General features: G+C 45.7%; 3 protein-coding genes across 3 annotated transcripts in view; all 3 read left to right on the plus strand.

The window, feature by feature from the left end:
• The first annotated feature begins 22,580 nt into the window (after positions 1-22,580).
• LOC136626992 (leukotriene B4 receptor 1-like) lies at positions 22,581-31,552 on the plus strand. The gene is made up of 2 exons (XM_066601945.1): positions 22,581-22,631; positions 30,368-31,552. Exons 1-2 carry the CDS (start codon positions 22,620-22,622, stop codon positions 31,436-31,438), a joined length of 1,083 nt encoding a protein of 360 aa, XP_066458042.1. The 5' UTR covers positions 22,581-22,619; the 3' UTR covers positions 31,439-31,552.
• A 30,685-nt stretch (positions 31,553-62,237) lies between these two features.
• Positions 62,238-67,461, plus strand: LOC136626993 (leukotriene B4 receptor 1-like). The gene is made up of 2 exons (XM_066601946.1): positions 62,238-62,296; positions 65,996-67,461. Exons 1-2 carry the CDS (start codon positions 62,285-62,287, stop codon positions 67,076-67,078), a joined length of 1,095 nt encoding a protein of 364 aa, XP_066458043.1. The 5' UTR covers positions 62,238-62,284; the 3' UTR covers positions 67,079-67,461.
• A 569-nt stretch (positions 67,462-68,030) lies between these two features.
• The window catches only part of LOC136626994 (leukotriene B4 receptor 1-like), an 11,546-nt gene continuing 7,487 nt past the window's right edge, over positions 68,031-72,089 (plus strand). Inside the window, exon 1 of the mRNA XM_066601949.1 lies at positions 68,031-68,049. The gene's annotated coding sequence lies outside the window, so the exon portion shown is untranslated. The remainder of the gene's footprint in view (positions 68,050-72,089) is intronic.

A 72,089-nucleotide genomic window follows, 5' to 3' on the forward strand; every position in this document is an offset into this window, starting at 1 on the left:
GGTCCAGAATGGCTCTCCCTCTTGTTGGTTCCTGCACAAGTTGGTTCAGGTAATTGTCTTTAATTACTCTCAAGAACTTATCACCCCTGTGAGATTTGCAGGTTTCGTTCTCCCATGTTATATCTGGGTAATTAAAGTCCCCCATGATAATTACTTTGTTTCGTTTTGACACCTCTTCTATCTGCCTTAGTAGTAAGTCTTCAGTTTCTTCTGTTGCTTTTGGTGGTCGATAGAAGACCCCTATCAGGATTTTGTTATTTTTTCCTCCCTGTATTTCTACCCACAGAGATTCCACCTGTTCGTCTCCTACCCCTATATCCTCCCGTAGCCACGGCTTCAAGTTCGATTTGACGTACAGACATACCCCTCCCCCTTTCTGGTTCCTTCGGTCTCTTCTGAAGAGATTGTACCCCTGCAAATTCACCGCCCAATCGCACTTATCATCAAGCCATGTTTCAGTAATTCCGACTATATCATAACTTTCATCAGTCATTCTTGCTTCAAGCTCGCCCACTTTACCGATCAGACTTCGTGCATTCGTGATCATACAATTTATATCATTTTTTTGTTTTTTAAATTTGTTTTGTTGCTATTCGTACTTATGGCTGATCTATCAGTTCTAACTGTACTAACCCCACCCCCTGCTCGTCCCCCATTCCCTTTGCTTGGACCCAGATCGCTAATTACACTGGCTACCCCACTATTTCTCATTTTGCCCTCCCCCCAGTCCCTAGTTTAAACACTCCTCCAGCCTTCTAGCCATCTTTTCCCCCAGCACAGCTGCACCCTCCCCATTTAGATGCAGCCCGTCCCTACGGTAGAGCCTGTAGCCGACCGCAAAGTCAGCCCAGTTCTCCAGGAACCCAAATCCCTCCTTTTTACACCAACTCCGGAGCCACTTGTTTACCTCCCTAAGATCCTGCTGCCTTTCTAGTGTGGCTTTAGGTACAGGTAGTATTTCCGAGAAAACTACCCTGGAGGTCCTCGCCCTGAGCTTGGACCCTAAGTCCCTGAAATAATTTTTGAGGGCCCTCCATTGACCTCTAACTTGTTCATTGGTGCCAACGTGCACCATGACTGCTGGATCCTCACCAGCCCCTCCCAGTAATCTGTCAATCCGATCCGCGATGTGTCAAACTCGAGCGCCAGGAAGACAACACACCGTTCGACGATCCCGGTCTTTATGGCAGATTGCCCTCTCTGTCTCCCTAATAATTGAGTCCCCCACCACTAGAACCTGTCTAGCCTGCCCTGCGCACCCCGTCCCCGTCTCACTGGAGCAGTCATCCCCCTGGCGTTCAGAGGGCGTGTCGTGCTGCAGCGGTGCTGGCTCTGTAATGGCATACAGTTCAGGACTAGCCTCCCTGGTTCTCTTCCCTCTATCCCTCCTTCTTTCTGTCACCCAGCTGACTGCCTGCTCCCCCTGCTCTTCCGTACTACCATCCGCCCCCACCTCTACCCCAGCGAGTGCCTGCTCAGTGAGCACCAAACTCCTTTCCATGATGTCAATGGCTCTCAGTGTTGCCAGTTGCCCATTTAGATCCAGAATTTGGGCTTCTAAATGTGCGACGTGCATGCATCTTGCGCAACAGTATGCACCCTCGATCGGCTGATCAAGGACCGCATACATTGCACAAGTAGCACACTGGATGACATTGCCAGGCATGGAGCTCATCCTAATGGGGATCTACAATTTACTTGTTGAAGTAGTGAAGATAGACTTGCTCACACTCCGCTCACACGCTGCCGCAACCGCTGACCCGCTGCCGCAACCGCTGTCCCGCTACCGAAACCGCTGTCGCAGCCGCTGTCCCGCTGTCGCAACCGCTGTCCCGCTGTCGCAACCGCTGTGCCACTGTCGCAACCGCTTTCCCGCTGTCGCAACCGCTGAACCGCTGCCGCAACCCCTCACCCGCTGCCGCAACCCCTCACCCGCTGCCGCAACCCCTCACCCACTGCTGCAACCTCTTACCCGCTGACACTTATGCGCAACCAGTCAAAAAATTTTTTTTTTTTTATTCCCCCCTCACAAACACTTAGACCCCCAAACACACACACACACAGAAGACACAACTAACCAGATACACAGAAGACACACAGCTCACAAACACACACAGAGGTAGATACTTATCAGCTCCTCCACTCCGCCGCTCCTCCTGGTGACGTCACCCGCTGTCCCGGTGGCCGCTCACTCTGCCCTCCTGTCTCAGCTGCTCCGCTGAACTCCTGGTGGCCTCTTGGCGCCGGCTGCTGCGCTCCGGTCACACTGGTCACTCCTGCCCCCGCACCTGCTTCGGCTGCCGCTGCCCCCGCACCTGCTTCGGCTGCTGAGCTGCTCCGCTGCTCCGCTGTCCCCTTCAGCTCCCCGCTCGTGCCTCCGTCTCGTGCCGCTGCTCCTGGCGTCTGACGTCACTTCCGACAAGTGTACACATGCAGTTACAACTCCGTGTGGACCGACAGCATGGGTGGCTCCCTGGAACCCACCGACGGTACATAAATATATCCCATTGCAGTGCCCAGCACAGCTGAGGTAATGTCATGTTTAATGCAGGTGGGCTTCGGCCCACACTGCATACCCCAGTCAGACTGGGGTTCTTTAGAAGTGGACACATGCAGTTACAACTCCGTGTGGACCGACAGCATGGGTGGGTGCCAGGAAGCCACCGGCAGTACATAAATATATCCCATTGCAGTGCCCAGCACAGCTGATGTAACGTCAGCTTTAATGCAGGTGGGCAAAAAATTAATTGGATTACACTGTAGGCGAGGGCCCCAAAAAATTGGTGTACCAACAGTACTAATGTACCTCAGAGAAATTGCCCATGCCCAACCAAGAGGGCAGGTGAAACCCATTAATCGCTTTGGTTAATGTGGCTTAATTTGTAACTAGGCCTGGAGGCAGCCCAGTTAAAATAAAAATTGGTTCAGGAGCAAGTTTCAACGCTTTAATGAGCATTGAAACGTATAAAAATTGTTTACAAAAATTAAATGACTGAGCCTTGTGGGCCTAAGAAAAATTGCCCGTTCGGCGTGATTACGTCAGGTTTCAGGAGGAGGAGCAGGAGGAGGAGGAGGATGAATATTATACACAGATTGATGAAGCTAAAAGGTCCACGTTTTTGATGGTGATAGAGAACAATGCTTCCATCCGCGGGTGCAGCCTACATATTGTTTAGGTATCGCTGCTGTCCGCTGGTGGAGAAGAGAAGTCTGGGGAAATCCAGGCTTTGTTCATCTTGATGAGTGTAAGCCTGTCGGCACTGTCGGTTGACAGGCGGGTACGCTTATATATGTGATGATTCCCCCAGCCGCACTAAACACCCTCTCTGACAAGACGTTAGCTGAAGGACAAGCAAGTACCTCCAGGGCATACAGCGCGAGTTCAGGCCACGTGTCCAGCTTCGACACCCAGTAGTTGTAGGGGGCAGAGGCGTCACGGAGGACGGTCGTGCGATCGGCTACGTACTCCCTCACCATCCTTTTACAGTGCTCCCGCCGACTCAGGGAAGCTGTCAAAGGCCTTAGAAAGTGTTCCCCTGCCTGTGCTGTACATGCTGCCTGATCTCCGCGCCTCCCCTGCTACCTGGCCCTCGGAACTGCGCCTTCTGCCACTAGCGCTGTCGGATGGGAATTTTACCATCAGCTTGTCCGCCAGGGTCCTCTGGTATAGCATCACTCTCGAACCCCTTTCCTCTTCAGGTATGAGACTGGAAAGGTTCTCCTTATACCGTGCGTCGAGCAGTGTGTACACCCAGTAATCCGTAGTGGCCAGAATGCGTGTAACGTGAGGGTCACGAGAAAGGCATCCTAACATGAAGTCAGCCATGTGTGCCAGGGTACCTGTACGCAACACATGGCTGTCCTCACTAGGAAGATCACTTTCAGGATCCTCCTCCTCCTCCTCCTCAGGCCATACACGCTGAAAGGATGCCAGGCAAGCAGCATGGGTACCCTCAGCAGTGGGCCAAGCTGTTTCTTCCCCCTCATCCTCCTCATGCTCCTCCTCCTCCTCCTCAACGCGCTGAGATACAGACAGGAGGGTGCTCTGACTATCCAGCGACATACTGTCTTCCCCCGCCTCTGTTTCCGAGCGCAAAGCGTCTGCCTTTATGCTTTGCAGGGAACTTCTCAAGAGGCATAGCAGAGGAATGGTGATGCTAATGATTGCAGCATCGCCGCTCACCATCTGGGTAGACTCCTCAAAGTTTCCAAGGACCTGGCAAATGGCTGCCAACCAGGCCCACTCTTCTGTAAAGAATTGAGGAGGCTGACTCCCACTGCGCCGCCCATGTTGGAGTTGGGATTCCACTATAGCTCTACGTTGCTCATAGAGCCTGGCCAACATGTGGAGCGTAGAGTTCCACCGTGTGGGCACGTCGCACAGCAGTCGGTGCACTGGCAGATGAAACCGATGTTGCAGGGTGCGCAGGGTGGCAGCGTCCGTGTGGGACTTGCGGAAATGTGCGCAGAGTCGGCGCACCTTTCCGAGCAGGTCTGACAAGCGTGGGTAGCTTTTCAGAAAGCGCTGAACCACCAAATTAAAGACATGGGCCAGGCATGGCACGTGCGTGAGGCTGCTGAGCGGCAGAGCCGCCACCAGGTTACGGCCGTTGTCACACACGACCATGCCCGGTTGGAGGCTCAGCGGCGCAAGCCAGCGGTCGGTCTGCTCTGTCAGACCCTGCAGCAGTTTGTGGGCCGTGTGCCTCTTATCCCCTAAGCTGAGTAGTTTCAGCACGGCCTGCTGACGCTTGCCCACCGCTGTGCTGCCACGCCGCGCGACACCGACTGCTGCCGACGTGCTGCTACTGACACATCTTGATTGCGAGACAGAGGTTGCGTAGGAGGAGGAGGGTGGTTTAGTGGAGAAAGCATACACCGCCGCAGATACCAGCACCAAGCTGGGGCCCGCAATTCTGGGGGTGGGTAGGACATGAGCGGTCCCAGGCTCTGACTCTGTCCCAGCCTCCACTAAATTCACCCAATGTGCCGTCAGGGAGATATAGTGGCCCTGCCCGCCTGTGCTTGCCACGTGTCCGTTGTTAAGTGGATGTTGGCAGTAACCGCGTTGGTGAGGGCACGTACAATGTTGCGGGAGACGTGGTCGTGCAGGGCTGGGATGGCACATCGGGAAAAGTAGTGGCGACTGGGAACTGAGTAGCGCGGGGCCGCCGCCGCCATCATACCTTTGAAAGCCTCCGTTTCCACAACCCTATACGGCAGCATCTCCAGGCTGATAAATTTGGCTATGTGCACGTTTAACGCTTGAGCGTGCGGGTGCGTGGCGGCGTACTTGCGCTTGCGCTCCAACACTTGCGCTAGCGACGGCTGGACGGTGCACTGAGAGACATTGGTGAATGTGGCCGAGGACAGCGGAGGTGAGGGTGTGGGTGCAGGCGAGGAGACGGTAGTGCCTGTGTCCTGAGAGGGGGGTTGGATCTCAGTGGCAGGTTGGGGCACAGGGGGAGAGGCAGTGGTGCAAACCGGAGGCGGTGAACGGCCTTCGTCCCACCTTGTGGGGTGCTTGGCCATCATATGTCTGCGCATGCTGGTGGTGGTGAGGCTGGTGGTCTGCACTCTCAGTGAAAAACTGCCAGACCTTTGAGCACCTCAGCCTCTGCAGGGTGGCGTGGCGCGAGGGGGCGCTTTGGGAAACAGTTGGTGGATTATTCGGTCTGGCCCTGCCTCTATCCCTGGCCACCACACTGCCTCTTCCAACCTGCCCTGCTGCTGCACTTGCCTCCCCCTCTGAAGACCTGTCCTCAGTAGGCGTAGCAAACCATGTGGGGTCAGTCACCTCATCGTCCTGCTGCTCTTCCTCCGAATCCTCTGTGCGCTCCTCCCTCAGACTTACTCCAATTACTACTACCTGAGTGATAGACAACTGTGTCTCATCGTCATCGTCCTCCTCACCCACTGAAAGCTCTTGAGACAGTTGCCGGAAGTCCCCAGCCTCATCCCCCGGACCCCGGGAACTTTCCAAAGGTTGGGCATCGGTCACGACAAACTCCTCCAGTGGGAGAGGATTCGGAACCATTGCTGCCCTTTCTGGGCAGGGGCCCGAGAACAGTTCCTGGGAGTCTGCCTGCTCCTCAGAATGTGTCATTGTAATGGAGTGAGGAGGCTGGGAGGAAGGAGGAGCAGCAGCCAGAGGATTCAGAGTTGCAGCAGTGGACGGCACAGAACTCTGGGTGGTCGATAGATTGCTGCATGCACTTTCTGCCATCCACGACAGGGCCTGCTCACACTGCTCATTTTCTAATAAAGGTCTACCGCGTGGACCCATTAATTGTGAGATGAATGTGGGGACGCCAGAAACATGCCTCTCTCCTGGATCAGGAGCTCGGCCTGTGCCCACACCCTGACTTGGGCCTCCGCGTCCTCGCCCGCGTCCACAACCTTTAGGCCTACCCCTACCCCTCAGCATGCTGTATTACCAGTAGTGCAGAAACAGAACGCTGTAATTAAATGTGCCGCTCATTGGCCTGTGGTTGGAGGCTGACTTCACTTACGGAACGCATAGCAAAGCCAGGAAAGAATTTTGTGCACGCCTGCTGTAACACTTAGCTGGCTGCGTATGAATTAGGACAACTACCCCCAGCAGAGACGCAGTACACTGAGGACGGTCACAGGCAGCCCAAATAGATTTTTTTTCCCAAATTTTTTTTGGAAAAGCCCACTGCATATATAGACTGTATATGTCTTTCACTGTCCCTGCCTCACCACCACTACTGGCCGTGGACTATGTAAAATTACAGCACACTGTTTCACTCTGGACAGGATGACAGCGGTGATGTAAGAGGCAACGCAGAGCCAGGAAAGAATTTTGTGCAAGCCTGCTGTAACACTTAGCTGGCTGCGTATGAATTAGGACAAATACCCCCAGCAGAGACGCAGTACACTGAGGACGGTCACAGGCAGCCCAAATAGATTTTTTTTCCCAAATTTTTTTGGAAAAGCCCACTGCCTATATAGACTGTATATGTCTTTCACTGTCCCTGCCTCACCACTACTGGCCCTGGACTATGTAAAATTACTGCAGGACGCAATGCTCTGCACGGCCGATATACAAAAAAAAAAAATGTGCAACACTGCAAAAAGCAGCCTCAACAGTACTGCACACGGTCAGATGTGGCCCTAAGAAGGACTGTTGGGGTTCTTGAAGCCTAAAATACTCCTAACACTCTCCCTATAGCAACTCCAGCAAGACAGCACTTTCCCTGATCTCTGTCAGAACGCATCTGTGGCGAGCCGGGGGAGGGGCCGATTTATATACTCGGGTGACACCTGATCTCGCCAGCCACTCACTGCAGGGGGGTGGTATAGGGCTTGAACGTCACAGGGGGAAGTTGTAATGCCTTCCCTGTCTTTCTATTGGCCAGAAAAGCGCGCTAACGTCTCAGAGATGAAAGTGAAAGTAACTCGAACATCGCGTGGTGCTCGCCTCTAGTAACAAGCATCTCGAACACGCTAATACTCGAACGAGTATCAAGCTCGGACGAGTACGTTCACTCATCTCTAATTATGATGTGCAGACATTTTTCCAGACCAAATAAATGTACAATGTTATCCTCCATAATTTGCTCCACTACCCGATTGAAAGCCCCACATCGCTCTACCAGCATGACCTTTATAGACATTCTCAACAATATTATGTTAAAGTGTACTACAAAATTCCAATACAAATTACTGCGCTACTGTAGTGTGCAGTAGTCAGCAACGGAGGAGCAGAGAAATATCACAGAGCTGGATTATATTACATAAAAATTGTATAAACTTACACTGTCACTATATAAACCGTCAATAATATATTAATCCCTTAACGACCGGCCCATAGTCTTTTTGCGTCCTCACTTGCTGGGCCTTATTCCCTAAGGACGTAGAAATACGTTTCCTGCAGGGATTAAGGCCCTGCAAGCTGAGGACGTGGCAGCTCCATGCTTCCAGCTCCGGGAGGTAGCCGGCAACCTGGAGCTGCCATTCCGGGCCGCGGGTCCCCTCCCCCGGTCACATGATCGCCGGCATTTACCGAATGCCGGTGATCATATAAAAGTTAGTGAAAAGTTTTTAAAAAGTGAAAGATTCAGCTGCCCCGGTGGATCGGATCCATCGGGGCAGCTGAAAATACTCACCCACCTTCTCCACGATGACCGGCGGTGTCCCAGCCTCCAGGTCCTGTCGGCGCCTTCTGTGCATGCGCGCCTGACGTCATGCGTCGGGCGCGCGCTCAGAAGGCGCGCGCGGCCCGGGAAATTTAAAAATTCTTATGCTCCCGGCTCCCATGTGTAGCCGAGAGCAGAGGGATGTCACCGGGAGCTGCTGTATGCGGTTCCCGGTCACATGATCGCTGCTATCCAATGGATAGCAGTGATCATGTAAAGAAAAAAAAGTTTTTAAAAAGTTTAAAAAAAAGAAAAAAAAGTTTACGTTTCATCTCCCCTCACGAATCATATCCAGGGGGGGAGATGAAATAACGTACCTATGGCACCGCATTTATCCGTGGACTTCACCACGGCTTCTGCGCACGCGCCCGCCGCCGAGATGGCGGACGCATGTGCAAAAGGCGCAGATTGCCAGGGTAATTTAAAATCTCCCTGCTCCTGGCTACCAAATGTAGCTGAGAGTCTGGAGATTTCACCAGGGCCAGCAAAACGCGGTTCCTGGTCACGTGATCACCGTTTTCCAATTGAAAACAGCGATCACGTAAAAGTAAAAAAAGTGAAAATTTCACCTCCAATCACAGATCAGATTCGTGAGGGGAGGTGAAATTACTTATCTAAGGCCTCCGGTGATGTCCCCCGACGGGATCTTTATCCACGGACCTTTCCCCAACTTTGGCGCATGTGCCCATTAGCAAAATGGCGGACGCAAGCGCAAAAGCTGTTGAAGGCCTTGGAAATTCAAAGTCTCCTTGCTCCTGGCTACTAAATGTAGCCAAGAGCCTGGAGCAGTGACCGAGGGCCGCAGTTAGCGGTCCCCAGTCACATGATCGCCGTTATCCAATAGATACGGAACATGGAGTCTGAATCATGTTTTCACTAGTTTGTTGGCTTGAAAAAGACCTTGTTTGTAGGTCGAAACGTCGCCTCTTTTAAAACTGTGGAACAATAAAATATGCTCCTTTAATCAAGAAGCTATTTTTTGCATCATTACATGCTGCCACAGCTTTGCTATTGTATTGGAATCGTGGAAGGGGCTTAGGTCCATAGCCCCGTTGCTGGCTTTGCATGAATATTTTTGCTACAGAGAAGGAAACCTTTTGAATTTCTCTCTGTCCCCTCCCACCCCCAAGTTTTCTTTTCTGGTGGGGTCGAGTGAGTGCCGTGGTTCTTTTTTGCTAATTACTGCAGTGACCGAGGGCCGCAGTTAGTGGTCCCCGGTCACATGATCGCCGTTATCCAATAGATAATGGCGATTACGTAAAATTTAAGACAATTGAAATTTTAAGCGCCTTTCCTTTTGAGCCCCGTTGTGCATACAGACATAATATTAAGGCCACAATGGGTATGTCTCTGAAAACGGGACAAAGGGGGTATCCATTTTGGGGTGAACTTTTTCATTCTTATGTACGCTATACAAAAAAAAATGTTTTTAAAATGACACAACTGCCAAAAAAATTAAAATCGTAATTTTTTCCATCTGCTTTGCTCAGATTCATTCAAAAACTGTGGGGTGAAAAAATATACAGTACACCCCTAGGTGTATGCGTTAAGTGGTCTAGTTTTCAAAATGGGGTCATTTGTGAGGGTCCTCTGTCGTTTTGGCCGCTCAAGGGCTCTACAAGTGGGCAATGGGGCCTAAAACGCCTTCACGCAGAATGTCTGTTCTAAAAGCCACTGGCTGCTCCTTTCATTTTGGGCCCCGTTGTGAATACGGACATCATTTTAGGGCCACAATGGGTATGTTTCTGAACACAGGAGAAACGTGAGTATCTATTTTGGGGTGAAAGTCTTCATTTATATGTGTGCTATACAAAAAAAAACGGGTTTAAAAGTGACATGATTGCCAAAAAAATGAAAATCGTAATTTTTTCCTTCTGCTTTGCTTAGATTCATTCAAAAACTCTGGGGTCAAAATACACAGTACACCCCTAGAGGAATTCGTTAAGGGGTCTAGTTTTCAAAATGGGGTCATTTGTGGGGTTCTCTGTCGTTTTGGTCCATCAAGGGTTCTACAATTGGGCAATGGGGCTGAAATCGCCTTCAAGCAAAATGACTGTTCTGAAAGTCACCGTCTGGGCCACAATGGGTATGTTTCTGAACACAGGACAAACGGGGGTATCCATTTTGGGTGCAAATACGCATTTTCATGTGCATTATAGAAAAAAAATCCCATCTTTTAAATGGCATATTTGCAAAAACATGAAATTTTATTTTTTCTCCTCTAAATTGCATTAATTCCTGAAAAAAATCTGTGAGGTAAAAATACTCCTGACCCCCCTCAGTGAATACATTAAGGGGTGTAGTTTTTAAAATAGGGTCATTTGTGGGGGTATCTATCATTCTGACACCTATGAGCCTTTGTAATCTTGGCTTGGTGCCGGAAAATAAAGTATTCCTCAAAATGCTGTAAATCAATGTTAAATTTGCACGTCTCTTAAATGGTTAAAAAAAAACTGAACTTTTTCTAATGTGCACTCAGAATAAAGATGGAAATATATATCTTATCAAGAATTTGTACAGTATGTTTGCACATATTTGAGATATCGCAGTTGAAAATGTGAAAAAATGAATTTTTTTTCAAAATGTTCCCAATTTTGGCGCTTTTAATAAATATACACAAATTCTATTGGACTAATTTCACCACCTAAATGAAGTACAACATGTGGCGAAAAAACAATGTCAGAATCACTTGGATAAGCAAAACCTTTACGGAGTTATGCTATGTCAAAGTGACACATGTCAGATTTCCAAAATTTGGTCTGGTCATTAAGGCGCAAACAGGCTTGGTCACTAAGGGGTTAAATATGCACTAATAGGATTGGATGATTAGCTTTATGCTTGAAACATTATGATGAATAAATGAATATATTCAAAGGGAGGAGAACTAGGTCCACCAATGCCTAAGAGAAAGATTTAAAAAATGTGTAAATATTTACAAATAATGTCATCTAATAAATAAATTACCTTATTAGCATTACAGACATAATGTTTTCAATAATCAAGAAGAGGATCAATCACCATGGTATAACAGTACATATATTACTCCTACCAGCCCACCTAAGATCTAACATTAAATTCAATATACAACCTCCTAGGGGGTCCATGTTCCCAATTTAAGACTCTATTGTAGTTCTTTCTAAGTAATTTAACTCTATCACCTCCATGTCACAAGCATGGAACATGATCAATAATAGTAAATCTGAAATCATCAATATTATGAGAGCATTTAAAAAATGTTTGGGATAATTCCAATTTTTTTATTCTAATTATAGACTTGTGATTATTCATCCTCATATTGCAATTTAGTGCTGTTTGCCTTCATATAATTTTTTTTACATGGACGTTGACTGACAAACCACAAACTCTGTTAAACCTGTGAAATGATACCAAATTTTATGATGAGCACCAGTCATCGGATGTACTAACCATTGCCCCTTCAATATACGAGGGACTGCTAATAAGTCTTTGGCTTTACCCAGAAAGAAACGAGATAAGAAAGATGAAACTTTACATTTATTCCACATACTCTCCACTGATGTCAACGCACTTCTTACATCGGTATTCCCAGTTCTGTAAGCCTTGCAAAAAGAAGGATTTCTATTGTGCCTCAAACCAGTCATCCGTAGCAGCCATGGCATCAGAAATGGTGTGAAATTTGGTACCCTTGAGGTGTTTCTTCAGGTTTGGAAACAGATGATAGTCGGAGGGAGCTAGATCTGGTGAATAAGGTGGGTGGTCAACCAGCTGGAAGCCTAGCTCCACCAGTTTTGCCGTGGTCACTTGTGCAGTGTGAGCGGAGATTCCTTTGGACAGCTTGTCGCACCTTTTGGCCTTCAGAGCTGCCTTCAATTGGTCCAAAAGTTCAATGTAATACCTTGCATTGATGGTGGAACCATTTTGAAGGTAGTCCACTAGCAGCACGCCCTCCTTATCCCTGAACACAGACGCCATCACCTTAGTGGCTGATTTTTGTACCCTGAACTTCTTTGGGCAAGGAGAACCACTGTGCCTCCACTCTTTTGACTGCTCCTTGGTTTCAGGGTCATACAAATAATTCCAGGTCTCATCCATAGTGACCAGTCGATCCAGGAAGTTCTTATCAGTCCAGAAACGCTGACAAATCGACCGGGAAGTTTTCACTCGCATGCTTTTCTGATCTGTTGTCAAACATTTGGGGACCCACTTTGCAGATAGCTTCTTCATGTTCAAATGTTCATGGATAATGACACAAACATGTTCACGAGAAATCCCCATGATGTCTGCTATTCCTTTAGCTGAAATTGGCCGATTCTCCAGTATGAGGTTGTGCACAGCATCGACGATCTCCGGAACAACAACCTGAAGTGGACCATTTTAAATTTGGCAACCCTGTTCTTAACTGTAGAATATGAAGTGCATTGATCCCCCAATGTCTGCGACATATCACCATGAATATCCTTCGCGGACTTTCCTTGCAGAAACAAGAATTGTATCACTACTCTGCTGTGATTTGCTGTGAACATCGCCTTAGACTCCGCCATTTTGTTTTCCCGCGTGCCTAGATCACTGTTGCCATAAGCTACAAACACAAAATTTTGAAAACATATACTAGACACATAAGGCTTTCATGTGATGTAACCTTCGTTATCATAGTACCATAGTAACATAGTAACATAGTATGTAAGGCCGAATGAAGACATTGTCCATCTAGTCCAGCCTGTCTATCCTACTGTGTTGATCCAGAGGAAGGCAAAAAACCCCAAGGCCAGAAGTCAATTAGCCCTTTTGGAAAAAAATTCCTTCCCGACTCCCTAATGGCAATCAGACTGTTCCCTGGATCAACCCCTAATAGTTCCTACCTGCCTATATACCAGGATTGACACTTAACCTAAAATTTATATCCTGTAATATCCTTCTCCAGAAAGACATCAAGTCCCCTTTTAAACTCCTCTATGGATTTTGCCATCACCACTTCCTCCGGTAGAGAGTTCCACAGTCTAACTGCTCTTACAGTAAAGAACCCCTTTCTGTGTTGGTGATGAAACCTACTTTCCTCTAATCGTAGCGGATGTCCTCTTGTTACCGTCGTGGTCCTGGGTGTAAACAGATCGCGGGAGAGATCCATGTGTTGTCCCCTCATGTACTTATACATGGTTATTTGGTCGCCTCTTAACCTTCTTTTTTCTAGAGTAAATAGTCCCAATTTGGACAGCCTCTCTGGGTATTCCAGTCCCGTCATTCCATGTATTAGTTTAGTCGCTCTTCTTTGAACCCCCTCAAGCACTGTGACATCTTTCCTGAGCACCGGTGTCCAGAATTGTACGCAGTATTCCATGTGAGGTCTGACAAGTGCCTTATATAATGGAAGGATAATGTTCTCGTCCTTCGCCCCTATACCTCTTTTGATGCACCCCAAGACTTTATTTGCCTTTGCAGTGGCTGACTGGCATTGGTTACTCCAGTTTAGTCTATTATCCACTAATACCCCCAGATCCTTTTCCATATCACTTTTCCCTAGTGGTACCCCATTAAGAGAATATTTGTGACATCCGTTCCTCTTGCCCATGTGCATAGTCTTACATTTTTCAACATTGAACTTCATTTGCCATTTTTCTGCCCAAGCCCCCAGCTTATCCAGGTCCGTTTGTAGCCGCACATTGTCCTCCGTTGCATTAATTATATTGTATAATTTTGTGTCATCTGCAAATATTGATATTTTGCTGTGCAGCCCCTCTATCAGGTCATTAATAAATATGTTGAACAGAGTGGGGCCTAATACTGAACCCTGTGGCACCCCGCTAGCGACTGTGGTCCAATCAGAGTACGAACCATTTATTACCACCCTCTGCTTTCTATCGTTGAGCCAATTTTTTACCCACTTACACACGTTTTCGCCCAGTCCGAGCTGCCTCATTTTGTATATTAGCCTATTATGTGGCACGGTGTCAAAGGCTTTAGAGAAGTCCAGATATACAAGATCAATAGATTCTCCCTGGTCCAGCTTAGAGCTTACTTCATCGTAGAAACTGATCAGATTTGTCTGACATGAGCGACCCTTCATGAATCCATGCTGGTGAGGAGTTATTCCCTTAATCTTGTTGAGGTACTCATCGATGGCGTCTCTCAGAATCCCCTCGAAAATTTTTCCCGTTACTGAAGTGAGACTTACTGGCCTGTAGTTACCAGGCTCACTTTTGCTCCCTTTTTTGTAAATTGGAACCACGTTGGCAATGCGCCAGTCCAATGGTACTACTCCGGTCTTGATAGTGTCTAGAAATATTAGGTATAGCGGCCTAGCTATCTCGTAACTTAGTTCCTTTAGTATCCTTGGGTGTAATCCATCTGGGCCCGGTGATTTATCAATTTTAGTTTTCTTTAGACGCTTCCGCACCTCCTCCTGCCTTCCGCACCTCCTCCTGCAAAACAAAAAAAAAAACACAAAGCCAAAGACTTATCAGCAGCCCCTCGTATTCCTACAATTACCACAGTCCAAACAAGGATAATATACAAATTTCTGTGATCCTAAAAACATCTGTTGCATATTAGATGCTGCACCTATGTCTACTTTAGCCAAATTATCTTTAATGTTCCTGGATTGGAATCACCTATTCCCAAACATTTTTTTCAATGCTTAGGTCATCCTTCATATTTGATATGTACTGCTCTGTCTCATCCAGGTGGGCACCACGTTGTGACAGTTCCCCCTTAAGTGAGGATTGTATTGTAGTTGTCAGTGTGGCCTTAATGTCCAGAGCCAAATATTTTCACACTTCTATGGCCAAGAGTTCATAGTCAATAACAGGATGAATTGAGCCTGATTGGCCCATTAGTGGTAATCCCCTTTGATCTTCAAGGTCCAATTGCTTCCGATACCAATTGCAGTAGGATTTGAGGAGTCTGAGAGTACTTCATCATGTGGAATTTTTGGGGCACTACTGCCAATTGTAAAAACTATTTCTTCACACTTCTGATTAAGTAGCACTTTATATAAAATATGTGCTGCACAGAATTACACATGGGACAGGGTATAGAGTTTCAGATGGAATAAAGAGTTAATGCCCAGACAGGCAAGCACTATTTTCTGCAAATCCTTACATAGCAGCGGCAAAACCTGAAATCATACTCTCTTTCATAGCATATTAAAACACAGATAATGCTTCTGTTTGTGAAATAAAGTCTGGAAGTACCCGGGGATAATAATCCCTTGCAGTATTAGTTAGCTTGTATATCTTGACTGAAAGGAATCAACTTACTTAGACTGGCAAAATTCAGGCTGAGCCTGCTGTTTGGTCAAAAAAGAAAAAAAAAGCATGAATCGCGTCAAGATAATTATAATTATAATCAATGTCTCTGAGAATATGGTAGGAGAGTGGATTCCGCTGTGCTTTAATGACTTTCCACTAGATGGTGGCAAAGTTCAAATTGCTAGTTTAGTCTAAATGCTGTAAATTTATATTAGACTGAGTTATAAGAAGTGCAGACCAAAAACTATAGTGCAAAAACATTATAATTAGAGATGAGCGAGCACCATAATGCTCGGGTGCTCGTTACTCGGGACGACAATTTCGCGATGCTCGAGGGTTCGTTTCGAATAACGAACCCCATTGAAGTCAATGGGCGACCCGAGCATTTTTGTATATCGCCGATGCTCGCTAAGGTTTTCATTTGTGAAAATCTGGGCAATTCAAGAAAGTGATGGGAACGACACAGCAACGGATAGGGCAGGCGAGGGGCTACATGTTGGGCTGCATCTCAAGTTCCCAGGTCCCACTATTAAGCCACAATAGCGGCAAGAGTGGGAAACAATTTTTACTTCTAAAAAAAGCCCTCATTAGCAATGCATACCTTAGCTAAGCACCACACTACCTCCAACAAAGCACAATCACTGCCTGCATGACACTCCGCTGCCACTTCTTCTGGGTTACATGCTGCCCAACCCCCCCCCCCCCCCCGCAAGACCCAGTGTCCACAGCGCACACCAAAGTGTCCCTGCGCAGCCTTCAGCTGCCCTCATGCCACGCCACACTCATGTCTATTTATAAGTGCGTCTGCTGTGAGGAGGAACCGCAGGCACACACTGCAGAGGGTTGGCACGGCTAGGCAGCGACCCTCTTTAAAAGGGGCGGGGCGATAGCCCACAATGCTGTACAGAATCAATGAGAAATATAATCCTGTGCCACCGCCATCAGGAGCTGCACACGTGGGCATAGCAATGGGGAACCTATGTGCCACACACTATTCATTCTGTCAAGGTGTCTGCATGCCCCAGTCAGACCGTGTTTTTTTATAAATAGTCACAGGCAGGTACAACTGGGAATCCCCAACTCCGCAATGGGAATTGCGTGTGCACCCACAGCATGGGTGGCTCCCTGGAACCCACCGGCTGTACATAAATGTATCCCATTGCAGTGCCCTGGACAGCAGAGCTAACATCAGATTAAATGCAGGTGGGCTTCGGCCCACACTGCATGCCCAAACCTGACCGGGGTTTTTAATTCATAGACACAGGCAGGTACAACTCCCTACTGTGAAGTCCCTGTGGACCGACAGCATGGGTGGGTGCCAGGAAGCCACCAGCGGCACATAAATATATCCCATAGCATTGCCCATCACAGCTGAGGTAATGTCATGTTTAATGCAGGTGGGCTTCGGCCCACAGTGCATGCCCCAGTCAGACTGGGGTTCTTTAGAAGTGGACACATGTAGTTACAACTCCGTGTGGACCAACAGCATGGGTGGCTCCCTGGAACCCACCAGCGGTACATAAATATATCCCATTGCAGTGCCCAACACAGCTGATGTAACGTCAGCTTTAATACAGGTGGGCAAAAAATTAATTGGATTACACTGTAGGCGAGGGCCCCAAAAAATTGGTGTACCAACAGTACTACTGTACCTCAGAAAAATTGCCCAAGCCCAACCAAGAGGGCAGGTGAAACCCATTAATCGCTTTGGTTAATGTGGCTTAATTGGTAACTAGGCCTGGAGACAGCCCAGTTAAAATAAAAATTGGTTCAGGTGCAAGTTTCAACGCTTTAATGAGCATTGAAACGTATAAAAATTGTTTAGAAAAATGATATGACTGAGCCTTGTGGGCCTAAGAAAAATTGCCTGTTCGGCGTGATTACGTGAGGTTTCAGGAGGAGGAGCAGGAGGAGGAGGAAGAATATTATACACAGATTGATGAAGCAAAAATGTCCCCGTTTTTGATGGTGATAGAGAACGATGCTACCATCCGCGGGTGCAGCCTACGTATTGCTTAGGTATCGCTGCTGTCCGCTGGTGAAGAAGAGAAGTCTGGGGAAATCCAGGCTTTGTTCATCTTGATGAGTGTAAGCCTGTCGGCACTGTCGGTTGACAGGCGGGTACGCTTATCCCTGATGATTCGCCCAGCCACACTAAACACCCTCTCTGACAAGACGCTAGCCGCAGGACAAACAAGCACCTCCAGGGCATACAGCGCGAGTTCAGGCCACATGTCCAGCTTCGAGACCCAGTAGTTGTAGGGGGCAGAGGCGTCACCGAGGACGGTCGTGCGATCGGCTACGTACTCCCTCACCATCCTTTTACAGTGCTCCCGCCGACTCAGCCTTGACTGGGGAGCGGTGACACAGTCTTGCTGGGGAGCCATAAAGCTGGCAAAGGCCTTGGAGAATGTTCCCCTGCCTGCGCTGTACATGCGGCCTGATCTCTGCGCCTCCCCTGCTACCTGGCCCTCGGAACTGCGCCTTCTGCCACTAGCGCTGTCGGATGGGAAGTTTACCATCAGTTTGTCCACCAGGGCCCTGTTGTATAGCATCATTCTCGAACCCCTTTCCTCTTCGGGAATGAGAGTGGAAAGGTTCTCCTTATACCGTGGGTCGAGCAGTGTGTACACCCAGTAATCCGTAGTGGCCAGAATGCGTGTAACGCGAGGGTCACGAGAAAGGCATCCTAACATGAAGTCAGCCATGTGTGCCAGGGTACCTGTACGCAACACATGGCTGCCCTCACTAGGAAGATCACTTTCAGGATCCTCCTCCTCCTCCGGCCATACACGCTGTAAGGATGACAGGCAAGCAGCATGGGTACCCTCAGCAGTGGGCCAAGCTGTCTCTTCCCCCTCCTCCTCATGCTCCTCCCCCTCCTCCTCCTCCTCAACGCGCTGAGATATAGATATGAGGGTGCTCTGACTATCCAGCGACATACTGTCTTCCCCCGCCTCCGTTTCCGAGTGCAAAGCGTCTGCCTTTATGCTTTGCAGGGAACTTCTCAAGAGGCATAGCAGAGAAATGGTGACGCTAATGATTGCAGCATCCCCGCTCACCATCTGGGTAGACTCCTCAAAGTTTCCAAGGACCTGGCAGATGGCTGCCAACCAGGCCCACTCTTCTGTAAAGAATTGAGGAGGCTGACTCCCACTACGCCGCCCATGTTGGAGTTGGTATTCCACTATAGCTCTACGCTGCTCATAGAGTCTGGCCAACATGTGGAGCATAGAGTTCCACCGTGTGGGCACGTCGCACAGCAGTCGGTGCACTGGCAGATTAAACCGATGTTGAAGGGTCCGCAGGGTGGCAGCGTCCGTCTTGGAGTTGCAGAAATGTGAGCTGACCCGGCGCACCTTTCCGAGCAGGTATGACAAGTGTGGGTAGCTTTTCAGAAAGCGCTGAACCACCAAATTAAAGACGTGGGCCAGGCATGGCACATGCGTGAGGCTGCCGAGCTGCAGAGCCGCCACCAGGTTACGGCCATTGTCACACACGACCATGCCCGGTTGGAGGCTCAGCGGCGAAAGCCAGCGGTCGGTCTGCTCTGTCAGACCCTGCAGCAGTTCGTGGGCCGTGTGCCTCTTATCTCCTAAGCTGAGTAGTTTCAGCACGGCCTGCTGATGCTTGCCCACCGCTGTGCTGCCACGCCGCGCGACAGCGACTGCTGGCGACGTGCTGCTGCTGACACATCTTGATTGCGAGACAGAGGTTGCGTTGGAGGAGGAGGAGGAGGAGGGTGGTTTAGTGGAGGAAGCATACACCGCCGCAGATACCAGCACCGAGCTGGGGCCCGCAATTCTGGGGGTGGGTAGGACGTGAGCGGTCCCAGGCTCTGACTCAGTCCCAGCCTCCACTAAATTCACCCAATGTGCTGTCAGGGAGATATAGTGGCCCTGCCCGCCTGTGCTTGTCCACGTGTCCGTTGTTAAGTGGACCTTGGCAGTAACCGCGTTGGTGAGGGCGCGTACAATGTTGCGGGAGACGTGGTCGTGCAGGGCTGGGACGGCACATCGGGAAAAGTAGTGGCAACTGGGAGCCGAGTAGCGCGGGGCTGCCGCCGCCATCATGCTTTTGAAAGCCTCCGTTTCCACAAGCCTATACGGCAGCATCTCCAGGCTGATAAATTTGGCAATGTGCACGTTTAACGCTTGAGCGTGCGGGTGCGTGGCGGCGTACTTGCGCTTGCGCTCAAACAGTGGCGCTAGCGACGTCTGGACGCTGCGCTGAGAGACATTGCTGGATGGGGCCGAGGACAGCGGAGGTGAGGGTGTGGGTGCAGGCCAGGAGACGGTAGTGCCTGTGTCCTCAGAGGGGGGTTGGATCTCAGTGGCAGGTTGGGGCACAGGGGGAGAGGCAGCGGGGCTAACCGGAGGCGGTGAACGGCCTTCGTCCCACCTTGTGGGGTGCTTGGCCATCATATGCCTGCGCATGCTGGTGGTGGTGCCTCCCTGGCTGATCTTGGCGCGACAAAGGTTGCACACCACTGTTCGTCGGTCATCAGGCGTCTCTGTGAAAAACTGCCACACCGTAGAGCACCTTGACCTCTGCAGAGTGGCATGGCGCGAGGGGGCGCTTTGGGAAACAGTTGGTGGATAATTCGGTCTAGCCCTGCCTCTACCCCTGGCCACCGCACTGGCTCGGCCTGTGCCCACACCCTGACTTGAGCCTCCGCGTCCTCGCCCGTGTCCACGTCCTCTAGGCCTACCCCTACCCCTCAGCATGCTGTATTACCAGTAGTGCAGAAACAGAATGCTGTAATTAAATGTGCCACTTATTGGCCTGTGGAGGCTGACTTTGCTTACGGAATGCACAGCAGAGCCAGGAAATAATTTTGCGCAAGCCTGCTGTAACACTTAGCTGGCTGCGTATGAATTAGGACAACTACCCCCAGCACAGACCCAGTACACTGAGGACGGTCACAGGCAGCCCAAATAGATTTTTTTTCCCAAATGTTTTTGGAAAGGCCCACTGCCTATATACACTGTATATGTCTTCTCTCCCTGTGTCACCACTACTGGCCCTGGAGTATGTAAAATAACTGCAAACTGTTGCACTGTGGACTGGAATACAGCGGTGATGTAACAGCCAACACAGAGCCAGGAAATAATTTTGCGCAAGCCTGCTGTAACACTTAGCTGGCTGCGTATGAATTAGGACAACTACCCCCAGCACAGACCCAGTACACTGAGGACAGTCACAGGCAGCCCAAATAGATTTTTTTTCCCAATTGTTTTTGGAAAGGCCCACTGCCTATATACACTGTATATGTCTTCTCTCTCTGCGTCACCACTACTGGCCCTGGAGTATGTAAAATAACTGCAAACTGTTGCACTGTGGACTGGAATACAGCGGTGATGTAACAGCCAACACAGAGCCAGGAAATAATTTTGCGCAAGCCTGCTGTAACACTTAGCTGGCTGCGTATGAATTAGGACAACTACCCCCAGCACAGACCCAGTATACTGAGGACAGTCACAGGCAGCCCAAATAGATTTTTTTTCCCAAATGTTTTTGGAAAGGCCCACTGCCTATATTCAATAAATATGTCTTCTGTCCCTGCCTCACCACCACTACTGGCCCTGGACTATGTATAATTACTGCAGGGCGCAATGCTCTGCACGGCCGATATACCAAAAAAAAAAAAAAGTGCAACACTGCAAAAAGCAGCCTCCACACTACTGCACACGGTTAGATGTGGCCCTAAGAAGGACCGTTGGGGTTCTTGAAGCCTAAAATACTCCTAACACTCTCCCTATAGCAACTCCAGCAAGACAGCACTTTCCCTGATCTCTGTCAGAACGCATCTGTGGCGAGCCGCGGGAGGGGCCGATTTTTATACTCGGGTGACACCTGATCTCACCAGCCACTCACTGCAGGGGGGTGGTATAGGGCTTGAACGTCACAGCGGGAAGTTGTAATGCCTTCCCTGTCTTTCTATTGGCCAGAAAAGCGCGCTAACGTCTCAGAGATGAAAGTGAAAGTAACTCGAACATCACGTGGTACTCGTTTCGAATAACGAGCATCTCGAACACGCTAATACTCGAACGAGTATCAAGCTCGGACGAGTACGTTCGCTCATCTCTAATTATAATTGTTAAATGGCAGGTCTGTGCAGTGACAGACCCTAAAAAAATCTATACAAAAATTCACACAAAATAGTGCAAACTTTAATGAGGATTTGATTGCAGACCCAGACCAAAATCCTAAGTGAAAAACATGCTGTGGATTTTGCTGTGGATCCTCATCGAAATCTGACATGTGTAAACTGCATACAAAGCTGTTCATTCCCTGTCTAGTAAGCAGGAAAAAAACATTATATCTGTGTTTATGTTTTAAACTGATAATATTTTTTGTTATGCTTTGATTCATTTGCTTCATTTCTTTTAGTATGTTCCCAATGTAAGTAACAGCGCCATAATCGAGTCCAACAATAGCAGCGTGACAGCATACAGGGTGCAGCTTCAAACAGGTTCCTTTATTCCTCTCCACAAGGCAAAACATGATGTTTCGACTCAAGTGAGTCTTTATCAAGCATAAAAATTAAAAGCAGACATGCATTTATATAGAATAGCATTAACATAGACAGACAAATCCCAATGTGTTCTGGGGCTAAGTGATACATGCCATCCATAATTCAGCCCATCTGTGATGTTGCTTTTCATGGCAACACACTGTTAGTACATCCATAATGCACCCGGAATTAGTTTTGGTCTAGGCGGCCTCCACATGATGTAACTATGGGTACTGACGTAAGACAAAAGTCCTAAGTTTGCAGCATTGTACCTGCATGCGCAAAACCCTCAAGACTATCCGAGAACCGTCGGCAAAATATTGAATAGTAGCCACAAAGCAGTAGTAGATGCGCATGCACAAATTACCCATCAGCAGCAAGAACCCATCAGTAGTACATTTTAGTGAATACCTTATAAAGGGTTAGAGTTAGCCACCATTCTGTAAGCATTAGAGGAAATTTTTGAAAGGTCAGAGATGGATGAAAAGATTTTCAGAACAATGTCCTACTACCTAATCCACTAGCATGTCATTTTGCAATCATTATTTACAAACAAGTGTTGTGACAACAGGAAACCTGCAATGTTATACCGGTCCATTTTGGAGCAGTCTTCCTCTTTTCTAAACCTTCTATCAAAGCACAACATAACAGATTTGCAAATGGACTAATATCCTGGAACATACAAGGATATCTGAATCTGACCAACTCCGCAGCATTATGGCTGAGACAGTAAGTAATAGACAAGGTCATATGTATATAAGAATATAAAGTAGCTCACCTGACCAAGCAGGATAACACCACAGTGTGCAGTTTTGAAACTTCTATAGATGTCTGCACTTTCCATTGATGTGTGGGAATAGAAAATATATTTTATGGTATGTAATATATGATATTTTTAATATTCAAGATGCATCTTGTAGTATGGAAAAGATTTTCTTGCATATAAGATACTATATTTCTTACCAATAACAATACTTTCTAAGATATTTTATAGTTTGTAACATTTGTTATTCTATAGCAAGTATAGGCATTCAATTGCAATTGCTATTATTCAGTAAGGCGCTGTTCACATCTGCAGCGGAGGCACCATTTAGGACCTCCAGCACAGATCGTACATGAAATCCCGTCCAGTAAAACTTAAAACCAACATGTTAGAAGCCAGATGGACCCCATTATATTATAGTCAACGGGGTCCATCTGACGCTGCTTGGCTCGGTATTTTTTGTTGTTCGGCTGCAGAGACAGAGTTTAACAGCAGAAATCCCACAGAGGCCTTCACATAAGTGTGAATGAAGCCTAAAAATACAATAGCTTTTTCTTACCTGTGAATGGTCCATTTACACACAAAGCTGGTCGCTCAAAATGTTTTAGAAACTGACAGCTTTGAGTGATCATTTTGCATTGGGTACTAGAGATGTTAATGTCCATCATTTGCATGTTAATCAGCTGCCAGGAGATATATTTACAGAACTGCAGGAGGTCTGTTCTTAAAATACATGTCCATTGTTCTCCATCAGAGCTGCCCACAGAGAACTCAGCATGCCCTCTTATCAGGGAGGATGGCTTTTATGCTAAGCTGAACTCAGTGATGGACTAAGAATGCATTGTAAGTGCAGGATGGGCACACATTTATACACAAAGATGATCTCTAAAAAGCCATCATTTGGATGAGTTTTGAGTAGAGATGAGTGAACGTACTCGTCCGAGCTTGATACTCGTTCGAGTATTAGCGTGTTCGAGATGCTCGTTACTCGTAACGAGTACCACGCGATGTTCGGGTTACTTTCACTTTCATCTCTGAGACGTTAGCGCGCTTTTCTGGCCAATAGAAAGACAGAGAAGGCATTACAACTTCCCCCTGCGACGTTCAAGCCCTATACCACCCCCCTGCAGTGAGTGGCTGGCGAGATCAGGTGTCACCCGAGTATAAAAATCGGCCCCTCCCGCGGCTCACCACAGATGCATTCTATAGGGAGAGTGTTAGGAGTATTTTAGGCTTCAAGAACCCCAACGGTCCTCCTTAGGGCCACATCTGACCGTGTGCAGTACTGTGGAGGCTGCTTTTTGCAGTGTTGCACATTTTTTTTTTTTGGTATATCGGCCGTGCAGAGCATTGCGCCCTGCAGTAATACTCCAGGGCCAGAAGCGCTAAGGCAGGGACAGAAGACATATTGATTGAATATAGGCAGTGGGCCTTTGCAAATACATTTGGGGAAAAAAATCTATTTGGGCTGCCTGTGAGTGTCCTCAGTGTTCTGGGTCTCTGCTGGGTGTAGTAGTTCTCCAAATTCATACGCAGCCAGCTAAGTGTTACAGCAGGCTTGCGCAAAATTATTTCCTGGCTCTGTCTGGGCTGTGAAATCACCGCTGTATTGCAGTCCACAGTGCAACACTCTGCAGTTCTTTGACATACTCCAGGGCCAGAAGCACTTAGGCAGGGACAGAAGACATATTGATTGAATATGGGCAGTGGGCCTTTGCAAATACATTTGGGGAAAAAAATCTATTTGGGCTGCCTGTGAGTGTCCTCAGTGTTCTGGGTCTCTGCTGGGTGTAGTAGTTCTCCAAATTCATACGTAGCCAGCTAAGTGTTAGAGCAGGCTTGCGCAAAATTATTTCCTGGCTCTGTCTGGGCTGTGAAATCACCGCTGTATTGCAGTCCACAGTGCAACACTCTGCAGTTCTTTGACATACTCCAGGGCCAGAAGCGCTTAGGCAGGGACAGAAGACATATTGATTGAATATAGGCAGTGGGCCTTTGCAAATACAATTGGGGAAAAATCTATTTGGGCTGCCTGTGAGTGTCCTCAGTGTTTTGGGTCTCTGCTGGGTGTAGTAGTTCTCCAAATTCATACGCAGCCAGCTAAGTGTTACAGCAGGCTTGCGCAAAATTATTTCCTGGCGTTCCGTAAGCGAAGTCAGCCTCCAACCACAGGCCAATAAGCGGCACATTTAATTACAGCGTTCTGTTTCTGCATTACTGGTAATACAGCATGCTGAGGGGTAGGGGTAGGCCTAGAGGACGTGGACGTGGCCGAGGACGCGGAGGCTCAAGTCAGGGTGTGGGTACAGGCCGAGCTCCTGATCCAGGTGTATCGTAGCCGACTGCTGCGGGATTAGGAGAGAGGCACGTTTCTGGCGTCCCCACATTCATCGCACAATTAATAGGTCCACGCGGTAGACCTTTATTAGAAAATGAGCAGTGTGAGCAGGTCCTGTCGTGGATTGCAGAAAGTGCTTCCAGCAATCTATCGTCCACCCACAGTTCTGCGCCGTCCACTGCTGCAACTCAGAATCCTTTGGCTGCTGCTCCTCCTTCCTCCCAGCCTCCTCACTCCATTACAATGACACATTCTGAGGAGCGGGTAGACTCCCAGGAACTGTTCTCGGGCCCCTGCTCAGATTGGGCAGCAGTGGTTCCTCTCCCACCAGAGGAGTTTATCGTGACTGATGCCCAACCATTGGAAAGTTCCCGGGGTCCGGGGAATGAGGCTGGGGACTTCCGGCAACTGTCTCAAGACCTTTCAGTGGGTGAGGAGGACGATGACGTTGAGACACAGTTGTCTATCAGTGAGGTAGTAGTAAGGGCAGTAAGTCCGAGGGAGGAGCGCACAGAGGATTTGGAGGAAGAGCAGCAGGACAATGAGGTGACTGACCCCACCTGGTTTGCTACGCCTACTGAGGACAGGTCTTCAGAGGGGGAGGCAAGGGCATCAGCAGGGCAGGTTGCAAGAGGCAGTGCGGTGTCCAGGGGTAGAGGCAGGGCCAGACCGAATAATCCACCAACTGTTTCCCAAAGCGCCCCCTCGCGCCATGCCACCCTGCAGAGGCCGAGGTGCTCAAAGGTCTGGCAGTTTTTCACTGAGAGTGAAGACGACTGACGAGCAGTGGTGTGCAACCTTTGTCGCGCCAAGATCAGCCGGGAAGCCACCACCACCAGCATGCGCAGACATATGATGGCCAAGCACCCCACAAGGTGGGACGAAGGCCGTTCACCGCCTCCGGTTTGCACCACTGCCTCTCCCCCTGTGCCCCAACCTGCCACTGAGATCCAACCCCCCTCTGAGGACACAGGCACTACCGTCTCCTGGCCTGCACCCACACCCTCACCTCCGCTGTCCGCGGGCCCATCCACCAATGTCTGTCAGCGCACCGTCCAGCCGTCGCTAGCGCAAGTGTTGGAGCGCAAGTACGCCGCCACGCACCTGCACGCTCAAGCGTTAAACGTGCACATTGCCAAATTTATCAGCCTGGAGATGCTGCCGTATAGGCTTGTGGAAACGGAGTCTTTCAAAAATATGATGGCGGCGGCGGCCCCGCGCTACTCAGTTCCCAGTCGCCACTACTTTTCCCGATGTGCCGTCCCAGCCCTGCACGACCACGTCTCCCGCAACATTGTACGCGCCCTCACCAACGCGGTTACTGCCAAGGTCCACTTAACAACGGACACGTGGACAAGCACAGGCGGGCAGGGCCACTATATCTCCCTGACGGCACATTGGGTGAATTTAGTGGAGGCTGGGACAGAGTCAGAGCCTGGGACCGCTCACGTCCTACCCACCCCCAGAATTGCGGGCCCCAGCTCGGTGGTGGTATCTGCGGCGGTGTATGCTTCCTCCACTAAACCACCCTCCTCCTCCTCCTCCAACGCAACCTCTGTCTCGCAATCAAGATGTGTCAGCAGCAGCAGCACGTCGCCAGCAGTCGGTGTCGCGCGGCGTGGCATCACAGCGGTGGGCAAGCGTCAGCAGGCCGTGCTGAAACTACTCAGCTTAGGAGATAAGAGGCACATGGCCCACGAACTGCTGCAGGGTCTGACAGAACAGACCGACCGCTGGCTTGCGCCGCTGAGCCTCCAACCGGGCATGGTCGTGTGTGACAACGGCCGTAACCTGGTGGCGGCTCTGCAGCTCGGCAGCCTCACGCACGTGCCATGCCTGGCCCACGTCTTTAATTTGGTGGTTCAGCGCTTTCTGAAAAGCTACCCACGCTTGACAGACCTGCTCGGAAAGGTGCGCCGGCTCTGCGCACATTTCCGCAAGTCCCACACGGACGCTGCCACCCTGCAACATCAGTTTAATCTGCCAGTGCACTGACTGCTGTGCGACGTGCCCACACGGTGGAACTCTGCGCTCCACATGTTGGCCAGGCTCTATGAGCAGCGTAGAGCTATAGTGGAATACCAACTCCAACATGGGCGGCGCAGTGGGAGTCAGCCTCCTCAATTCTTTTCAGAAGAGTGGGCCTGGTTGGCAGACATCTGCCAGGTCCTTGGAAAGTTTGAGGAGTCTACCCAGGTGGTGAGCGGCGATGCTGCAATCATTAGCGTCACCATTCCTCTGCTATGCCTCTTGAGAAGTTCCCTGCAAAGCATAAAGGCAGACGCTTTGCGCTCGGAAACAGAACCGGGGGAAGACAGTATGTCGCTGGATAGTCAGAGCACCCTCCTGTCTATATCTCAGCGCGGTGAGGAGGAGGAGGAGGAGGAGCATGAGGAGGAGGGGGAAGAGACAGCTTGGCCCACTGCTGAGGGTACACATGCTGCTTGCCTGTCATCCTTTCAGCGTGTATGGCCTGAGGAGGAGGAGGAGGAGGATCCTGAAAGTGATCTTCCTAGTGAGGACAGCCATGTGTTGCATACAGGTACCCTGGCACACATGGCTGACTTCATTTTAGGATGCCTTTCTCGTGACCCTCGCGTTACACGCATTCTGGCCACTACGGATTACTGGGTGTACACACTGCTTGACCCACGGTATAAGGAGAACCTTTCCACTCTCATACCCGAAGAGGAAAGGGGTTCGAGAGTGATGCTATACCACAGGACCCTGGCGGACAAACTGATGGTAAAATTCCCTTCCGACAGCGCTAGTGGCAGAAGGCGCAGTTCCGAGGGCCAGGTAGCAAGGGAGGCGCGGAGATCAGGCAGCATGTACAGCACAGGCAGGGGAACACTCTCTAAGGCCCTGGACAGCTTTATGGCTCCCCAGCAAGACTGTGTCACCGCTCCCCAGTCAAGGCTGAGTCGGCGGGAGCACTGTAAAAGGATGGGGAGGGAGTACGTAGCCGATCGCACGACCGTCCTCTGTGACGCCTCTGCCCCCTACAACTACTGGGTGTCGAAGCTGGACACGTGGCCTGAACTCGCGCTGTATGCCCTGGAGGTGCTTGCTTGTCCTGCAGCTAGCGTCTTGTCAGAGAGGGTGTTTAGTGCGGCTGGGGGAATTATCATGGATAAGCGTACCCGCCTGTCAACCGACAGTGCCGACAGGCTTACACTCATCAAGATGAACAAAGCCTGGATTTCCCCAGACTTCTCTTCTCCACCAGCGGACAGCAGCGATACCTAAGCAATACGTAGGCTGCACCCGCGGATGGAAGCATCGTTCTCTATCCCCATCAAAAAGGGGACCTTTTTGCGTCATCAATCTGTGTATAATATTCCTCCTCCTCCTGCTCCTCCTCCTGAAACCTCACATAATCACGCCGAACGGGCAATTTTTCTTAGGCCCACAAGGCTCAGTCATATAATTTTTCTAAACAATTTTTATACGTTTCAATGCTCATTAAAGCGTTGAAACTTTCACCTCAACCAATTTTTATTTTAACTGGGCTGCCTCCAGGCCTAGTTACCAATTAAGCCACATTAACCAAAGCGATTAATGGATTTCACCTGCCCTCTTGGTTGGGCATGGGCAATTTTTCTCAGGTACATTAGTACTGTTGGTACACCAATTTTTGGGGGCCCTCGCCTACAGTGTAATCAAAGGAATTTTTAGCCCACCTGCATTATAGCTGACGTTAAATCAGCTGTGTTGGGCACTGCAATGGGATATATTTATGTACCGCCGGTGGCTTCCTGGCACCCACCCATGCTGTGGGTCCACAGGGAGTTGTAACTGCATGTGTCCACTTCTAAAGAACCCCAGTCTGACTGGGGCATGCAGTTTGGGCCGAAGCCCACCTGCATTTAATCGGACGTTACCTCAGCTGTGATGGGCACTGCAATGGGATACATTAATGTACAGCCGGTGGGTTCCAGGGAGCCACCCATGCTGTGGGTGCACACGGAATTCCCATTGCGGAGTTGGGGATTCCCAGTTGTACCTGCCTGTGACTATTTATAAAAAAACGCGGTCTGACTGGGGCATGCAGACACCTTGACAGAATGAATAGTGTGTGGCACATAGGTTCCCCATTGCTATGCCCACGTGTGCAGCTCCTGATGGCGGTGGCACAGGATTATATTTCTCATTGCTTCTGTACAGCATTGTGGGCTATCGCCCCGCCCCTTTTAAAGAGGGTCGCTGCCTAGCCGTGCCAACCCTCTGCAGTGTGTGCCTGCGGTTCCTCCTCATGGCAGACGCACTTATAAATAGACATGAGTGTGGCGTGGCATGAGTGCAGCTGAAGGCTGGGCAGGGACACTTTGGTGTGCGCTGTGGACACTGGGTCGTTGGGGGGGGGGGTTGGGCAGCATGTAACCCAGGAGAAGTGGCAGCGGAGTGTCATGCAGGCAGTGATTGTGCTTTGTTGGAGGTAGTGTGGTGCTTAGCTAAGGTATGCATTGCTAATGAGGGCTTTTCCGAAGTAAAAGTTGTTGGGGGGGGCCCACTCTTGCCGCTATTGTGGCTTAATAGTGGGACCTGGGAACTTGAGATGCAGCCCAACATGTAGCCCCTCGCCTGCCCTATCCGTTTCTGTGTCGTTCCCATCACTTTCTTGAATTGCCCAGATTTTCACAAATGAAAACCTTAGCGAGCATCGGCGATATACAAAAATGCTCGGGTCGCCCATTGACTTCAATGGGGTTCGTTACTCGAAACGAACCCTCGAGCATCGCGAAAAGTTCGTCCCAAGTAACGAGCACCCGAGCATTTTGGTGCTCGCTCATCTCTAGTTTTGAGTGATCATTGCATTTAAAATCAGCCTTTACTTGGCTCTTGCCCAAATGTAAATTAATAAAACTGATGCTTCAAATCCACTCCCCATCTTGGTGTCCTGGCACCTCCACTTCCACGTTTGTTCAGATATGCCAGTGACATTTATGAAAGGGGCTGGCTGTACAGCTTAATTCATTTCCGTCCGTCTCTGAATCAACAATGATGGCGAAGGGGCTAGCTTGGCTAATGACTGTGCCAAATAGCCAGCTGCCTGGAGCATAATACTGACAAAGTGAGGGGGAAGAAGTTCCCTGCCTGTGTTGTAATAAACTTAGAAGTGAAGGGGCACCAAGATGAGTACATAATTATAAACTGATTTTCCATTGACTCTACCATCTTTAGTCAAAGTAGTACAGAATTCTTTGGGATAGTTCTGTTGCCATTTTCTCTAAAATCCTAAAATCGTGAACTATAACCTGTTCTACAACACTGATATACGTTGGCCCTTTTCTAAATACTGTATTGATACAACTTAATTTTCTTTTAGTTGCATTTTCCTGATGTTTGTCTTTTTCCTACTAGAGTACAGTGATTGGCCTGACAACAATGTCCAGTGTGAATTCTACTTTTACAAACTCTACTGGGACTTCTGGAGTATCTGCCAGAATTGGCATTGCTATTCTCTCAATTGCCTTCATCATTGGATTCCCGGGTAATGCATTTGTCATCTGGACAATTTTGACACAGATGAAGAAACGCACAGTGACTTGTGTCCTCATTTTACATTTGGCCATGGCAGACATCCTTGTTCTCCTCACCGCCCCGTTTTTTCTCCATGTCCATTCCACTGGCAGCTGGATATTTGGGGAAATCATTTGTAAGATGTGTTATTACGTTTGTTGCTTGAGCATGTATGCCAGTGTATTCCTGATCATGTTCATGAGCATCGACCGCTTTCTAGCTGTAGCTCAACCCTTCACTTCTCAAAAGTTGCGAACAAAGCAGATTGTCCAGGTCTTAGTAGGAATGATATGGCTGTTATCATCTCTGTTGGCTATCTCAATGTTCTTTTGCAATGCTTTAATACTCATGAATGGTCATCTAAGGTGTATACCTTTGCATCCGAGTCCAAACCACATGGTTTTTCAGTACATTTTTGAGACTTTGACTGGATTTGTCATACCTTTCACAATCGTAGTGTTCTGCTATGTCTACATTGGCTTAAGGTTACGTACCGCAAAGTTTCAAACAAAGCAAAAGACAAGCCGTTTGGTCATCATGATTTTAGTAACATTTGTCCTCTTCTGGCTTCCATACCAGATAGTGAATATGTTACAAGTGTCAGGAAAAATATTCTCATCACCAAGGCTTACAAAAGCAGCTCTAGTAGCCAGGCCCAATGTTATAGCCTTTGCATATCTTAGTAGCAGTGCTAACCCTATTTTATATGTATTTGCTGGTGGCAACTTCATCAAAACAGCTGGGGTGGGATTCATGGCCAGACTCTTTGAGGGGACTGCTTCTGAGATGTCAAGTTTACGTAAATTCTCTCAAGTTCTGCGCCAGAGAAGTCGAACAGAGTCTGTTGAAGTAGAAAAACGCTTGGAACAAACAGAACCAAGCAAGAATATGTTGTCTAACCAAACACACTGACTATGGGAATGCTTTTCCAAAATGTCTAGAAGTATATGCTTAACAAATCTCTTAAAGGTTATGTTTACTTTTGAAACCAAGTTGTTAATGGCTTCTTTGGCTAAAGGGTGGAAAATAAAGAGACTCCATGTTAATTTAAAATATTCTACCATTTTGTGTATACTTCTCTTATGTAGACCCATGCATCTTCATGGTTATGGACTTTGAATGAATCCTGTGCAGTTTGATCTTGCAGTCATCCTCACGTCTATCTGCCCCCTAGATGAGAGGAGGTAGTGTGGCTCACAAGAATTAAGGGAAAGATAGATGGGTGTATGCAGACAAATAAAGTTCATCCAGCGCAGAAAAATAAAATCTAAATATCTATTGTTGCAAATTTGAAGGATAAAGCAAAAATCGAAAAGTCCGGATTACTTCTGATGTTCTTACTCATGTTTTCAGAGTAATATAGAATTGTCTAAAATAAGGGTGCGGCAGAAAATGGAGTGCCACAGGTTCCAAAAAAAAAGGAAAAACCAAAAGGAGCTCAGAAAAAGAAAATAGACTTCATACTAAATAATAATGTATACATTTAGTCAAATTGTAAATAATTTAGAAATAGACTAAACTCTCCAACTGCATGCAGTGTGTTATTGCAGTACATTCTTCAATTCAAACCTCTGTAGCTGTTTGCTTCTTTTCATCCCAATGGCCCATACAAAATATACTAATTTTGACCAAAGCCGCAAAATCAATGTAAGGGCTAAAACACATGGACACATGCACTAATACTCTCACCGCTGCGGATCATATTAGCGCATGAACTTGGCATTTTTTTGACTATTCAAACTCCACATTATGGCACAAATTGCTCTATTGCAGAAAAACTGTGTGGAGAAAAAATAGAGCAAGTCTTATCTTTTCTCGCGGGTAGTATTAATGCGCGACAATCCCGCTAGTGAAAATGAAACCATTGAAATCATGATTTTCATGGCCGCAAAATAGAACAAAAATACGGCCATGTGTTTAAGCCCTCAAACTCAAGCTGAAAATTCTCATAACTAACAGAAGATCAACAGCCAGCTTCCTGGGAAATAAATACTATTTTTTAAATAATTAGTTATTAATATATCATCATTAGTACTGGTGCTAATATGCCCATGCAAAAAAATGGAGGACATTTTCAACAAAATACTGTCCATCAGCATTATGGATACTAACAAGGGATATGATATCCAAACTGGACCAAAAAACAGCAAGTCATTCAATCAGCAAACAACTACCGTTACAGTCAGAGACTGTGCATCATGCACTTCAACTTAGAAGCAATTAAGTGAGTAGCTTGGGGTGAGTTATATATATTTATTAGCTGATATACTCGACTTCGCCCGAGTTATTTTGGTACTGGTGTTTATCTGGTGTTCACACAGAAAATCTTATGAAGTCGTGGTTACTTTAGAGATACCGGGAAAAATATGTTCAGCATTTTGCATGGTTCTTTGCGTTACCTAGGAAACACCATGTGGAGGTAACCATGCGACGTTTCCTTTATATAAAATGACATCAGGAAGTGAGAGAATTAGATTACGTACGTAAATTTTAGATGCTAATTCTTTTGCACTTAGAATTGAATAATCGAGTTAGGACCCATTACCTTTTCCTATTTATGACATAATCAATACTTGTGCCAAATTTCCCGTTTCTATGACATCGGGAAGTGAGAGAATTAGATTCTGTACGTAAAATATAGACGCTAATTCTTTTGCACTTAGAATTGAATAATCAAGTTGAGACCCATTAGTTTTTCCTATTTATTTCATAATCAATGCCCGTGCCAAATTTCAAGTTTCTATGACACCGGGAACTGAGAGAATTAGATTACGTACGTAAAATTTGGACACTAATTCTTTTGCACTTAGAATTGAATAATTGAGTTGGGACCCATTAACATTTCCTATTTATGACATAATTAATGCTCGTGCCAAATTTCATGTTTCTACATCATCGGGAAGTGAGAGAATTAGATTATGTATGTAAAATTTGGACGCTAATTCTTTTGTGCTAGAATTGAATAATCGAGTTGGGACCCATTAACTTTTCCTATTTATGACATAATCAATGCCCGTGCCAAATTTCAAATTTCTATGACATCGGGAAGTGAGAGGATAAGATTACGTATGTAAAATTTGGACGTTAATTCTTTTGCACTTAAAATTAAATAATCGAGTTGGGACCCATTAGCTTTTCCTACTTATGACATAAACAATGCTCGTGCCAAATTTCATGTTTTTATGACATCGGGAAGTGAGAGAATTAGATTCTGTACGTAAAATTTGGACGATAATTCTTTTGTACTGTGAATTAAATAATCGAGTTGGGACCCATTAACTTTTCCTATTTATGACATAATCAATGCGCGTGCCAAATTTCAAGTTTCTATGACATCGGGAAGTTAAAGCATTAGATTACATACATAAAATTTGGATGCTAATTCTTTTGTGCTTAGATTTGAATAATCGAGTTGGGACCCATTAACTATTCCTATTTATGACATAATCAGTGATCGTGCCAAATTTCATGTTTCTACAACATCGGGAAGTGAATTAGAATCCGTATGTAAAATGTGGACGCTAATTCTTTAGCATTGTGAATTAAATGATCAAGTTGGGACCCATTAACTTTTCCTATTTATGACATAATTAATGCGCGTGCCAAATTTCAAGTTTCTATGACATCGGGAAGTGAGAGCATTAGATTACATACATAAAATTTGGACGCTAATTCTTTTGTGCTTAGATTTGAATAATCGAGTTGGGACCCATTAACTATTCCTATTTATGACATAATCAATGATCGTGCCAAATTTCATGTTTCTACAACATCGGGAAGTGAATTAGAATCCGTATGTAAAATGTGGACGCTAATTCTTTTGCGCTTAGAATTAAATAATCGAGTTAGGACCCATTAACTTTTCCTATTTATGACATAATCAATGTCCATGCCAAATTTTAAATTTCTATGACATCGGAAAGTGAGAGAATTAGATTACGTACGTAAAATTTGGACGCTAATTCTTTTGCGCTAGAATTGAATCATCGAGTATGGACCCCTTTACTTTTCCTATTTATGACATAATCTATGCTTGTGCCAAATTTCATGTTTCTACGACATCGGGAAGTTGGAGAATTAGTGGCGAGTCAGTCAGTCAGTGAGTGAGTGAGTCAGTCAGTCAGTGAGTCAGTGAGGGCTTTCGTCTTTATATATATAGACTAGCGTACCCGTCGCGCGCTGCTGCGAAGACAGACATACATACATACTTCGTTTTTATATATCTAGATGACGGCAGCAGCGACCACTGAGGTTTTGTAGGCCGCTGCTTCCCCCTTCCAGGCATTCTGACTGCTGGGAGAATCGCTGGGGGGGGGATGGGAGACATTCTGACTGCTGGGAGAATCGCTGGCGGGAGAGCGGAGGCATGACTGCTGGGAGAATCATTGGGGGGAGGGGGCATGGTGACTGCCAAGAAAATCTCTGTGGGGGAAGGGGGGCATGATGACTGCCAGGAGAACCGCTGGGGGGGAGCCATTATGACTGCTGGGGGAACCACTTGGGGGGAGGGGGGCATTATTATTGCTGGCGGACAGCTGGGGGTGGCATTGTGACTGCTGGTGGACCACTGGGGGGGGGGTATTATGACTGCTGGGGGAACCGCTGGGGGGGGGGAGCGGGCATTATTACTGCTGGGGGACCGCTGGGGTATGTCACTTTTATTACTAATGGGGGGAGTGTCACTATTATTACTGCTGTGGGATGTCACTATTATCGCTGGGGTGAAGGTGTCACTATTACCGCTGGGGTATGTGTACATGTGGCAGAAATGGGCAGGGCTCTTTCAGAATAGACCGGGTGCAGATTTTGACTGCTTTTTAGATGCGGAAATGCTGCAGAATTTTCCACAGAAATCTCCGCTGAGGACATTCTGCAGTATTTCCGCGTCCAAAAAGCAGTCAGAATCTGCACCCGGTCTATTCTGAAACAGCCTTGTCCTTTTTAGAACGACGGGGGTAAAATCATACGTTGTGATAAGCCCCGCCCCCTGACGTGTTGGCACTTTGCGATACATAAGTGGGTTTTGGGTTGTAGTTTGGGCACTCGGTCCCTAAAAGGTTCGCCATCACTGGCCGAGTACATGTTTGCCCACTTCCAACTCCAATGGAGACTGACTGTAAATGGCTGGCGTGCTCTAGTATTTATGGTTTCAAGCTGTACGTGTCATTGCATACAGTCTATCTATCTATCTATCTATCTATCTATCAGGGTTATTGCATACAGTCTATCTATCTATCTATCTATCTATCTATCTATGACATCAGGAAATGAGAGAATTAGATTTTGTAGGCCGCTGCTTCCCCCTTGCGGGCTGAATAAAATAGCCGTTGGGTGGAACATACAATTTATCCGGCTGCTGTGGCTTCTTAGGAAGATATCCTAGTACTTGTTTACCCACTTCCAACTCCAATGGTAATTGGCTGGCATGCTCTAGTGGTTCCAAGCTGTACGTGTCATAATAGAGCCTTAATGACATCACAATGCAGCTTTATAGAACATGTTGGGGCATGTTCAAGGGCGTCCGATGTTGATGACATCAGTGATGACATCACAATAGCAGGTGGCTTACTTATTCGATCTACGTGGGGGGGGGGCGTAACTTTCGACGACGCTCGCGCGCCATTTATCGTAGGATATTTGTACTATGCCTATAATCTTCCCAGGAGTGTACTTAACAACTTCCCAAAGTTTCATGGCGATCGGATGAATGGTGTAGTAGCGCATAAAGGACAAACAGACACGCAGACACGCAGACACGCAGACAGACATACATTCAATTTTATATATATAGATAGACTAACTGACATACCCGTCTTCGCCCAAGTTAATTTAATACTAGTGTTTATCTGGTGTTCACACGGAGAATCTTATGAAGTCGTGGTTACTTTAGAGATACCGAGGAAAAAAATATGTTCACCATTTTGCATGGTTCTTTGCGTTACCCAGGAAACACCACGTGGAGGTAACCATGCGACGTTTCCTTTATATAAAATAAAATTAAAAAGATTTGTGAAAAACAAATAAGAAAACAATTTAATTTTAAAAGGAAATAATAATTCCTCGTTAAAACTAAAAAGGTAATTTTTTGTTGTAAATAACAAATATGAATGTAAAATACTAAACTTAGGAATCTAACTCTCAACAAAGGTAAGGTTAAAACTTTGCTTAAAAGAAACATTTAAAACTTCACATTTTTTTATAAATTTTACAAATAGAAAACAAATAATGATATTAAGTGGTAAGGGCCTCTTTGTACACTATGTTGGCAGTTTCACCCCCCGGAGCCAGTATGAACAGGTTACTTGGCTGGCCGACTCGGGAACACGCCACATAGAACTGTCCATGAGAGAAACAGCCCTGTCTCACATCTATACCTGCCTTTGTCAGTGACTGCCCCTGTGACTTGTTAATAGTCATGGCGAAACATAATTTAATGGGAAATTGAAGCCGCTTAAATTCAAAAATGTAGTCTGAAGGGATTATAGGTATCCGTGGAATAAACACTGTTTCACCTTCACCACAGCCTGTGAACACAGTCGCCTCAATAACATTCAGCCGCAATGTCTTTATTTGCAGCCTTGTTCCATTACGCAGTTTTGGAGGGTTCAAATTCTGTTACAACATTATGGGGGCTCCGACCTTGAGAGTAAGGCAGTAAGCTGGCATTCCTGGCGGCTCCAGTGTATTAAGAAACTCAACAGGATAGTTGACAGCATCATCACTGTTCAGAACTGAGTCAATCGACTTGTAAACAGTCTCACTTCCACCAAGACGTTCCAACAAACAATGATTTAACTCATTAAGGCAGAAGCGTTTGTAGGCGTTAACAATGCTCTTTCTCATAGCCAAGAGGCAGGTTTCTGTCTGAGGTGTTTAATGTCGGGATATATTTCTGCTATGAGACTGTCTACAGAGTTGACAGTAGTACACAGGTTTTGTGGGATCTTAAGGATGCTATGGATGTTGTTAAGATCTCCATTGCCTATTTTTAACAGAAGATGAGCAAATTCGCCGGCATTTATGTCACACCTCAGATGAACCCTCATATTTGTAGAAAGAGAAAATTTTTCTACTTTTGGCCAAAGGAAGGAATTCTTGAGGCAAGCATTGACCTCATTAGCACGAGTACCTCGGGGCATGACAGGTAAAGTTTGCCTGAAGTCTCCTGAGAACAACACTGTGACTCCTCCCATACGTTTGTTGCTGTTACGGAGATCTCGAAGAGTGCGGTCAACTGCCTCTATTCCGGCCTTATGCGACATTGTACATTCATCCCACACTATAAGTTTACAGTCTTGGAGTACTCATGCAAGGTCACTCTGCCTCGAAATGCTGCAGACTGGGGCTTCAACTCGATTTAAATTTAATGGCAGCTTGAAGGTGGCGTGTGATGTTTTTCCTCCCTGTAGTAGTGTAGCAGCAATGCCTGAGGATGCTACAGCGATTGCAATGTTTTTTGTGCTCCTTACTTTGGCCAACAACAACTTTATCAAATAGGTTTTTCCAGTTCCTCCTGATGCATCCAAAAAGAAGACTTTGTTTGAATTAGACTCAACACTTTGTAGTACTTTATGGTAGACAATCTTTTGGTCATCAGTAAAGCATGCTTCATGTTTTGTCACTGTGTCTTTCAGTATTGCAACATCATTAATTAATTTGCTTCAGATATTCTCGGTTTTCCAAAATGTCATCAGTTCATATTGATTCTGGTAAGCTACACTCTTCTAAGGTTCGACCTCCCAAAGACAGAATGATGTCTTCCAGCAAAATCAAGGTCTTGTTATAAATATGCTCTTTATTTTGTCTGTTTATTTCTTGATTATGTCTCTGCACTTGCTGCAAGATATCCTCAGAGAAATTGTCTTTGTGAGTCTCCCACAACAGCAATGGCTCCGACACCTGACAAAAGACCACCATGATGGCAAACAATTCTCTCAACCTAACTGCTGAATCAGACAAAGCTGCTTCTTCCAATGTTTTGTTCCAATGACTGTCATCCTCAAGTAAGCCGAGTGACTTACATGCTGACTGGAATGTTAGATGAAGCACACCGTCAACAGTTTTTAGATAACTGAAAAATGTGGGGCCCCGAACCTCATGCAGTAGCAGTCGCAAATGGTAACATTCAGAGTTATTTGGATGCACTGTATAAACTCTACCAAGAACTGTCTTTCTTCACTCCTGGATATCCGATAACACATGTTCCTTGTTTTCTTCAAACAAATCTATCTTTTTTCCATAAATAGAATGAAGGAACTTCGTGGTATAGGAGGGTTCTTGCAAAGCCATCAACCTTACACAGTTCAAAAAATCCTATTACAGTAGTTTTTGAAGGGGTGTTAATTTTGTCTATTGCATTATCTGAAGTGAAATAGACTCTTTGCCCATTTTCCAGATGAACCGCAAGGAGCATTACAGAAGGGAATCTTTCATAGATTTGAAAAGAGAAAATACGCCAAATGGCTTCAGAACTGCTAATATATCAACCTGTCTGGTATATGTTTATTTCATCACATTCATTCTCCACTGCAAATGTGGCCTGATCACTACTAGAGATGAGCGAGTATACTCACTAAAGGCAATTGCTCGAGCGAGCATTGCCTTTAGCGAGTATCTCCCCCGCTCGAGACTGCAGGTTCGGGTGCCGGCGTGGGGGAGCGGTGAGTAGCGGCTGTCAGCAGAGGGGAGCGGGGGGGAGAGAGGGAGAGAAAGATCTCCCCTCCGTTCTACCCCGCTCTCCCCCGCAGCTCCGTACCCGCTGCCGGCACTCGAACCTGCAGTCTCGAGCGGGCAGGTACTCGCTAAAGGCAATGCTCGCTCAAGCAATTGCCTTTAGCGAGTATACTCGCTCATCTATAATCACTACCTTTATTCATATACTTGCAAATATATTTCATGGATTTGACAGAATTGCAGTACTCAACATTGATGTGTGCATTAAAGGTGCGGAGAAGAACAGGATTAACCCCTTCCCGCTCCAGGGCATAAGTTTACGTCCCGTGAACGGGGTATTTCCCGCAACAGGGCGTAAATGTACGTCCTGGGGATAGCGTGAGATCACATATGATCCCGTGCTATCCTGCAGTGGGGGCCGGCTGTCAGTCACAGCCGGTGTCCCACTGCAACAGCGGGGGGGCATTGGAGATGTGCCCCCTGCTGTTAACCCCTTCCTGCCGCGATCTAAGTAGATCGCGGCAGGGAAAGAGTTTACAGAGGGAGCGCGCTCCCTTTGTGTCTTCGGCCGGCTCTCGCGATGTTATCGCGAGCGCCTGGCCTATTGCCATGGCAACAGGATGCCAGACACTGGCGTCCTGTGTTGCCAGTGCCTGAGATCGCTGTATAAGCTATAAGGCATGGCAGGGCAGTGATCATCACAGCGATCATCAGGGCTGTGGTGAAAGTCCCCCAGAGGGACACAAATGTTGTAAAAAACAAAAAGATTAAAAAAATGAATTTAAAAAAAATGTTAATTTTAGCATAAAAAAGTTAAAAAAAAATTAAAACCCCACATATTTGGTATTGTCGCACCCAGAACGACGCGTACAATAAGTTGCACATGCTTTTGACCGTGCACAGAAAAAAACGTTTAAAAAAACGTAAAAAAAACTGAGGCAAAGTGCTAATTTTTAGCATTTTGCCTCACTTAAAACGCAATAAAAGTAATCAAAAAAAGCCGTATGTACCCCACAATGGTACAAAAAAAACTACAGCTCGTCTCACAAAAAATAAGCCCTCATAGAGCTCCGTACATCAAAAAATAAGAATTTTGGTATCGTTGTAACCATACCCACCCGCAGAAAAAAAGGATTGTCTTATTTATGCTGCATGATTAACGCTGTAAAAAAAAAAATCTATGGCAAAATTGATGCGTTTTCTCTCCCTGCTATCATAAAAAAAAAAAAAAAGTTTTACAATATATTCAATGTACCCAAAAATGGCGCCGATAGAAACTACAGTTCGCCACGCAAAAAACAAGCCCTTATTTGGCCGCGTCGACGGAAAAATAAAAAAATTATGACTTTTGATAAATGGAAAAGAAAATCCGCCCAAAATCGTTGCGTCCTTAAGCCCAAAATAGGCCATGTCATCAAGGGGTTAAAAGGAACTACCCAGCTGTTATCAAGTACCCAAGTTCCTTGGTTTCCGCAGAGCTGCCCCTGATTGGCTCAGCGCTGAGCCAATCAGAGGCATGTCTCACTCACACCCCCTCACACCCACTGCAGGCCGGCCGCGCTGAACTCCGTCTGCCGGGACAAGGTGAGTATATATATTTTTTTTTTTTACACATTTCTGGATGATTTTCAGGGAAGGGCTTATATATTTAAGCCCTTCCTGACAATTCATCCCACGATCGCCGGCAGCCCATTGCTTTCAATGGAGCCGGCTGTATTGCCGGCTCCATTGAATTCAATGGGCAAACATCGTTCTTCTCTGCCACAGCTGTTACAGCTGTGGCAGAGAAGAATGATTTGTCTTCTATATGTTCTCAATGGGGTCGGCACTGCTGCCGCCGGCCCCATTGAGCGCATATAGAGAAGAGAACAGGAATCGCAGATCGCAATAGGTGCGATCTGCGATTTCTGTTCTATAATTTATCGGACGAGCGCATAAAAAGCGCTCATGTGTCCGATACCATTGCAAAGCAATGGTTTTAAAAAATCGTTGGACGCATGCGCAAATCGCGCGAAAAAACGCCCGTCTGACTAAGGCCTTAGTGTGTGTTCTTTGACAGTTTGAGGTAAGGCTACAACTTCTTCATAACCGTCAAAGTGACCATTGCTGAAATCATCATCGCTAAATTGAAGTCTTTTGACAGGGCTCCCTTGTTGACCAAAAGCATGACACAGTTTGTTTTTATTGTAATAAATTTCAAAGTAAAAAGGGAATATTTCTCCTGCTGCCACCAACTCACAAGCACAACCATAGGTAGTAGGTTTAAACATTTCCTCCCTGTAATCTTCTTCTGTTAAATAATTACTACCTCTCCCATCATCCGTCCAGACTTTTAACCTCGGCCAACAGCACAGTACATGGTTGACAATAAGACAGCGGATGTAGTTGCTTCTAGTCAGATTTCCATAAAGTAAATAAGATAAAGAGTGAAAAAGACAGGAACCATCGGGAGGAGTATTTACCACTTTGTGTGGGGTAGCGTGTCCATCAACAATGATGAATTCAAGAGACATTTTGTTTACAAATAAATTCAGATAAGATAGATTTAATAGTTTATTGGGAAATAAATTAAATTTTTTCAAGATTCACAATTTTATTCTAAATTATCACGGATGGGCAATGAATTTCTCAAAAATGCCTGCCTATAACCTGAAGTTAAAGGCCTAAAGGTAACGTGTGTGCCAAAATGAACTTACCTAGGCTTTATATATTTTTGAAAAAACCCTCTCTCATAAATTGTATTTCTTGCTGATTTTCAGCACATAGGCAGATAGAAGAGAGATTTTTTCATTACATACAGGCCAGTTAGATTCTTTCAGTGTATAAACAGATAGAAGAGAGATTTTTCTCAAACTGTATGTAAAAATTTCCCTCCACAAAATGTCCACCTTAGATTTTTCTTAGTCTATAAGCAGATAGAAAATAGATTTTCCTCAGACTGTTTGTAAAAATGTCCACCTCACACACGCTGCTCATTACACACAGGTAAGATAGATTCTTCTCAGTGTATCAGCAGATAGGAGAGAGATTTATCTCAGACTGCATGTGAAAATGTCACGCCACAGAATGTGCCTCCTCATACACTCTCCTCATACACTCTCCTCATTTTTACCCTGAAAGGTAACGCCCCTTTTTATTCAAATTTACTACCCAGACTGAAGGTTGCAGCCCTTGTTATACTTAAAGGCATACTCCATCCCAGCAGTCCACGTCCACTTCCTTTTGGACTTTACAGCCTTTCAATACATATGACAGTCAGTTTTAGGCCGCCTACAGACGGCCGGGTCGGATCCGGCTGCGAGAATTCTCGCAGCCGGACCCGACCCGAGCGTCTGCAGAGAGCAGCGTGACACTCACCTGCTCCCGCGGCCCTGGCTCTTTCATGTGCTGGCTGCCGGGCAGATGCGCATGCGCAGAGCGGAGCCGGCGGCCGGTGAGTGACGTTTCTGTGCCCCGCACAGAATTAGAACATGCCGCGATTTGTTTGCCACAGAATTTCCACCCGTCTGCAGGCGGCCTTATTCCTGTCAGTATATACTTATATTTCTAAATGCGTTTTGTTTTGCTGAGAAGATAACTGTCTCATATATATTGCAGGGTACAGATATGTTATTAGTTACATAACATAGCAATAGTCATGCCAAATTTCAGGTTTGTGCAGTATAGATATGTGTTATTGGTTACATTACATAGGGGGTCACTTACTTATATGCATAGGATTGAATAATCAAGTTGCAACCCTTTAAATTTCCAATATTTAGTACGCAAAGAATGGTCATTGCAAATTTCACACTTGTGCGCTAAAAATTTGTGTATTATTTGTTGCATCGGAAAGTAATAGAATTAGATTCCGTACGTAAAATTTGGACGCTAAATCTTTTGCACTTAGAATTGAATAATCAAGTTGGGACCCATTAGCTTTTCCTATTTATGACTTAATCAATGCTCGTGCCAAATTTCAAGTTTCTATGACATCGGGAAGTGAGAGAATTAGATTATGTACGTAAAATTTGGACGCTAATTATTTTGCGCTATAATTCAATAATCGAGTTGGGACCTCTTTACTTTTCCTATTTATGACATAATACAGTGGGTGTAAAAAGTATTTAGTCAGATACCAATTTTACAAGTTCTCCCACTTAAAAAGCTGAGAGGCCTGTAATTGACATCATAGGTAGACCTCAACTATGATAGACAACATGAGAAAACACATCCAGAAAATCACATTGTCTGATTTTTAACAAATTTATTTGCAAATTATGCTGGAAAATAAGTATTTGGTCAATAACAAAAGTTCATCTCAATACTTTGTTATATAACCTTTATTGGCAATGACAGAGGTCAAATGTTTTCTGTAAGTCCTCACAAGGTTGGCACACACTGTTGCTGGTATGTTGTCCCATTCCTCCATGCAGATCTCCTCAATAGCAGTGATGTTTTGAGGCTGTCGCTAGGCAACATGGACTTTCAACTGCCTCCAAAGGTTTTCTATAGGGTTGAGATCTGGAGACTGGCTAGGCCACTCCAGGACCTTGAAATGCTTCTTACGAAGCCACTCCTTCATTGCCCTGGCAGTGTGCTTGGGATCATTGTCAAGCTGAAAGACCCAGCCACGTTTCATTTTCAGTGCCCTTGCTGATGGAAGGAGGTTTGCACTCAAAATCTCACGATACATGGCCCCATTTATTCTTTCATGTATACGGATCAGTCGTCCTGGTCCCTTTGCAGAGAAACAGCCCCAAAGCATGATGTTGCCACCCCCATGCTTCACAGTAGGTATAGTGTAATTTGCATGCAGCTCAGTATTCTTTCTCTTCTAAACACAACGAGTTGTGTTTCTGCCAAACAGTTCTACTTTGGTTTCATGTGACCATATGACATTCTCCCAATAGTCTTCTGGATCATCCAAATGCTCTCTAGCAAACTTCAGTCGGCCCCAGACATGTACTGGCTTAAGCAGGGGGGACATGTCTGGCACTGCAGGATCTGAGTCCCTGGCGGCGTAGTGTGTTACTGATGGTAGCCTTTGTTACGTTGGTACCAGCTCTCTGCAGGTCATTCACTAGGTTCCCCCATGTGGTTCTGGGATTTTTGCTCACCGTTCTTGTGATCATTTTGACCCCACGGGGTGAGATCTTGCATGGAGCCCCAGATCAAGGGAGATTATCAGTGGTCTTGTATCTCTTCCATTTTCTAATTATTGCTCCCACAGTTGCTTTCTTCACACCAAGCGGCTTGCCTATTGCAGATTCAGTCTTCCCAGTCTGGTGCAGGGCTACAATTTTGTTTCTGGTGTCCTTCGACAGATCTTTGGTCTTCACCATAGTGGAGTTTGGAGTGTGACTGCTTGAGGTTGTGGACAGGTGTCTTTTATACTGATAACAGGTGCTATTACTGCAGTTATTGAGTTGAGGACAGGGGAGCCTCTTAAAGAAGAAGTTACAGGTCTGTGAGACCCAGAAATCTTGCTTGTTTGTAGGTGACCAAATACTTATTTTCCACCATAATTTGCAAATAAATTTGTGAAAAATCAGGCAATGTGATTTTCTGAATGTGTTTTCTCATGTTGTCTCTCATAGTTGAGGTCTACCTATGATGTCAATTACAGGCCCCTCTCATCTTTTTAAGTGGGAGAACTTGTACAATTGGTATCTGACTAAATACTTTTTCCCCCACTGTATATGATTGTGCCAAGTTTCAAGTTTCTATGACATCGGGAAGTGAGAGAATTAGATTCCGTACCTAAAATGTGGATGCTAATTCTTTTGTGCTTAGAATTGAATAATCAAATCGGGACCCATTAACTTTTCCTATTTATGACATAATAATCAATGCTCGTGCCAAATTTCAAGTGAGAGAATTAGATTCTGTATGTAAAATTTGGACGCTAATTATTTTGCCCTTAGAATTGAATAATCGAGTTGGGACCCATTAGCTTTTCCTATTTTGAACATAATTTATGCTCGTGCCAAATTTCATGTTTCTACGACATGGGAAGTTGGAGAATTATTGGCGAGTCAGTCAGTGAGTCAGTGAGTCAGTAAGGGCTTTCGTCTTTATATATATAGATATATCAGGATTTTAAAAATAGATTTCAAGTCATGGAAAACAAGTAAAATCAACTGGAATTTAGAAAAAAGATGCTTTCTCAATAATAAGTGATACCACTTACGCCTTTTGAAATCATGCATCTTCCATTAATTACTTCCTGACCACAGGTTTTACCCCCATTCCTTGCTAAGCATGGCCCACCTAGATGTTTATAGTCTATGGGTAATCAGTAATAAACGTATGATATGCTCACAATGATCGCATTTAATAACAAAGCTAACATCATCTATGCTATAGAACAGAGTTTGGATTTTAGAACAGCTCCTTGCACTGTACCTGTTAAAAGGGTTTTCCAGCTCTTAGAAATCGATGCTCTAATACATTTACTCCTCTGCTCATCCTGTTCTGGTAGAGTTTTAAGTGCAAATTAATCACACCATATCTGTGCCTTTTTATACGTATCTGTGCGTATGTATATATATATTTCTTCGGATCTGTTCTATTAAACCTTCATGACTTTTAGGCTTCTTTCACACGAGTGCATATCAGCCAGCGATTTTCACGGCCGGCCAATATACGCTAGGTTGGTGGTGAAAAAAAGGTGAATGGGCGCACAAATCAAACATTTGTGTGTCCGTTCATATGGCCTGCATAGGAGCCTATGCAGCGGCCAACATATATCGGCCCGAAAGATAGTTCCAGGATTATCTTTTGGGCCCGACGTAAAAACGCCTGGCGCTATATTGGCTTGACCTGGCGTTCTTACATCTCAGAAATACGCCCATGTGATCTGATGCATTATAATCCAATGCATCAGATCACAGCGCATATCGGCCAGCCGTGAAAACGTCCGGCTGATATGCGCTCGTGTGAGAGAAGCCTTCATTAGACATTAAAAGATATCATATCTACAAGATTACTTTGTTTCTCTTGTTGCTAACACAGAACCAAACTTTTTTCTTTTTACCTAATTTTGATTGCGAAATGTATGGAGTTAACAGAGGGAGGGCTCAGAGGGCTTTTGAGTTGCCATTGGAACTTGAGGCCAAACAGTGACCTCCAGGTATGGCATAGCAAGTACTGGCATGGAAGCCATATAATACACTACATTACAGAAGTACTGCAGTGTTTATTTTCTAAACGATCCTAAGATCATAGATGCAATAAAAAAAGGTGAAAGAAAATATTTAAAAAGTTCATTTCAAAACAAAAAATAATAATTAGAAAAATGATTGGTATCACCATGTCCGTAGTCATAAGGTGGAGAACACCTTTAAGTCCCCAACTGCCATGTGCACTCGCTACAAAGGGAAGGCTGGTTTATAATGTGTTATCTGTAGAGATGAGCGAGCACCAAAATGCTCGGGTGCTCGTTGCTCAAGTCGAACTTTCCGCAATGCTCGAGAGCTCGTTTCGAGTAACGAACCCCATTGAAGTCAATGGCGACTCGAGCGTTTTTGTATGGGACCGATGCTCCGCATAGGTCATGACTTGTGAAACTCTGGAAAACCTCAGAAAGTCATGGAAACACCACAGAAACGGATAGGGAAGGGCAGGGGCAGCATGCATGGCTGCATCTCAGGCTCCCAGGTCCCACTATTAAGCCAAAATGAGGGCAAGAGTATGCTACCCTCCTAACAATCTTTTCTTCAGACAAGCCCTCATTAGCAAGGCACACCTTAGCTAAGCACCACACTACCTGCAACCAAGGACAATCACTGCCTGCGGGTGACACCGCTGCCTCTTCTCCTGGGTTACATGCTGTCCAACCCCCCGCACGACCCTGCGTCCACAGTGCACACAAAACTTTCCCTGCGCAGCCTTCAGCTGCCCTCATGCTACACGCTCGATTCATAGCCACACCGCCCTAATGTCTATTTATAAGTGCGTACTGGATGAGGAGGAACTGGAGGCACACACTGCAGAGGGTTGGCAGGGCCAGGCAGCAACCCTCTTTGAAAGTGTGGGCGATAGCCCACAATGCTGTTGAGAATTGATGATAAATTGACGTACGATCATCATTCCAATCCCGTGTCACCTCCGTCACAAAATTGTCAGGAGTCGCGCACGTGGGCATAAAGGGGACTCAGGTGCCAGCACTTCTACACATTCCACAATGCAGCAATACTCTGTGTAGGAAGCACGTGAGCGGGCCCAGGGTCAGGCTCGGTCCCAGCCTCCATCTTGTGTGACCCAAGGTGCCGCGGGTTGCATTGCAATGGGAAATCCATGTGTCCCCACACAATTCATTCTGTGTAGGTGTTAGATAGCTGAACACTGCAATGGAAAGTCTTTGAGTTCCCTGGGCTTGCCTATGGTGTTGGTGCACAATGATGGTATTACACAAGAAGAAATCAGAGCGCCCAAACATGGCAGAGTTTCACCCCGCCAAGGACCTCGGCCCACATTTCTAACCTAGTCAGTCAGTGCATTTGTGTCAGACAGGTAAACTACCGCTCTGGGAAGTCTTTGTGCACTCACAGCATAGGCAAGCCAAAGGAACCCAAGGAAAGTATTAAACATGAAGCAATTACAGTGCCCAAACATGGCAGACTCTCACCCTGCTAAGGGCCTCGGCCTACATTTCTGCCCAGGCAGTCAGTGGGTTTGTGTCAGACAGGTAAAACACTGCAATGGGAAGTCTTTGTGCATCCACAGCATAGGCGAGCCTCGGGAACTTAAAGATGGTATTACGCATAAAGAAATCACAGCACCCGAACATGGCAAAGTTTCACCCCGCCAAGGACCTCAGCCCACACCCTTAGCAATCGAGGGCATAAAGCGGACTTCGATGCTAGTACAGCTGTGAACGTCTCTTTTAATTATTTGCAGTTGCTTTCACAGCTCCAAAGACTTCATTAACCAGGAACAAGTTCCACAGGCCCAACCTGGCGCAGTTGCATTTCCCCCATGACATAGGCCTCTGCCCACACCCTCAGCAATCGTGGGCATGAAGCGGACTCCGATGCTAGTACAGCTGTGAAGGTCTCATTAAATCAGTTACATTTGCTTTCACCGCTCCAAAGACTGGATTAACCAGGAAGAAGTTCCACAGCCCCAACCTGGCACAGTTGCATTTCCCCCAGGACATAGGCCGCAGCCTACACCCTCAGCAATTGCGGGCATGAAGCGGACTCCGATCCTAGTACAGCTGTAAACGTCTCATTAAATCAGTTACGTTTGCTTTCACCGCTCCAAAGACTGCATTAACCAGGAACAAGTTCCACAGGCCCAACCTGGCGCAGTTGCATTTCCCCCAGGACATAGGCCTCTGCCAACACCCTCAGCATTCGTGGGCATGAAGCGGACTCCAATGCTAGTACAGCTGTAAACGTCTCATGAATGCAGTAATGCTGCTCTTGTTTGGCCCAAACCAGTGCCGCGGATAACTATGGTAACACGAGAGAAAATACATGTTGCCCAGTGCTGATCCTATGACCCCAAGCAGGAGGAGGAGGGGGCATTACAAGGCCAAGAAACCATGACCAGGACCCGCTATAGTCTATGTGGGAAGTATGTGAGCAGGCCCTGGGTCAGGCTCGGTCCCAGGAAACACCTTGTGTGACCCAAGGGGCCGCGAGTGACATACAATGGGAAATCCATGTGTCCACACACTATTCATTCTGTGTAAGTGTTGGATACCTCAATCGACAATGCAAGGGGAAAGCCATCTGCACTCTACACCCTACCCAAGTCAGTCAGTGTATTTTTGCCAGAGAGGTAAAACACAGCTATGGGAAGTCTTTGTGCACCCACAGCATAGGCGAATAAAAGGAACCCAAAAACAGTATTAAACATGAAGAAATCAGAGTGCCCAAACATGGCAGACTTTCACTGCGCCGAGGACATAGGCCTCTGCACAAACCCTCAGCAATCGTGGGCATAGAGCGGACTCCAATGTTAGTACAGCTGTGAACGTCTCATGAATGCAGTAATGCTCCTCTTGTTTGGCCCAAACCAGTGTCTCATATAACTGTGATAACACGGGAGAAAATACATGTTGCCCAGTGCTGATCCCATGACCCCAAACAGGAGGAGCAGGTGGCATTACAAGGCCAAGAAACCATGACCAGGACCCACTATAGTCTGTGTGGGAAATACGTGAGCAGGCCCAGGGTCAGGCTCGGTCACAGCCTCCACCTCGTGTGACCCAAGGTGCCCTGAGTTACATAGCAATGGGAAATCCATGTGTTCCAACACAGATAGCTCAACACTGCAAGGGGAAGTCTTTGCGTTTGGGCTCGCCTATGCTGTCAGTGCACAAAGATGGTATTACACAGGAAAAAATCTGAGTGCCCAACCATGGGAGAGTTTCACCCCGCCAACGACCTTGGCCTCGGCCCACAATTCATGCCCTAGTCAGTCAGTGTATTTGTGCCAGATAGGTAAAACACTGCGATGAGAAGACTTAATGCACCCATAGTATAGACAGACCCCTGTAACATTCCTGTAGCAAAGGTATAAACAGACCCTAGTAACATTTCTTTAGTAAAAGTATAGGCGGACCCTAGTAACATTTCTGTAGCAGAAGTATAGGCAAACAAACAGCATCAACATTTCAGTAGCAAACATATAGGCGGACCCCTGTAACATTTCTGTATCAGAAGTATAGGCAGACCCCTGTAAAATGTCTGTAGCAGAAGTATAGGCAGACCCCAGTAACATTTCTGTAGCAAAGGTATAGGCAGACCCCAGTAACATTTCTGTAGCAGAAGTATAGGCAGACCCCAGTAACACTTCTGTAGTAACAGTATGGACAGACCCCAGTAACATTTCTGTAGCAGAAATATAGGCAGACCCCTGTAACATTTCTGTAGTAAAAGTATAGACAGACCCGAGTAACATTTCTGTAGCAGAAGTATAGGCAGACCCCAGTAACATTTCTGTAGCTGAAGCTTAGGCAGATCCCAGTAACATTTCAGTAGCAGAAGTATAGGCAGACCCCAGTAACATTTCTGTAGTAACAGTATAGACAGACCTCTGTAACATTTCTGTAGCAGAAGTATAGGTAGACCCCAGTAACATTTCTGTAGCAAAGGTATAGGCAGAACCCTGTAACATTTCTGTAGGAAATGTATAGACAGACCCCAGTAACATTTTTGTAGTAAAAGTATAGGCAGACCCCAGTAATATTTATGTAGCAGAAGTATAGGCAGACCCCAGTAACATTTCTTTAGTAACAGTATAAACAGACCCCTGTAATATTTCTGTAGCAGAAGTATAGGCAGACTCCAGTACCATTTCTGTAGCAAAGTTATAGGCAGACCTCTGTAACATTTCTGTAGTAAACGTATAGACAGACCCTAGTAACATTTTTGTAGTAAAAGTTGTAGGCAGACCCCTGTAACATTTCTGTAGCAGAAGTATAGGCAGACCCCTGTAACATTTCTGTAGCTGAAGTTTTAGCAGACCCCAGTAACATTCCTGTAGCTGAAGTTTAGGCAGACCCCAGTAACATTTCTGTAGCAGAGGTATAGGCAGACCCCAGTAAAATTTCTGTAGTAACAGTATGACAGACCCCTGTAACATTTCTGTGGCAGAAGTATAGACAGACCCCAGCAACATTTCTGTAGCAAAGGTATAGGCAGACCCCTGTAACATTTCTGTAGTAAACGTGTAGACAGACCCCAGTAACATTTCTGTAGTAAAAGTATAGGCAGACCCCTGTAACATTTCTGTAGCAGAAGTATAGGCAGACCCCAGTAACATTTCTGTAGCAAAGTTATAGGCAGACCCCTGTAACATTTCTGTAGTAAACGTATAGACAGTCCCCAGTAACATTTTTGTAGTAAAAGTATAGGCAGACCCCTGTAACATTTCTGTAGCAGAAGTATAGTCAGACCCCAGTAAAATTTCTGTAGCAAGAGTATAGGCGAACCTCTGAAACATTGGTGTACCATGACTGTAGGCGAAGCCCGTAAAAATTAGTTAGATAAGAGTATAGGCGAGGGCCAGAAAAATTAGTGTACCAAGAGTACAAATGTACCCCTGAAAAATTGCTCAACCGAGAGGGCAGGTGAAACCCATAAATATTTTTTTAAAGATATAGCTCGCTGTTGCTTAATTTGTAACAGAGCCTGGAGGCAGCCCTGTTAAAAATAAAAATTGGTTTATGTTAAAGTATCAATACTTTTGAAACTTTGAAAAATTGTAAGCAGAGCCTTTTGGGCTGCAGAAAAATTGGCGGTTCAGCGTGATGACATGATGTTTCAGGAGGAGGAGTAGGAGGAGGAATAATAATATTCGAGAGAGATTGACAAAGCTAATTCCCCCTTTTTTCCGGTGATACAGAATGCTTTTTTCTCCGGTTGCAGCGAAAAGAATCTTTAGGTTCCGCTGCTCTCCACCGGTGGAGAAGAGAAGTCTGGGGAAATCCAGGCTTTGTTCATCTTTATGAGTGTAAACATGTCGGCACTGGCAGTTGACAGGCGGGTACGCTTATCCGTGATGATTCCCCCAGCTGCACTAAACACCCTCTCTGACAAGACGCTAGCGGCAGGGCAAGCCAGCACCTCCAGAGCGTACAGCGCAAGTTCGTGCCACGTGTCTAGCTTTGACACCCAATAGTTGTATGGAGCAGAGGCATAACGGAGGACTGTGGTACGATCGGCTACGTACTCCCTCACAATCTTTTTACAGTGCTCCCTCCGACTCAGCCTTGACTTGGGAGTGGTGACACAGTCTTGCTGGGCAGCCATGAAGCTGGCAAAGGCCTTGGAGAGTGTTCCCCTGCCTGCGCTTGACATGCTGCCTGATCTCCGCGCCTCCCCTGCTCCTTGGCCCTCGGAACTGCGCCTTCTGCCACTAGCACTGTCAGATGGGAAGTTTAGCATTACTTTTTCCACCAGGGGCCTGTGGTATTGCATCACTCTCGTACCCCTTTCCTCTTCTGGAATGAGAGTGGAAAGGTTCTCCTTACACCATAGGTCGAGAAGGGTGTACACCCAGTAATCCGTATTGGCCAGAATGCGTCTAACGCGAGGGTCACGAGAAAGGCAGCCTACCATGAAGTCAGCCATGTGTGCCAGGGTACCAGTACGCAAGACATGGCTGTCCTCACTAGGAAGATGACTTTCAGGATCCTCCTTCTCCTCTTCAGCCCATACATGCTGAACAGATGAGAGGCAAGCAGCATGGGTACCCTCTGCAGGGTACCCAGCTGTCTATTCTCCCTGCTCCTCCCCCTCCTCCTCCTCCAAAACGCGCTGAGATATAGACATGAGGGTGGTCTGGCTATCAAGCAACATACTGACATCCCCGTCTCCTGTTCCAACCGCAAAGCGTCGGCCTTTATGCTTCGCAACAAACTTCTCAGCAGGCATAGCAGCGGGGTGGTAACGCTAATGATTGCAGCATCGCCGGTCACCATCTGGAGGCTGACTACCACTACGCCGCCCATGTTGAAGTTGGTATTCCACTATTGCTCTACGCTGCTCATAGAGTCTGTCCAGCATTTGCAGCATAGAATTTCACCGTGTGGGCACGTCGCACAGCAGTCGGTGCTCTGGCACATTAAACCGATGTTGCAGGGTCCTCAGGGTGGCGGCGTCCGTGTTGGACTTGTGGAAATGTGCGCAGACGCGCGCACCTTGCCGAGCAGGTCAGACAAGTGAGGGTAGTTTTTCAGAAACCGCTGAACCACCAGATTGAAGACGTGGACCAGGCATGTCACGTGTGTCAGGCTGCCGAGCTGCAGAACCGCCACCAGGTTACGGCCGTTGTCACACACAACCATGCCCAGTTGGAGGCTCAGCGGCGAAAGCCAGAGGTTGGTCTGCTCTGTCAGACCCTGCAACAATTTGGGGGCCATGTGCCTCTTGTCACCTAAGTACCAACACTTGTCCATGTGTCCGTGGTTAAGTGGACCTTCCCAGTAACCGCGTTGGTGAGGTTACGATTAATGCTGCAGGAGACGGGCTGGTGTAGGGCTGGGACGGAAAAATAGTGGCGACTGGGAACCGAGTAGCGCAGGACCGCCACCGCCATCATGTTTTTGAAAGCTTCAGTTTTGACAAGCCTGTACGGCAGGATCTCCAGGCTGATTAATTTGGCAATGTGCACGTTTAAAGCTTGTGTGTGCTGGTGCGTGCGGGTGCGTGGTGGCGTATTTGCGCTTTCGCTGCAACAATTGTGTTAGCGACAGCTGAACACTGCGCTGAGAGACATTGCTGGATGGGGTGGAGGACAGTGGAGGTGAGAGTGTGGGTGCAGGCCGGGAGGCGCTCGTACCTGTGTCCTGAGAGGGGGATTGGATCTGTGTGGCAGGTTGGGGCACAGGGGAAGAGGCAGTGGTGTGACCCGGAGGTGGTGAACGGCCTTCGACCCACCTAGTGGGGTGCTTGGCCATCATGTGCCTGCGTATGCTGGTGGTGGTGAGGCTGGTAGTGGTGGCTCCCCGGCTGATCTTGGTGCGATACTGTTCGTCGGTCCTCCTCGCTATCACAGAAAAACATCCACACCTTTGTACACCTAGCCCTCTGCAGGGTGGCTTGGCTTGAGGGGGTGCTTTGGGAAACAGTTGGGGGATTCTTCGCTCTGGCCCTGGCTCTTCCCCTGGCCACTCCACTGCCTCTTCCAACCTGTCCTGCTGCTGCACTTGCCTCCTCCTCTGAAGCCCTGTCCTCTGTAGGCTTAGCAAACCAGGTGGGGTCAGTCTCCTCATCATCCAGCTGCTCTTCCTCCGAATCCTCTGTGCGCTCCTGCCTCGGACTTTCTGCCCTTACTACTACCTCACTGACGGACAACTGTGTCTCATCATCCTCCTCACCCACTGAAAGCTCTTGAGACAGTTGCCGGAAGTCCCCAGCTTGATCACCCGGACTCTGAGAACTTTCTAAAGGTTGGGCATCGGTCACGACAAACTCCTCAGGTGAGAGAGGAACCAGTTTTTCCCACTCATGGCAGGGACCCGAGAACAGTTCCTGGGAGTCTGCCTGCTCATCAGAATATGTCATTTTCATGGAGTGAGGAGGCTGGGAGGAAGGAGGAGCAGCAGCCGGAGGATTCAGGGTTGCAGTCCCTAAGCCCAGCTTAGTGGACTGCATTGAAGACTGGGTTGTCGATACATTGCTGGATGCATTTTCTGGCATCCACGACACGACCTGCTCACGCTGCTCTGTTTGTAATAAAGGTCTACCACGCGGACCCATAAATTGTGATATGAAGCTGGGGACCCCAGAAACTTGCCTCTCTCCTAATCCCGCAGCAGCCGGCTGTGATTCACCTGGACCCGGAACTCGGCCTGTGCCCACACCCTCGCTTGGATGTCCGCGCCCGCGTCCACGTCCTCGACCCTTACCCCTACTCCTCATCATGGCGGATTAAGAATAGAGCAGGGCCCAAATAAATTACGACACTGTACAGCACTGACAACTGGGCCTTAATTCACCACACACAGAGATTTGTAGATAGCGGAGGCTCTATGCTGTGACTTGAAAAAAGGAACCCACTGTCTTGCGCTGATACCTAGGGGTAAGTTACTGCTCGCAGAGACTTGTAGATAATAGAGGCTGTGTCTAGTGGGAGAAGACTGTAAAGCCAGTGGATAGTGCTGGTAACTGCGGCTATCTCAACCTCACCAACGGAAATGGTATTGTGAGATGCTCCGCACAGCAGCAGAGCTGAAATACTTTGCAGTGGCCCCGATAGTATTACAGTACTGTTTAGCGGTGAGACCGCTGTCTAATTCACTGCAGACAGAGAACGGTAAAAATGAGGTAGTTCGCAGCAGGCTAGGAATTATTGGAGTGCACTTGCATGATGATAGCATTATTGTATGGCACTGCAGCCAGAAAAAAGTTTAACTGAAAGGCTGCAAACAGGCCTAGCTGCGTAATACAAAAATGGAAGCACTTCTACTCCCAGCAGGCCCCAAGTAAAATGCACATGGTCAGATGTCGCCCAACGAAGGAGCTTTGCGTTTTTTGCACGGAGGAGACGGACTGCATAGTGTATATAACTTTCCCTCTAGAAGTGGCTGTGGCCCCAACACTCTGCGTCTAATTCACTGCAGACAGAGAACGGTATAAATGAGGTAGTTCGCAGTAGGCTAGGAATAATTTGAGTGCACTTTCACAGTGAGAGCGGTATTGTACAGCACTGCAGCCAGAAAAAGTATAACTGAAAGGCTGCAAACAGGCCTAGCTGCGTAATACAAAAATGGAAGCACTACTACTCCCAGCAGGCCCCAAGTAAAATGCACACAGAAAGATGTAGCCCAACGAAGGAGCTTTTGGATTTTTGCACAGAGGATACGGACTGTATAGTGTATATAGCTTTCTCTCTAGAAGTGGCTGTGGCCCAACACTCTGTGTCTAATTTACTGCAGACACAGAACGGTATATATAAGTTTGTTCGCAGCAGGCTAGGAATTATTTGCATGCACTTTCACGGTGAGAGCTGGTTGTACGGCACTGCAGCCAGAAAAAAGTTTAACTGAAAGGCTGCAAACAGGCCTAGCTGCGTAATACAAAAATGGAAGCCCTACAACTCCCAGCAGGCCCCAAGTAAAATGCACACGGTGAGATGTAGCCCAACGAAGGAGCTTTTGGTTTTTTGCACAGAGGATATGGACTGTATAGTGTATATAACTTTCCCTCTAGAAGTGGCTGTGGCCCAACGCTCTGTGTCTAATTGACTGCAGACACAGAACGGTATAAATAAGTTTGTTCGCAGCAGGCTAGGAATTATTTGCGTGCACTTATACGGTGAGAGCGGTATTGTACGGCACTGCAGCCAGAAAAAAATATTACGAAAGGCTGCTGCAAACAGGCCTAGCTGCGTAATACAAAAATGGAAGCCCTACAACTCCCAGCAGGCCCCAAGTACAATGTACACGGTGAGATGTAGCCCAACGAAGGAGCTTTTGTTTTTTTGCACAGAGGATACGGACTGCATAGTGTATATAACTTTCCTTCTAGAAGTGGCTGTGGCCCCAACACTTTGCGTCTAATTCACTGCAGACACAGAACGGTATAAATAAGGTAGTTCGCAGCAGGCTAGGAATTATTTGCGGGCACTTTCACGGTGAGAGCGGTATTGTACAGCACTGCAGCCAGAAAAAAAGTATAACTGAAAGGCTGCAAACAGGCCTAGCTGTGTAATACAAAAATGGAAGCACTACTACTCCCAGCAGGCCCCAAGTAAAATGCACACGGTCAGATGTCACCCAATGAAGGAGCTTTTGTTTTTTTGCACGGAGGATACGGACTGTATAGTGTATATAACTTTCCCTCTAGAAGTGGCTGTGGCCCAATACTCTGCGTCTAATTCACTGCAGACACAGAACGGTATAAATAAGTTTGTGCGCAGCAGGCTAGGAATTATTTGCATGCACTTTCACAGTGAGAGCGGTATTGTACTGCACTCCAGCCAGAAAAAAATATTACGAAAGGCTGCTGCAAACAGGCCTAGCTGCGTAATACAAAAATGGAAGCGCTACAACTCCCAGCAGCCACCAAGTAAAATGCACACGGTGAGATGAAGCCCTAAGAAGGACCGTTGGGGTTCTTGAAGACAGGATCCTATACTAACAGTTTCCCTATACTCTGTATAATAGACTGCAGACTGAGAACGCTATAGCTGTAATGGCCTGCACAGCCCGAGATGAAAAAAAATTTGTGCACTACTGCTCCCAGCCAGCCACAACAGTAATGCACACGATGAGGAGTAGCACTAAGAAGGACCGTTGGGGTTCTTGAAGACAGGACCTCTGCTAACACTTTCCCTATATCAGCAGCAGCGCCTTCCCTATACTCTGTATAATAGACTGCAGACTGAGAACACTATAGATGAAATGGCCTGCACAGCCTGAGATTCCCTAATCTCTGCCAGTGTGTGTCTGAGGCGAGCCGCGGGCAGGACCGCTTTAAGTACTCAGCGGTCACTTGATCTCACCAGCCACTCACTGCAGGGGGGTGGGATAGGGCTGGCACGTCACACGAGGAAGTGGTAATGCCTTCCCTGCATGTCTATTGGCTAGAAAATGGCGCTAAACATGCGGGGAAGGAAATGGAATTGACTCGAGTACCACGTGGTGCTCGACTCGAGTAACGAGCATCTTGAGTACCATAATACTCGAACAAGCATGAAGCTCGGACGAGTATGTTCGCTCATCTCTAGTTATCTGTGGTTTTCCATAGTATTGCATTCTTTTCACTGATTTATCATGGTGAAAACACAGAATTCACACAGTTAACTGTCAAGGGAGCATTCAGGGGGTTCCTATTGCCCAGAATCAGTCCTCTGTCTTGTAAGAGTGAGCCACACGTATAGCCCTGCAGTTATCACATGAAAAGGTGCAGGTTAGATCCTGAATAGAGCTGACAAAGAAATATAATGCAGGATATTTTGCGATCTTCTATGTGGTAAACAACAACCTCGGAAACCTCACGATAAAAATGTTGTCAACAAAATCGTGCTAGTGATACTACATAATGCTAAGACAGAACTCTGTTTGTGGCCTGATCTTTTGACCTTAGGACTTTTAAGCTCTGACCCAACTAGCTACTGGATTTCACTTTGTCCTGTCCATTGGACATTTCCATTCGTACTTTGCTGACCAACCACTTGAACTCTAATGCTTACTTATTTACTAGTTTACAGCTTGCCACTGCTGACATTGCTAAGGACCCTGAATTTTCAGCATGACTGCGGTATCTAAAGGACTGACCCCTGAAGGGGTTAAAGTTTTGTCATGGGAACAGACTAACTCTAAGTCGCAACGATTTGTGTGGCAAATTTCAGCATACTGAGGCTCCGGGAACCACAGACACCTTCATCCCCATCCTCGCAGCTGCATCTGGCATCTGAAGGAGAAGCAAACCTGTTATATGGGAGATTCTACCTAATTAACTTACTTACACCTCCGCTCTGCAGATTAGTTGGGTGAAAGGCCTCGCTCTTAATGAACTGTTGAAGGAAAAGACTCTCGCTCTGCGAGATAAATAATTTAGGGACTTTAGTTTATTATATCATCCAGCTCGCATACACTGAAATACTAAGGACTTATCCTGTTTCATTTCCATTTCACAGAATTAATTTCTCGCACTTAGTGAGCTTAACTGTTTTTGAGTTATTGCTTTCAATAAAATAAAAGTGAACTTTGAAAATAGCCCACCGAACTATGGTCTTTGTCTCCAATCTATATGGTTGGAAGTCTCTAGCATGTCTTCTTCAGGCCTGTGACTGCCAGTACATCTGACATCATGTGAACAGTGCAAACCAAAGGGCTGCTGGCTGGGGAGCAAGTGAGTGAGCCTGAGTGCCCTACAACAGGTTCCGAGGTAAGGCCCCAATCTCCCAACCAGGTGGAACCCTCTCTCTATCAGGGGAATTCTACTTTTAAGAGCATGTGCAAGGATGTGATTGACTTCATGTCTCTGATGACTCATCATTCATGTGCAAGCTGCTTGCAGTATTCAGGGAATAAGCCTGGGAGTAACCAACTTGCACTCAAGTCCTGGGGCCAAGTAGAGTGCCAATGTCCTGAACCATAATCTATGCAATCCTATAGATGAGAAGGAGTAGTGGCTGGGAAGATCTATAGCACACATTTTAAATACATGGCTTATGGACTGAATCTGGCCTGCCACCTCATTTTATATGGCGAGCTGTCTGTGCAGCGGCTTAACAGGCACTTCACTCACCCAGCCTAAAGCTCTGGTCCAGCGGCGGCAGTGCAGAGTCTGTGACTGCTGACCTTTTCACCCTAGTGTTTGCTTACCCTCTTCACCCCGGTGTCTGCATACGCCTTCCTGTATACAGCGCAGACACTGAGGAGAGAGATCAGCAGTCACAGACTGAGAAGCGACTGTTGCTGGACCAGAGCTGCAGGCTGAGTGAGAGTAATGCCTATAGTGAGGCTGGCCAGCCAGAGTGCAATAGGGGGCTCGCTATTACTACTGGGCCTACTATGGAGGTTACATATTACTACTGGGGGCAATATAGGAGACACGATTACTGATGGACTCACCATGAGGGGTACTATTAATGCTGTAACTAGAGATGAGCGAACCTACTCGGCCACGCCCCTTTTTCGCCCGAGCGCCGCGATTTTCGAGTACTTCCGTACTCGGGTGAAAAGATTCGGGGGGCGCCGTGGGTGAGTGGGGGGTTGCAGCGGGGAGTGAGGGGGGGAGGGAGAGAGGGCTCCCCCCTGTTCCCCGCTGCTACCCCCTGCTCCGCCACGCCTCCCTCCGCCCCCAGCGTCCCCCGAATCTTTTCACCCGAGTACGGAAGTACTCGAAAATTGCAGTGCTCGATCGAGTAATTACTCGAAACGAGTATATTCGCTCATCTCTAGCTGTAACCATCAACATAGGGGGCACTTTCTGCTGGGGTCACTATAGGGGTCATTATTACTACTGGGACCACTATGAGTGGTTACAATGACTACTGTGGCTACTAATGCGGGTTACTATTATTACTGGGGTCACTTTTAGTACTGAGACCACTATAGGGGTCACTTACTATGTGAGCCACTATAGGGGTCACTATTACTACTGGGGCCAATATGAGGGATCACTATCACTACTGAGGCTACTATGGGGGACCCCATTACTACTGAGGCCACTATGCGAGTCATCCTTATTACTAAGTCACTATTACTACTGGGGCCACTATGAGGGTTTGCAATCACTACTGGAGTCACTATGGGGGTCACTATTAATGCTGGGGTCACTATTATTACTGAGGCCAGTATGAGGGGTCACTATTATTACTGAGGTCACTATGGAGGAACATATTACTACTGAGGCCACTATGCGAGTCATCCTTATTACTGGGGTCAATATTACTATGGGGCCACTATGGGGATAACTATCATTACTGGTGTCACTATGCGGGGCCCTATTACTACTGGGGTCACTATGGGAATCACTATTACTACTGGTGCCATTATAGGGGGGGCACAGTTATTACTGGGGCTTCTATGGGGGGGTCAGTTACTTCTGGGGCCACAATGGCTATGGGGTTACTATCATTACTGGGTCATTATTAGAGCACTAGTGAAATAAATTGGATTGGAAAGGGTTAATACTTTGCCTCTCTCAAGCTTTGATTTTACTATCCATATACTGTACTCAAGTAATCAATTGTAGTGAAAATCTTATAAAGGGTTAGTATTGATGTACCCATCTTTACATGGTTAATAGAGATGAGCGAACGTACTCGGATAAGCACTACTCGTCCGAGTAATGTGCCTTATCCGAGTACCGCTGTACTCGTGCTGAAAGATTCGGGAGCTGCCGCTGCTGACAGGTGAGTCGCAGCGGGGAGCGGGGCAGAGCGGGCGGGAGAGAAGGAGAGAAAGATCTCCCCTCCGTTCCTCCCCGCTCTCCCCTGCAGCTCCCGGCTCCGTGCCGGCACCCGAATCTTTCAGCACGAGTACAGCGGTACTCGGATAAGGCACATTACTCGGACGAGTAGTGCTTATCCGAGTACGTTCGCTCATCTCTAATGGTTAACACTGTCTATGTATTTAAGGACATTCCATACAGGTTACATCATGCAAATAAACCCAGCTCTGGATCTTTGGCTCCACCTGCACATGGCATCACTGCCGGAGAACAGAGCTTTCAGAGCAAGGAGGTTGAGCCCCATCCCCTCATGTGACTCTGCATCTTGGAAAAGGGCATATGCACTTAAAACAATATGAAAGCAAGTCCCTGTACTGTAGGACCCCTTCTAGCACAGGAAATGCTCAGGAAGAGGGAGAGAGCAGAGGGAATGGTATAAAAAGCTAAGAAATGCACCACAGGCAGAGAGGTGATGCAGCAGTTTTTAGAAAGACTGTGATGCAGCAGATAAAGGGAAAAGCAGCCAGTCATTTGCAGCCACTCAACCTGCCAGCCTATTAAAGTGGTGGAGACCACCACCGCCAAGGAGCATGGTAAAGATCATGAAGCAGTCTCAATTTATCCCGCAAGGGGAGTAATGCAACTAAAAGTGGTCTGACAGAAGGAAACATGTTATACTCCCATGGGCTGCCACAAATGTGAAGGACCAAGTGCTGCTGAATTGAGCATTATACTGACTGCTGCTAAGACTGATGTGTGAGCCAAAAGTTGACTACTGAAAGTTTTCTGAGGGCTGCTGTGAGAGCCTATTACCAAAAGCTTTGTACTGAGTGTAGTACGCTGAAAAGACTTTGTCGGGAGCCAAGAGTGCACTGTTGGACCATCAGCTTGGGAACCACTTGAAAAACCAACTTGGGAACCACCTGAATGATTAAGCTATATTAAGTTACGAGAAGCACCTATTTTAGTGAAGGCTTCTGTTAATTGATTGTGTGCTGAGTGTGCATAGCTTACCAGCTTCCACCTATCCAAAGCAGAAGGGAGTTGGATGCGGAATCCCAGCAGTTGTCTGTTACTGAAATCATAGTTATGGGCCTGCATATATGTTGATCGGAACTATTGAGAAGTGATTTGCTAAGTTCTAGCTAGATTGGACATATATGGTGAAGGCATGGGTTGACACATGCCCTGTTGTTGCCACTTTAAAAAATGCTATACATTGAAAATAACAGCTTGGATTCCGGAGAATGTTTAGTTGCTGCCACGTAACAGAAACCAATATGTAATGTTATGATGCAAGTTCAAGTACTCATATTCCCTAATGGAGTGCTATATACCATACCGCATAATGTACATATTATTTATGTTTCAGTGAAAATTGTTTTTCGCTGCAACAAACTGCCTTCATCTTCATCTGTCACCATCACGTTAAAACAATCCACTTGTTACATAATCCACTTGTAACATAGCCCTTCTTTAGTAATAAACTATTGCAGGCAATTTTTAAAGGATCACATATGGGTAAATAGATTTTTAGACCAGTATCTCATTATACAATCCTAATTTACACAGAAGTGTTGTGACAGGAGGAAACATGCCCGCAATATTATGTAGATGCTTTACGTAACATCCTTTCTTAGTTCTTAGCATTTGGTCAAGCATAACATAACACATTTGCGAATGGACTTATATAGTAGAACATCCCAGGACATTCCAATTTGACCAACTCCGCAGCATTATGGCTGAGACAGTAAGTAATAGACTCAGTAATATGTATATAAGAAAACAAAATAGGACACCTGACCAAGAAGGCTAACACCACAGTGTGCAGTTCTGACACTTCTCTAGATGTCTGCAATTACAGTAGGAAGCGATTCATGTGTGGACATAGAAAAGATCATGTCTAGTATTAATATCATTTCTGTGAGATTTATTTTCTAGTATGAAATATATCACATTTTCTAGTATGTAAGAAATATCATCTTATACTACAGTATGTAAGAGATTTTCTAGTATATAAGATACAATGTTGCAGGTTTACTAAGACTGTCTAATTTGTAGAAAGCATAAGGGCAGTGAAGCAGAAGAATAAGGTTGAGCGCTGATAGATTTGGTGCACTCAGCTTCCTACATTCTACCACCTATTGGGTGGTATAACTTTTGTAAAAAAATTTGTAGGGAGATTGGGGGAAAAAAGAAATTCTGCCATTTGTTTTTTAGATTTCATTTTCACGGCGTTCAGCGTGCAGAATAAATAGTGTGATAACATTATTCTCTGAGTTAACACGATTCCGGCGATACTAAGTTTATACAGTTTTGCTATTTTTGTACATTTAAAAAAAATTTTCTCCTAAAGTTTGCTTTTGTGTCGTCACTAGGGATGAGTGAGCGTACTCGGATAAGCACTACTCGCTCGAGTAATTTGCTTTATCTGAGTATCGCTGTGCTCGTCCCTGAAGATTCGGGTGCCGGCACGGAGCGGGGAGCTGCAGGGGAGAGCAGGGAGGAACGGAGGTAAGATCTTTCTCTCCCTCTCTCCCGCCCGCTCTCCCCTGCTCCCCGCTGCGACTCACCTGTCAGCCGCAGCGGCACCCGAATCTTCAGGGACGAGCACAGCGATACTCGGATAAAGCACATTACTCGAGCGAGTAGTGCTTTTCCGAATATGCTCGCTCATTCCTAGTCGTCACATTCCAAGAGCCGTATTAATCTTATTTTCCATTACCAGAGCTCTAGAAGGGCTTGTTTTTTGCGGGATGAACTCTAGTCTTTATTTATCTAATTTTTGGGAACGTAAAATTTTGATCGCTTTTTTATTCCATTTTTTTCTAGGGGCAAGATTAACAAAATCTGTAATTCTGGCATGTATTTTTATTTTTCACTGCATTCTCTGAGCAGTATAAATAATACATTAAAGTAATTCTACAGTCCAGTATGATTATGACAATAGCAAATTATAATAGGTTTTTTTCTTTTTCGCTACTTTTTCACAGTTTAAAAAAAAAAATGTTATCGCTGCATTCAAAGACCCCTAGCATTTTAATTTTTTTTATTAATGGAGCTATGAAGGGGTTTTTATTTTGCGGGATGAGATGTACTTTTTATTGGTACCATTTATTGATCTGTGTAGAATTTTGATCACTTTCTTTTCCGTTTTTTGTATGGTATAATAGGCTAAATTAGCTATTTTTGCCACGTTTTAAAATTTTTCTCCATGCTGTGCACCCTGCAGATTAACTTCTTTCCGCTCCAAGGCGTACATTTAACATCCTGCAGCATCGGGCTACGTATGAAGGCGCAATCTCTCTTAATACAGCGCGGGCATCAGCTGTTTATTAGAGTTGACACCTGCGAGCAGCAACTGCAATCGTACAGCATTACATCATACTGCAGAAGCAATCAAAGTATTGCTAGTTGTGGTCTCCCAGAGGGGCTTAAAACAAGAAGTAAAAATAAGATGAATAAAGTTTTATTTTTTGTAAAAAAAAAAAAAAGCAATAAAAGTTTGAATCACCCTCCTTTTGCCATATCTATAATAACAAAATCTAAATAATAACAGAAAAATACATATTTGGTATCGCCACATCCGTAAAAGTCTGATCTATCAAAGTAGTGCATTAATTACGCTACACGGTGAACGTAGTCTGAAAAAAAAATAAAGAACGCCAGAAATTAACTTTTTTAGTCACACAGTCTTCCAGAAAAAAATGCAATAAAAAATGATCAAAAAGTCGTATGCATTCCGAATTAGTACTATTGTAAACTAAAGGACATCCCACAAAACATGAGCCTTTGCTCAACTACATCGACAGAAAAATAAAAAAGTTATTACGCAAAGAATATGCAGCAGAAAATAATTTTTAAAAATTAAATGTCTTTGAAAATAAAAACTACAGCAAAAAAAAAAGCTATACAAGTTTGGTATCATAGTAATCGCACTGACTCATAGAATAAAGTTATCATGTCATTTTTGTTCCAGTATAAGAGCCGTAGAAACAAAACGCACTGAAAGATGGTGGAATGTCATTTTTATTTTTTATTTTACTGCACTTAGAATTTTGTATTTGTAAAAGTTTTTCAGTATATTATATGGTACACAGAGACCCATCAGAACCCTCTGATCACATTGCGGGGGTCCGATGGTGTCAGCCCTTTGCATGCTGCAGTCGCATAGACCGTGGCATGTAAAGGGTTAAACAGCAGAGATCAGAGGTTTTCTCCATTCTCTGCTATGTAAGAGCTGGTGCCCAGCTATCCTCTGACAGAGGGAGCCCCCTCCCTCTGTCAGCCGTTTACATGCTGCAGTCACATAGACTTCGGCATGTAAAGGGTTAACACAGCAGAGATTGGAGGTTTTCTTCATTCTCTCTTGTGTAAGAGCTGGTGCCTGGCTATCTTCTGACAACCAAGCAACAGCTTTTCCTGCCAGGGAGACCATCAGATGGCTTCTGACAAGCCGATGGTCTCCATGGCAACCTGTAAACTAAGCAATGCAGGAGTTTAAAAAAAGAAGCAGGAAGTTGCCAGCAGATCGGTAATATCTTCCTGCTTCTTTTTTTAAAAGTTCTGCACTGTTCTCTGTGGGACTGTGCAGGCAGAGCACAATGCCACAGCTTATGGCATTTTGCTCTGCAGGTCCCATAGTGAAACATAACCTGGAAATCTTCCGGGCTATATCACTATGGGCAGTGGATCTCATCCTGGAAAATTTCCAGGCGTGCCACTGGAGAGGTTAATGGAGACCTCCTGCCGGGAAAGTCATTTGGATGTTGCCCAAGTGTACATTAATAAATTAATGTCCAGATTCTATACCCCATTTCACATTCCAAACACCTCTACTTCCAAATTTCTTATTATGTGGAAGAGAGCTCTTCCCCTATGCTGGTGACATGAATGAAGGGGAGTTGCAGACTGGATTAATTCATTAGCTAGTTCATTTCTCTGTTTCTGAACCAGTCATGGCTCAGTTAAGCATGCCACCAACACACTGAGGGAAGGGAAGCCCCCTGTCTGTGTCGAAACAAACACAAATTTTGAGACCATGCGATAGAGTTGGGAGATCTGTGGAGTATTCGGAATGAAAGAACAATAGTAATTTTTTAGTGATTTACATTTGGGCAACAACTAACTAACGTCCCAAAACAACCCCTTTAATATCTAATAATGAAGGAATCACAGCAGAAAGCTTCATAAACTAATTCTAGAGAGCTATCACTAGTTGACCCTGTCCGTAGCCTTTGCAGTTAGTGAGAGTGGAGTATACTAGTATATAATAGCTTTAAAGATCACAATGTAATACTTATGTTGCAGAAGATTACAGATAAGTACATACTGCAAAAATGTTTCCTCATAAACCAGACCATCTGTAGTCAGAATAATGCAGAATTGTATTTAACTTAGTTTTGCTTTTGGTTGAGTTTTCCTGATGTTTGCCTTTTTTCTATAACAGAGTACAGTGATTGGCCTGACAACAATGTGCAGTGTGAATTCTACTTTTACAAACTCGAGTAAGATGACATGTTTATACTCTGGAGTATCTACCAATATCGGCATTGCTATTCTCTCAGTCTCCTTTATCATCGGATTGCCGGGTAATGCATTTGTCATCTGGACAATGTTGACACAGATGAAGAAACGGACAGTGACTTGTGTCCTCATTCTACATCTGGCCGTGGCAGACATCATTGTCCTCCTTACAGCCCCATTTTTTCTCCATGTACTTTCCACTGGCAGCTGGATATTTGGGAACATCTTTTGTAAGATGTGTTTTTACATTTGCAGTTTGACGATGTATACCAGTGTATTCCTGATCATGCTCATGAGCATCGACCGTTTTCTAGCTGTGACTCAACCCTTTACTTCTCAGAAGTTGCGAACAACACAGATTGTCCGAGTAATGATTGCATTGATATGGGTGTTAGCATCCCTGTTATCTTGCGCAATTTTCTTCTACCAAGGTGAAGCACGCTGTAACGGTCACCTACAGTGTAGACCTATGCATCCGAGTCCAAACCACATGGTTTTTCAATATACTTTCGAGATTTTGAATGGATTTGTCATACCATTCACAATCATAGTCTCCTGCTATGTCTTCATTGGCTTAAGGTTACGTACTGCGAGGTTTCCAACAAAGCAAAAGACAAGCCGTTTGATCATCATGATTATAGTAATGTTTGCCCTCTTCTGGCTTCCATACCAGATAGTGAATATGTTACAAGTGTCAGGAGAAATATTCTCGTCACCAAGTCTTACAACAGCAGCTCTACTAGCCAGGCCTAATGTTATAGCTTTTGCATTTCTTAGTAGCAGTGCTAACCCTATTTTATATGTATTTGCTGGCGGCAACTTCATTAAAACCGCTGGGGTGGGATTCATGGCCAAACTCTTTGAGGCGACTGCTTTTGAAGTGTTAAGTTTACGTAAAATCTCTCAGGCTTTGCGCCAGAGAAGTCGAACAGAGTCTGTTGAATTAGATAAGTGTGTAAAAGAAGCAGAACAAAATAAGAGTACGTTGCCTAACCAAACTGACTGATAATGAGAAAATAATTCTTAGAAGTATTTGCTTTATAAATAATCACTTAAAGAATAACTACACTTTTTTACAAAATAGGTGATTCTAAGCATTTTCAAGAGCCCTGTGCCCCCAATCTATTCCACCACCCCAAGGTGTTTTACTGCTCTCCCATTTCACTGATATGCCACCATCCCAGGGAGCTGTGAAGGAGAAGCTGTTCTATGCTTCGAATGGTTTCTCCCCTTCATAGCGCCGCTTACCTCCGGCCCTGATGCACTGTCATGGTGGTAGTGCATCAGATGTTTACTACTATATGTCACAACCTGAATAGGCTAACAAAACCTATTTTAAATATGCTTAGAATTGCCTATTCTGTGCATTAAAAAAAGTGTAGGGACTCGTTAAAGGGTATGTTCACTTTTGAAGTGAAGTTATTAAAAAAGCTAAAAATAAAGTGAGTTGTCAATAGTGTTGATTAAAGATATCCTACCATTTTGTGCATACAGTTTTTATGTAGACCCGAGTATGTTCAGGTTAAGAAAATTGTAGATAAATATATCAGTTAATTGTTTTTGCTATTAGATTGTAGACTAGGAAGATATAGCATGCTGCTAGAATAAGTAGTGAAGGGGTTAAATGTAACTATTTCTATATACCAGTGAGTGGTGCAGGGTGAGATAGAAGATAAGATAGTCCCTTAGTCCCCTTCCTTTGCATTTCTTCTCACTGACATAATAAGGGTTTCTTTGTATGTTATAGTTACACCTTAAAAGGTGTAACTTATGTTGATTATTTTAGTTATAGCCTATCATGTAATCTTATTAGTTTTGGAGGTATATACTTTTCTTGTGATGTCATTTATGATATATAAACCACATGCAACTTTGAATACATTAGAAATCATCTGATACCGCAACAGGCTGGTGTGATTTGTATCTCTCCTTAGGACCCTGTGCTTCTACACGAGATCTGAGTTTGTCTTCTCCTTGGTAAATACATCAAATTCTCCTTACAGTTTATAGCGGTGGTTATGTAGCTCACAAGAAATAAGAGAAAGATAGAGGATTTTATGCAGACAAATAAGGTAAAGTTTATCCAGAGAAGTCATACAGAGAAGTCCATTGAATTAGAAAAATGTTTAGTACAAGCAGAACCAAGGAAGAACAAAACCAACATAACAATGCAAGAATGGATACCTTCTATATGTTACCGAAAATACATAAAGAAGACAACCAAGGAAGACCAATCATCTCAGGTATTGGGACCTTAAATCCAGCCCGTAGTTGTAAACATTTTTTTTATATTCACTTATTAAAAGTAATGTTTCTATCCCCAGGACTGATATTATAATAGTGTCACCTGTGTCTTCATCCACCTCAGTGGTCCGGATGCAGAAAAATTGTTCACTAGAAACTGCAGGTAGTGCTCTGTTAACATTAGTTCTGGAATTTTGGGGATAGAAACATTTTTTGTAATTTTAAATACAAATATGTTTATAATTATGGGCTGGATTTACCTATAAACAATATTTTCATGCGACGACCACTGTGAAGGAGATAAATTCTGTCTGGGTAGAGAACATGCCCGAACATGTCAGCTGCACCTCAAGAACATCGCAAGAATCCGCTCTTTTCTCACTGTGGAGACGTTAAAAACGCTTATTGTCGCCCTCATCCACTCCCGGCTCGATTATTGCAACTCGTTGCTGATCGGCCTCCCCTGCAGCAGACTCTACCCTCTCCAGTCCATCCTGAATGCGGCAGCCAGGCTCATCTTCCTGTCCAGCCGCTACTCGGACGCCTCTGTCCTGTGCCGGTCACTGCACTGGCTGCCTGTTAAATACAGAATTCAATTCAAACTCGCTACCTTCATCCACAAAGCCCTCCACAGTACAGCGCCACCCTATATCGCCTCCCTCATCTCAATCCATCAACCAGCCCGGGCTCTCCGCTCTGCTAATGAAACCAGACTGAGCGCCCCTTTAATTCGAACTTCTCATTCCCGCCTCCAAGACTTCTCCAGAGCAGCACCGGTCCTCTGGAACGCACTACCAAAGGCTACCCGAGCAATCCAGGACTCGCAGAACTTCAGGCGTGCTCTAAAAACGCACCTCTTCAGGGAGGCATACCGCATTCCCTAAACAAACCACTCTGTACTCCGCCTGATAACATGCTCTCTGCCCTAGTGACTGCAATCCCTGCTAGCCATCATAAACCGCTCCTGCAGTCACACCGTTTCTGCCGTCACACGGCTAAATGTCTGACCATTGTCTATGTGTATAGCATCCCTCACACTCCGCCATACTGTGCACATCTCCAGCCCCTTTACCCTCTGTATCACCCCATTACTTCTAGTATGTAAGCTCGTTGGAGCAGGACCCTCACCCCTATTGTTTCCATCAACTGATTACTATATGTAACTGTGGTTCTGTAATGTTTGTATTTTGTCTTTCTGTATTCCCCCCTGTCTATGTAAGCGCTGCGGAATATGTTGGCGCTATACAAATAAAGATTATTATTATTATTATTAATATGTCCATCTATGTTGAGGATACCACTGACATTTTCTATGTTTTGCATACAGAAAGTACAATTAGTGGTCATCATCAGCATAAGAATGAATAGTTATTGATTAGGTCTGCATATTATAAACATTATTATTCTTATATCTTAAGCCTTTAAACATTAGTGTTTATAACCCAGAAAACATATATACTTTGTTTGCTATAAGGAACTGAAGATCATAGTTACAACCAAGGTTGTAAACAAAATCTCTTATGGGCTGTTCACATGACATTTTAGCCAACCGTCAAGCGTATACGTTCTAATACAAAAATAAGTGTTAAAATCTATTGCTTGTGCATCCGTAATCTATAATTGGTCAAGGTATTTTAAAAGTGCCTAGTTTTGACTGTTGGACCTCCCATATATGTATGTACATTTTTTGTGCGATAGAAAGCATAGCATGCAATATTTTTCTGTCCCATGAAAAAGTATTTATGAGAGTGTATTTACATGGAAGATTATCACGCGCAATTTCTGTGTGTTGCAAAATGCACAAGAATTGCACATGAAAACAACCCATTATTTTATAGAAGTGTCACTCCTAGAGATGAGCGAACCTACTCGGCCACGCCCCTTTTTCGCCCGAGCACCGCGATTTTCGAATACTTCTGTACTCGGGCGAAAAGATTCGTTGGGCACGTGGGTGAGTGGGGGTTGCAGCGGGGAGTGGGGGGGAGAGGGAGAGAGAGAGGGCTCCCCCCTGTTCCCCGCTGCTACCCCCTGCTCCGCCACGCCTCCCCCCGCCCCCTAGCGTCCCCCGAATCTTTTCACCCGAGTACTGAAGTACTCGAAAATCGCGGCGCTCGATCAAGTAATTACTCGAAACGAGTAGGTTCGCTCATCTCTAGTCACTCCAAAAACTATTTGGTTCTTAAATAAATGCAACTGGAAAATATAGGTGGTGGACTCACCTGGTGTGGGGGGCCTGTCTGAACGGCAGGTTCCCACATCACTTCTCAAGGTGTGCCTTCAGTAAGGAGCTACTACACGCACCAAAACCCTGTACTGTTCCAGGAGTTCAGAATGAGCGTCATCAGAATAGCCCAGGGTGCAAGACCTCGGTCGTAGAGACAATTAAAATAAAAATAATTCCCACACTGAAACAGTGTCGGAAGCTAGGTTTAAGTAAAACAGGTTGCTTGTCCAATGGGTCTCCTCAATTTTCCAAGTTAGTTCTGCAAATGTATTCCCCAAAGAAATGCTCGAAGAAGCTTTCTTTCAAAACTTTTATTCCATATACATATTGATAATGAACATAATGGATGATACTAATATGTACAAGGCATTTCAGAAGTCAGCGCCTCATTTTTCAAGTACAATAAATGGAATGAAACTAGTTACTTATTTAAATATGAAGGAGGACAGAAGCATGTTCAATTACCATGTTTCTGCCAAAAACAAGATGGCCGCCACCATTAGATCACATGATATGAGCGGAAAAAGAATGCCGCCATGGAGGATCATGTGGCTGTGGAAGAAAATGACCAACACCAGTGATTACATAAGAAAAGCCAAGGTACCGTCAGATGACGTGATGGCAGTGCTAGTGTCCTTATCAAAAGTTTATCTAAACATACCTAAAAAAATTAAATAGGGTTAAAATAAAGATTTGTCGACTGAAAAGGACTTTATAATGAAGATTAAATCAGAATGTTCTATTATAAATTATAATGATATTATAAAATAAAATGACAAGAGTGAAATATAAAAAGCACGCATATATGGGAGAATATATTAAGAACTTATTCTGAAGCGTGAATATGGTGTATGATAAATTGTTTAAAAGGAAGAGATAAAAAACCCGCTCGTAAAATATGGAAGATGATTTTAAAGCACTACTTGAAAATTAATAAATATATTTAATATATGTAAAAAAAATATGGACAATAAAATAACCTGAAAATTAATTTAAAAATATATATGTAAAAAATTAAATGTATATCTGCAATAAATAATAATTATGTGTATATAAAATAGGGTAGGAAAGGATTGAAATTTGTTCTCAAGTCTGTTTGTAAATAAGCTATTGAGACAGAAAATCTAATACATCTCTTTCTTACGACGCTTGGAGAATTCACCATATGGAATTGTTTCTATAGGAGTTATGCGCATAAGAGATGCGTTGCTATGGAGATAAACCCAAAAATGTTGAGAGACACTGTGGCACTGAAAACTATTAACAGTATTCGCATAGTGTTTATTTATCTTGATTCGGAGGGCGTTAATAGTGCGTATTTGAGGCCAAAAAGTAGCTCCAAGAGATAAATTATATTCTTGGATCCACAGTTAAGAAAATCTATTATTCTGTACTTATTGTTTTTTCCTCCAAAACAGTAGAACTGCACTTGCAATTTCTCACATCATATTTGAAAACGCCATAAAGACAACTTACCCATAGATCCAGTGGTGTCCCATGATGATTCTCCTGGTGTCTCTTAGATCTTGAGGGAGCTAATATATTCTTC

The sequence above is a fragment of the Eleutherodactylus coqui genome, chromosome 5 (assembly GCF_035609145.1).
Source record: "Eleutherodactylus coqui strain aEleCoq1 chromosome 5, aEleCoq1.hap1, whole genome shotgun sequence".
NCBI classification, from domain to species: domain Eukaryota; kingdom Metazoa; phylum Chordata; class Amphibia; order Anura; family Eleutherodactylidae; genus Eleutherodactylus; species Eleutherodactylus coqui.